Raw genomic sequence first — 72,089 nt, forward strand, 5'->3', positions numbered from 1 at the left:
TGATCAACACACCTTGAATACCAGCACCTGGGAGGCAGTTGCAGGCAGATCTTTGTGAGTTCAAGGCCAACCTGGTCTGCCAAGAGAGTTTGAGGACACCCAGAGCTGCATAGTGAATTTCTGTCTAAAATATACAGGTAAACAATCACAAAGGGAAAGAGATAAAAGAAAAGAATAGAAATAAATAAAAAGAAACCTTTCACTTCAAACCCTGGTGTTGGAGTATTGACTCAGCAGCTAAAGGCACTGGTTGCTTTTCAATAAGACCCAGGTAGATTCCCAGCCCCCACATGGCTCACAGACATCTGTAACTCCAGTCACAGTGTTTGCTATGCCATTTTCTAGTTTTGAATGTACCAAGCATGCATGAGGTACATACACATTTATTTTGGAAAAAAAGTTATATAGCATATATAAATGAATAAAACTTAAAATAGGGCCCTAAGATGCAATTGTAAGCAAGTAGGCTTGGAGAGGGATTTGAATCCCCTGTAGAAATAGTTCCCTTAAAAATCTGCAGTATGGGAATTAAGGAGGCAATATACCTTTAAATTCTCAATATGCTGAAGTGGAATTGTGTGCTAACCAAGGCACAAAGAGGGTGTTTAAAGTGAACCTTGGAAGGAACCACCCCCCCACCCCCCTCCACCACCCCGGCCATGCACTTGATCTCATCTAAGGTGAACTTTGGTTTCTGCTCAGGACTGTGTTGAATCTAAGTATTGATAGGAGCCAGAGTGTACTTCTGTTACTTCTGTTATCTTATATTTTTTTCCCTTTGAAAATTAGTGTTCTTTTAAACATTGTGAGCTAAGTTTTCTTTTGGCCAGTGTTGCCCTTATAGATGGACCTGTAATTTAAGCACTTTGGCATAATCTGTTTCCCTAACCACGGAACTCATTGGCCAGCTTCAGCTCTCTTCCTTATTTCATTTGTTTCTTTTCTTTTTTATTTAGCATTCACCAACATTTATTTATGCAAAATTCAAGTTCCAATGATATAGTCTTTTTTACACAGTAATTTAAACAGATTTGGCATCTGAGAAACCCATTTGGGGCCAGTCCTTCTCCAGATACAGACTAGAGGGATACAGAGATCAGGTGAGGACAGGAGAAAACACAGGCAGCAGGAGCATAGCGGGATATTCTGACATTAGGGAAGGCAGCTGTTCTCATCCTGGAGCTGGGCATCAGCATCTGCCTACTTCCATTGCTAACAAATGAGGGAAAAGGTAAGCAGGCAGGATGGTTGCTGTGACAGCTGCAGCAGCCACACAAGGCCATCTGCACACCCAGGGACACACAAAACACCTTAGAGATATAGTTCATCACAGGATGGTGACTGGTGAGGTCTCCCCCAGAAAAGGAGTGGACCGGGAATAAGTGACACTTTGAAAAAAGGCCCTATGCACAAAAATAGACTGGAAGACCGGAATAGAATTGAAAACCCTGATATTACCCCACACACCTATGAACACCTGATTTTTGACAAACAATCCAAATTTATACAATGGAACAAAGAGAACATCTTCAACAAATGGTGCTGGCATAACTGGTTGCAGACATGTAGAAGACTGCAGTTAGACCCAAGCCCATCGCCTTGCACAAAACTTAAGTGAAAATGGATCAAAGATCTCAACATAAATCCAGCTACACTGAACCTATTAGAAGACAAAGTGGGAAATACCCTTGAATTAATCGGTACAGGAGACAGGTTCCTGAACATTACACCAGTAGCACAGGCACTGAGATCAACAATTGATAAATGGGACCTCCTGAAACTGAGAAGCTTCTGTAAGGCAAAGGAGACAGTCAGTAAGACATAACGGCAGCCCACAGACTGGGAAAAGATATTCACCAACCCCACATCTGACAGAGGGCTGATCTCCAAAATATACAAAGAACTCAAGAAGCTAGTCCCCCAAACACCAAACAACCCAATTAAAAAGTGGGGTACAGAACCAAATAGACAATACTCGATAGAGGAATCTAAAATGGCTGAAAGACACATGAGAAAGTGTTCAACATCCTTATTCATCAGGGAAATGCAAATCAAAACAACTATGAGATACCATCCTACTCTTTTCAGAATGGCTAAAATCAAAAATACCAATGACAGTTTATGCTGGAGAGGATAAACTCTCCCACTGCTGGTGGGAGTGCCAACTTGTACAGCCACTGTGGAAATCAGTATGGTGACTCCTTAAGAAAATGGAAATGAGTCTACCACAAGATCCAGCAATTCCACTCGTAGGCATATACCCAAAAGAAGCACATTCATATAACAAGGACGTATGTTCAACCATGTTCATTGCAGCATTATTTGTAATAGCCAGAAACTGGAAGCAGTCTAGATGCCCCTCAACCGAAGAATGGATAGAGAAATTGTGGTACATTTACACAATGGAGTACTACTCAGCAGAAAAAAAAAACAATGGAATCTTGAAATTTGCAGGAAAATGGATGGAACTAGAAGAAACCATTCTGAGCGAGATAACCCAATCACAAAAAAGACAAACATGGTATGTACTCACTCATATGAGGACCTGCTTTATGACACATAGTACTGAGCGTGCTTTATCAGAGCTGTTTTTAATGATGTTGCTCAGAATGGTTTCCTCCCAGATGATGACTGAGAAACTAATTAAAAAAATGGTGCCAAGTACCACAAGAGTAACAGAACTGTGCTATTTTCTTGGATTTTGTTTTTTACTTTTTTTTGTTGTTGTTTGCTTGTTTTTTGTTTTTTTAAAATGGAGTGTGCTGGATGTCTCTACAATTTTGTTCAAAGGACTGCAGAACCTGGAAAAGCTGTTGCTTCTATTGATGAATAACATATTGTCATTATTGGCATATATATATATATATATATATATATATATATATATATATGCTAATTGAAACTCAAATATGTGATGAATTGAATCCAAGGTGTTTCAGTGAGTGCTCACCTGTGCATGCAAATTTGATTTCATCTTTAGTAAGTAGTAAAGTTATATGCTTGCCAAAAAGAAATAAGTGACACACTGGAAGACAAATGTCACACAATTTCAATATTATGTGTAACCTAGAAATGATGAACTTATGGGAACAGGGAACAGAATTGTGGCTATTAGGCTTCAATGTGGGTCTTTTAACAATGGGGAAACGATTGGTTTAAGGATATAAAACTGCAGTTGGACAAGAGGCATGGACTCTGTGAAGTCTTGAGGTCTACTGAGAGCATGATAAATATGGTTGATAACAATATGCTATATTTTAAAAGTTGTGAGATAGTATACTTTAAGTGTTCTCAAAACAAAAATGATGAATATGTGTGATATAACATGTTAATTGGTTTAATTTAGCCATGCCATTGTGAACATACTGTATTGTGTATCATAATTGTGCATGACTTTATTTATGAGCTAAATAAATGAATGGAAAAAAAAGAAAAAAGGCCCTATGGTCTGAGTCAAGTGTTATAGGAAGATTGGCTCTCAGCACTTCCAGGCCCTGGAGAAAAACTTGCAGCCTGACCATTCAAGGAAGGGGATATGCTTGAGTAGCTCAAAACAACTTCAGGTCAAACTATGTGAACAGGAGCAACTACATTATAAATAGGACAGAAATTGTGCCACAGATGAGTCTCAGAGACCCTTGAACCTGAGTAGGCCTTGGTCCACAAGGGGAGAGAGGCCTGGCCTGGGGATGCTAGGCCACTTCCTTTGAGCTGCCAATGGTCTCTTGGGGAGGGACGGTGGCAAAGGACTAAAGAGCCTTCACTTCATGGTCTGGGCCATTGCACCAGTTGCTAAGATGGCACAACCAGGGAGCAGCTCTAACATTGGCCCAGTGACAGTCAATTAGGACCCAAAGGGTATTAGACCTGAAGAGTCAGTGGACCTTGCAAACAAAAGAGTAGTAGGAGCCGGCGTTGGTGGCATATGCCTGTAATCCCAGCAGATGCAGGCGGACCTCTGTGAATTTGAGGCCAGCTTGGTCTACAGAGTGAATCTCAGAATTCCAGGACAGGCTCCAAAACAATACAGAGAAACCCTGTCTCGAGAAAAAAAAAAAAAAAAAGAGTAGAAGGACACAGGCCCACCCTCAAAGGGAAGCAAACACTTCACCCACATAACATGAGACTGGGTCCTCCTGCAGACTCAGTGTGGCTGGACAAGGGCTTTGGGTGTCAGAAGCGATGTCATTGCTGGGGGCCAAAGTGCATGGCCAGGTTGCGTGCCAGGGCCACATACACGTGACCAAAGGTGTAGTTCACAGGCAGGTTGGGCAGAGGTGGTACATAAGGCGCTGGCATGGGACCTATGTTAATGGGGAAGTAGTTGAACCCAGGCCACACAGGTCGCAGGGGGAAAGGTGGGTGTACAATGGTGATGGGTGGCATCTGTGGGTGCAGGTTCTGTGGGACGGGCCATGGCAGGCCTCCCACGCGCTGTTGTTTCTTGGCTGGCTTCTCCAGTGGGGGGCGATGCCTTTGAAGTTGTTCTCTACATTCTTCCTTCTCTGTTCCTCTTTAGCCTCCTTTTGGATTTCCCTAATCAGCTTTTCATCATCATCATCATCAGTGGGGTCGCTCCAGAGGGCCACCTGGAGCATACCCTGTTTTTTATTAATAAATAAGCATGTCATCTGCATACAGAAATCACACTATGCCTTGAAGGATTCTTCCCATTGCTAGAATGCCACTAGCAAGTCATATCTGAATCAGCTATGATATCAGATTAGGATAGTCTTGTTTTTACAATTAGAATTTTACCCTACCCATGAGAAACTTATAGTATATGCCAGGAATATAGATTCTTAGATTAATTGGAAAACCATTCAGTGAGTATCATATTGTTCTCTGAAGTGATGATACATGAAGAAGACTTGGTGTCTGTCCAGGATGAACAAGATGAATATAGGGTGGGTGTAAGCTGTCCTGAAAGTGAAAATGATTGATACAACCTTTCACAATTGTATGACCTGACTGCCATTTGCTGATGTTTAGAATTTTATTCCTGATGTTTAGAATTCCTACAATAGAATAGGATAACTGCAACAGAAATACAATCTGATGGTGGTATGATGGTGCATGACTATATCACAGCAGTAACTGAGATGACCTCAAGATAAAGATGGAGTTGTTTAAGTCCCAGATTCACCCTTAATTGGCTTTCTTATTCAATCCAGGTCCTTGTTTCTTAATCAATGCAGGACCATCATGGCCATCATAGAAGGGCTCACCATGCTGTGAATGTAAGAACCCAATGAGGAGGACAATTGCTATGGAAAACTTTCTTCTGGACATTCAGTGGTCATTGTATTTATAAATTCAAAGGAATTGTCAGCTGCACAGGACTTGCATAAGGAAGGAAATAAAAATTCCATAAAAAATGGAGAGGAACTTTTAATACTCCCACCATAAATAAAGAACAATTGGCAGTCTTAGATTCCAGGAAAGGAAAAATCATTATTTTGGGGACTGGAAAAACACTGGTAAATTGCGAATGATCCATCAATGACCCTCCCCCCCAAGAATGCATGCATTCATCTATTGACAGTAGTTATTGGATTTATTGGATTGTTAAAAATAAAATAAGAGGACAAGAAGTTGGAAATGGGACAGATTGGGTGAGATCCAGTGGGAAGTAGGACTGCAGTCATGGAGGAGAATTGTAATATTTTACTGAATCAAGGTAAAAAATCCTGAATGAATAAATTAAAGAAAATCAAGAAAACAAATTGTGAGTCTGTGGGGGAGAGTTCAGATTTGGTATATATTATGAGGTAAGTGATTTTTGGATGGGAATAATTTGTGGTGTTGTCTTTCATATGTACTTTAAAAGGGTGAAGAAAAGGAACCTTTGACAGCTCAAGTGTACTTCAAAAGGCTGAAATAGAGTGATAATGTCCAGGTCAGTTGTGATGAAGGAACACACAGAAAGCCTCCCTTGCGGTGATGCACCAGAGGAGGTCCATGTGTCTGTCCTCCCCACTTCAGTTACTCCCTTTTCTTCTTCTTTCCACCTTTAGCAAACTTCTGACAACAAAAGAGACAGCACTTTGTGATGATGAAGATCACAGTCACCACACAGGCAAGCAGGAATCCAAGCACATCCAGAGAGTGGTACTGGAACCAGGTGAGGTCATGTGCTGCCACACGAAGGTGCTTGGCTCCTTTATTGCGCATGACATACTCAACCCAGAAGACAGCTCTGTCCAGGGGCTTCACTGGCTGATCATGGTGAATTCTTGATAGCCGCATGGCATTCTCCTTATAGCTAAAGTCATCAACAGCAAAAAAAAAAAAAAAAAAAAAAAAAAAAAAAAAAAAAACCCAGTTAATTTACTGAAGTGATTGAAGCCAAAGAAAGGTTCTGGGGAAGCATCACTGAGAGTCAACAAACTCCATAGAGGAGCTCTAGGTACAGTGTGGTTTTCTTTGGGGTATGTAAGCTGGCAACTTCTGAGAAATTCTTTCCAAAACTGAAATGGGAAACATTTGGGGAAGGAAATCTTTGCAGCAGAACCAACATTCCTAAGCCCTTTCTAGCACTGTGGTGAGGTGGTTCTTACAGTTTGACGATGATCACATTGATGCTCTTGGGAAGAAATTGTGTCACAGTTCTTTGAAAACTCAATATAAACATTATTAGTAATTAAAAATGGCAACTTGTGAGAAAGGCAAATACTTTGCACAAGATGCCTTAAGGGCTGGGTTGTGTTTCATTGATGGCCTGTGTAGAATTCCAGAGGCTCTGAATTCAACACCCAGTTATACCCACAGAGACAGAATTCTGCACAGTAATGACAAGGATGAAGAGGAAGTGGTATTTGTCAGCCTTTTATTTCTTAACCTATTCTAATTGTGCCTGTGTGTGGCACTTAGGAGGTCCATGCAGCATGCATGGAGGTCAGAGGAAAGCTGTGGGAGACAGTGGTCTACTTTTACACTGTAACTTCTGGGAATTGATGTCAGAATGACAGACTGATCAGTGGCTGCAGAATGTGAAGGTATTACTTCCATAAGTGCATGCTGGATGCCATTCAGAACCACAACTACAGAAAGAACATGGATTTCCCTAATAATTACCCTGAGTTTCAGCTTTCTTACTATTAGGAATCTATTTAATGAAATAGCAAACAACATATCAAAACGATAGCTTCATGGTTTGAGTGGCACTTGTGATAGTTAAGAAGTGGAATTGAGTGAGGTGCCCAGTGTGGGATGATGGATAAAGGAGTTATGGTGTGAAAAACAGTTGAATATTATCAGCCATTATAAAGAAGGAAATCTTGTTCTTACAATAAGAAGGATAAAATTAGGGGATACCATACTAACTCATATAAGCTAGGCCCTAAAGTACTGGTTCTAAATCTGTGGGTCATGACCATCAGAAAACACATATTTCTAATGGTCTTAGGAATCCCCAATGATAAAGTTGTTATTTTCTGCTATTTCAAATGCAATTTTGCTACTGAGAACTGTCTTAGTTCCTAAGACCCACAGATTTAGAATTGCCTCCCTAAAGAAAAACTGTGCAAGTTCTCTGATTTCAGAGAACTGATTTCAGAGAAGTAGATTGTAGAACTGTGGGAACAGGCAATTCAGAATGGAGAAAGTGAGTGGGGATCAAGAGAGGTGAGCTAACATGAAGAGCCTGCCATTGATATCAGGATAGTGCTCTACAGTGAGTCAATGAGTGTGAGTTACAAATTACAGGACTGATTAAGTAATGAAGAGGGGATTATGAACATGAAATCACAAATGCACAAGGAGATGGAAATGGTAAGTGTACATGTTTGGTCATTACATATTACACATATGTATCTATATACACATGCATATGTATACCTAATTATTCTACTTGGGTATTAAGTGAGAATTATATAAAGAAAGAATAAGAGTTTCAGAAATTCAAGTCATTAAGTTGAAGTATTTTATAGTTTTTAGCTTCATTATTATTTTTGTTGATTTGATCCTATTTGTGCAAATTGTGTCCCATCATTTAGGAAGAGAAAATGTTTCCACTATCAAATTATTCTAAACTGTCTTCTTATACAATAAGTCCACAGGAACAGTTTGCAGTCTTGTTGACAGTAAAAGTTTCTTTTATAGAGATTAAATGGATTTTATATAGTTGTTGTTTTCAAACTTAGACTGGAGATCAAATTTATTTTACATTACCTTGCAGAGAACCTTTCTGGACTAGTGGCCATTTTAACAAAATTACTGTACTCACGAAGGGTCAGTTGTGACTGTCTTCACCGCATTGAACAAATCTGTACTGGACATTGTGAGAAAGTCCAGTCTAACACCTGCTCCTTTGATCTTCATGTGAACAACATTATCAAATTGGTCTCCAAACAAAGGAATTCCAATCATAGGAATCCCATGGAAGATCGCCTCATAGAGGCCGTTGGTGCCACCATGAGTTATAAAAACTCTGGTTTTAGGATGACCTAGGAAGGGAAGAGATTAAGGGCAAACATTAATCATAAGTTTGAGAAAGAAAATGGGAGGTAGGGGGAAAAGCATAGAAATGGCAAATACTCTCTAGATAACAATATCATAATAAAGGGATTGCACTGAATTCCTCCCATGTCTTAGAGGAAGGAGACCCACAAGTCCATGAGGATGATTGAAGGCCTCATAGGGGAGGTGGATTTTGGAAATAGAATGATTTTGTGAAATGGATAAAAAGGAAGAGCTCCTCTGATGTGGAGCAAACAGCATGTGCAAGCACAGGCAGTGTTTCAGGAGAATATTTTCTCCTAAGAAACTGTGAAGCCTTTGCTTGTGATAGGTTGCCTCCACATAGTGGGGGTCGGTTGCTCATGCTGATGTATGAGACTTAGGACAATCGATACTTCATCAGATATAAGACTGCCTTATGATATGGAGTTTTGGGAGAGTTAGAAAATGAAGAGTCATTCATGAGAGAATGCCATTCTCTCTGGCATCAGAAATTGGCATACCTTAGGGAAATGTAGATACAAAGGTATGGAATATGAAGTGAACAGAAACATAAAGAAGTGGCTTAAGTGTATCTGATTGATTATTACAGCAGAGATAGAAATGGATTTTCCCATCTTGAATGCCACTGTACACCATATTCATATCCTTTCTTTATCCATTTTCTCCAGGTCTAGATCAATGTTGTCATAAATGCATTAGTGTTGACATTCACCTTCCTGAGCAGCCATTCCTCATGTCTCAGCAGTCTCCTGATGCTTACCAAGAAGGTCATTCTGGGGGATCCATTTGTACAGCCGAGTGTTGGATCCCAAGGTGTCTGGCTTCTTGCCTTCAAATCGCCAAAGAACCTGTTAATGTGAAGCTAGCCTCTATTACTTTGGTCAAATATCAAGTTACTCCTGTTAGAATTCTGGCTAGATTAAGAAACAATGGAGATAAATGCCCAGTCTCTAAGAGCCAGGCAGTGTGGATGGATGATGGGAACCATGAAGAGTACCACAGCCAGGATGCAAGTGCCCTTCACTCTCCTGCATTTGTTCTCATGCTTATCCAAATTTCAGCATGCCACCTTCACATTTAGTCAACAGAATCTTAGGTAATGTTAGGTCCAATAATGTCAATCAGGAGGTAAGAAATGTGTGAGGACTGGAGAGATTTCTCAGTGGATAGCGCACTAACTATTCTTCCTGAGGACCCAGGTTCAATTCCCAGCACCTACATGGTAGCTCATGATTGCCTTTCTGCAACTTCAGTTCCAGGGGATCCGACACCCTCACAGAATAATAAATGCATGCCAATTACAATTCCAGTTCAGAAATTCACCAATGTTAGTAATATAGCTTTGATTTTTCCAATATATATTTATAGTAGTTTTTATTTTCCAAATTTATTATAAATCTTTTTTAATGATATTTGAGTTAGTTCACTTATCATCATTTTTATCATAGGTATTTTGTTAGATTAGCTTGACCCTGTCCAAACACATGGTCACCGTCTAAGTATGACACTGTCTAAGCACATGATCACTTCAAGAGAAAGTCTCTGTGTTACCTTCTATTTCAGCATTAAAAGCCTCAGTTTCCCAAGTGGACTTGGGGTTGGTAAGTCTTATCCTCTCTATTGCTTTGAATAGCAAGGAAAACATGGGCATGTAAAAGCTCAATTTTAATATGTAGGTAGTCACATTTGGTCAAAATTACAAAGGAACATTATACTATTAGGCAAACTCCATTTAAAAAAATTACATGTTCTACTTTTTCTAGTTTTTTATGGAAAAGAGATATTTTTCATGCAGTATTTTTATGATTATATTTTTTCAGTCCCTCCACTTCCATCCAAATCTACACCCTTTCTCTCATTCTCAGAAAACAAAGGGCAACCCCACATTCGACAGAGGGCTGATCTCCAAAATTTACAATGAACTCAAGAAGCTAGTCTCCAAAACACCAAATAATCCAGTCAAAAAGTGGGGTACAGAACTAAATAGACAATTATCAATAGAGGAATCCAAAAGACACATAAAGTGTTCATCATTCTTAGCCATTAGGGAAATGCAAATCAAAACAATTCTGAGATACCATCTTACTCCTGTCAGATTGGCCAAAATAAAAAACACCAATGACAGTTCATGCTGGAGAGGATGTGGAGAAAGGGGAACACTCCTCCACTGCTGGTGGAAGTGCCAATTTGTACAGCCACTTTGGAAATCAGTATGGTGATTCCTTAGGAACATGGAATCAATCTACAACAAAATCCAGCAATTCCACTCTTAGGCATATACCCAAAAGATGCACATTCATACAACAAGGACATCTGTTCAACGATGTTCATCACAGCATTATTTGTAACAGACAGAACCTAGAAACAACCTAGATGGCCCTCAACTGAAGAATGGATAGAGAAAATATGGTATATTTACACAATTGAGTATTATTCAGCGGAAAAAAACAATGGAATCTTGAAATTGGCAGGCAAATGGATGGAACTAGAAGAAACCATTCTGAGTGAGGTAACCCAGTCACAAAAAGACAAGCATCGTATGTACTCACTCATATGTGGATTGTAGACATAGAGTTAAGGATTGCCAGCCTGCAGTCCACGATGCCGGAGAGGCTGTTAAACAAGGAGGACCCTAAGAGAGACATACATGGTCCCCTGGAAAACGGGAAAGGGACAAGATCTCCTGAGTTAATTGGGAGCATGGGGGGAGGGGAGAGGGAACTAGGAGGATGAGAAGGGGAGAAGAGGAGGAGTGAGGAAGGCATGATGGAGCAGGGAGGTTGAGCTGGGGGAAGAACAGAAGAGAGCAAGATAAGATATAATGTAATACAGGGAGACATTATAGGTTTTAAGAGAAATCAGGCACTAGGGAAATGTCTGGAGAGCTACAAAGGTGACACCAACTAACAATCTAAGCAACAGAGGAGAGGCTACCTTAAATACCCTCTCCTGATAATGAGATTGATGATTAATTCATATGCTATCGTATAGCCTTCATCCAGCAGTTGGTGGAAGTAGAAGCAGACACCCACAGCTAAACCTTGAACTGATCTGAAATCCAGTTGCAGAGAAGGAGGACTGATGAGCAAAGGGGTCCATACCAGGCTGGTGAAACCCACAGAAACAGCTGACCTGAACAAGGGAGAGCTCTTGGCCCCCAGACTGATAGCTGGGAAACCAGCATGGGACTGATCCAGACCCCCTGAATGTGGGTGTCAGTGAGGAGACCTTGGAAATCTATGGGACCCCTTGTAGTGGATCAGTACTTTCGATACCATAGGAATGGACTTTGGGAGCCCATCACACATGGAGGGATACTCCCTAAGCTTAGGCACACTGGGGAGGGCCTAGGCCCTATCCCAAAGGATATGACAGACTTTGAAGACCTCCTATGGAAGGACTCATTCTCCCTTAGGAGCAGAAAGGTTATGGGATAGGTAGGGTGGTAGTTGGTGGTAGGTAGGGGAGGAGGAGATGGAGTGGGACCTGGAATTGACATGGAAAATAATTTTCTTTCTAATAAAAAAGGAAAAAAGTAAAAATACAAAAAAGAAAAAAGGGCATTAAATAATAAAAATAAAATCAGATAGAAGATGAATAAATGGGGTCTCTGGCACTGGTGCCAGGATTTATCCCTATTGCTTGAGTGGCTTTTTGGAGCCAATTTTCTTTGGAGGGTAACCTTGTTCAGCCTAGATATGGGAGGTGGGGGAGAGACTTGGTCCTGCCTCAAATTTTACTTTTTATTTCCTTCTTTTCTTTTTATAATTGTAATTAGACTAATTTTAAATTAGAAACAAGCTTCTTTTACATGTCAATGCCAGTTCCCTCTCCCTTCCCTCCTCCCCTGCCCCTCACTCCCTATCCTAACCCTCATCTGTTCCCCAGGGAGGGTGAGGCCTTCCTGGGGGAATCTTCAAAGTCTATCATATCATTTGGAGCAGGGCATAGGCCCTCCCCAATATGTCTAGGCTGAGAGAATATCCCTCTATGTAGAGTCAGCTCCTGAAGTCCATTTGTGAATTAGGGATAAATATTCATTCACTACCAGAGGCCCCATAGATTGTCTAGACCTCCAAACTGACATCCTCGTTCAGGGGGTCTGGATCATTCCTATGCTGTTTTCCCAGCTGTCATCTGGGGTCCATGAGAATTTACTTGTTCATGTTAGCTGTTTCTGTGGGTTTCTTCAGCCTCGTCTTGACCCCTTTGCTCATCAGGGAAATGCAAATGGTCCTGTCTCAAATTAATGTGCCAGACTTCCTTCATTCCCCCATGGAAAGCCTTACCCTTACCCTCTGTGAGTAGTGGATGGGGGATGGGCTGGGGGGGAGCAGGAGGATGGGAGGGAGTGGAAACTGAGATTGGTATGTAAAATGAGAAAAGATTGTTTCAAAATAAAAAATGATAAAAAGATAAACAAATAAAACAGAATAGCCCACATTCTATTTTTTAAAATAAGAGCTTATTGTCATTTATGTTTAAGTGAAAGACCCCTGCCCCTTAGCCCTTTCTTTCTCATGTTTGTCTCCTCTTCCTCCTGTCGGCGGCTTCCCCGATCCCCACCCCCGGCGGCCTTCCCCCGCCACCCGCCGCATGCCCGGCCCGAGAACAAGCACCAGGTGGGCCGGCCCGAGAACGAGCACCGGGTGGGCCGGCACGAGGGCGAGCACCAGGTGGGTCGGCACGAGAACAAACACCAAGTGAGCCGGCCTGGAGCCCTGCCCCTGAGCCCCCGCCCGATGAGAAACACTCCGTCCCAAGGTCTCCGCCCCCAAGGTCAGCCATCTGGACGCGGAGGGAGGGGGAATTGAGTCTGTTGTACCAGACACCAGACCTTGAGAATATGCTGATCTGGAATGGCTCTGTGTCTCATTTGAACCATCCAATAGAAATGATTCTGTATTTCGCCTCATTTGAAAGACTCTATGTTTCACCTCATTTGAATAACTCTGTACTTTGCCTCATTTGAATAACCCTGTATAGCGCCTCATATACATTGACCAATGGGAATAGCTCTGTACAATGCCTCATTAGAATTATCCAATAGAATCCCTGCTCCTAGCTTGCACCTTTTTCCCTATATAAGGACCCCTTTCCCTTGGCTCGGGGCGCTTGGCCTCACAGAAGCTAAGTCGCCCGGGTACCCGTATCTCCAATAAAGCCTCTTGCGGTTTTGCATCCAAGATCGTGGTCTCGTTGGTTCCTGAGTACGGGGGTCTCCTCCTACGAAAGTACCTCTTTGGGGGTCTTTCATAAGCAAGTGTTCTTCATGTGTGAGTGTCTATGTATGGCGGTTTGAATTGGTATGACCTCCATGGACTCATTTGTTTCAATGCGTGGTCAATAGGGTGTGGTACTACTTGGATGTTTGGTCCTGTCAGAGGAAGTGTGTCACTGTGGGAGCATATGCTCAAGTTTTGCCCAGTGTGGCACACAGTCTCCTTCTGCTACCCATGGATAAATATGTAGAACTCTGCTCCTTCTACAGAACTATGTTTATCTGCATGCCATTCCCTATGATGATAATAGACTAAAACTTTGAAATGGTAATCCAGCCCCAATTAAATGCTTTCCTTTACAAAAGTTGCTGTGAATATAGTGTCTCTTCACAGCAATAGAAACCCTAACAGCATGTATGTACATAGGTATGGAATGTGTGTGTGGGAATCATGACAGGCTGGATGAGGGCAATGGATCCCATGGAGATGCAGTTTTAGGCAGTCATGAGCTGACAAACATGAGGTCTCAGAAGTAAGCTCAGCTCCTCTGGTGAGCAACATATTCTTCAAGGATGAGGCACTTTTCTAGTCCCACAACTGCAAAATTTGGAGTGCTTCCTTGTTACTGGGCCAGTGCACTTACTGCTTATAATTTAAGTGCTGTATAAAAATATACTGTAATGTGTGCAGAGTCCTCAAATACCCTGCAATAAAATGGAGGAAGTAACAAAGTACATTCCTGAGCATATAAGACCTCCCAAACACCAAGTGCACAAGCACTTGTTAATTGCTTTTCTTTCTGAACACAATGTTAATCCAAAGTTATTAATCAAAAACACCGCCTACTATTTGGCATCTGTCCCTTGTATTTCTGTGTCACAGGTGACTTCAGAGATGAGCTAGAGCTATCAGGACATCTTCAATGTCACAGAGGTGGTCTCTGTAATCACACCTGAACAGGATGTGACCATCTTAGTGAGGATGAAACAGTGAGGCACTGTATCTCACCTTCTGTGGAATCTGGGCGAGACCTGCTGCAATCACATTGGCTCTTTCTTCTGTTAGATTACCCACCATGGATCCCAGGGAAAACACCACAACACCGTGTTCTCCAGAAGACTGGACAAAGTCTTCTATTTCCTGTTAATGAAATATCAGCCCATCACAAAGAGGAGCAACACCATGCCTCCTGCATAAAAACTGACCCCACTCTCCACAGGAAGACATCGAGTAGCATTAGAAATGTTAGAGGAGTGGGGTGCTTTAAAACTGTTCACATCCACATATAAGATGTACAGTTGCAGCCAACTGGACAGTTAGAGTTCTCTGTGTTACATGTATTCACATTCATACAAACAGTTCTGGAACATTTTCATGTTGAAAAGCAAGATTTGTTGATATTAAATTCAAAGTTGTCTTTCTCCCTTCTCAGTACCTTGGTAACCGTGCATCTGTTTTCTTTTTCTATATTTTGACCAGTCTTGATAGTTTGCATAAGGTTTTCTTCTTATTTCATTCCTGTCTTGTTCAGTGGCTGAGTTTACATTGTGTACTGTCATTAAAGGTCACACAATACATCTCTATACTCAAGGTTTTAAATATTTAGCCACAGTCTCAGTACACTCTTTTAAGTCCTCCCTCTGTCTTTCTCCTACTGCTCCTGCTGACATTGCCTTTCCCTTAATGTAAAGACAGAGTTTCTTGTATACAGCGATGGCCTGCATAGAACTTAGAAATCTCTTTGCTTTTAGATGTCTCTGTTACTATATGCATCTTAATTAGTTTTGAAAACAGGCACATTGTCTTTTGGTTAAGATCAGATTGTATGTGGCTATCCTTGCAGAACTAAGGGATGGGGGTCTCCAGAGACAATTCTTTCCAGAGCAGAAAACAACTTTCACTTTTCTTGCATCATAAAGTTTTATGTTAGTTAAAATCACAAATCATTCCTCTGACCATTGAAAGCGATATCATCCTATGAGCTTACACAATTCATTTACAATCATTAACTAAGGGCAGGTTTTAGTGATCAGAGACATACTGAGTTTTCTTCACTAAGCAAAACTATTTCCCTATGTGTACTCCATCTCTCCTCTTTACTTTCACTGCCAGGCCACTTAGCCTTTCCTCACTGTAACATTTCCATAGTTTTGTTGCTTGCTCAAAGTTTGTCTTTGAAGTAAAATTGCTGGTGTTTCTGGGTAAGTCTGTGCACACTTTGTGTCTCTGTATACTCAGCACTTTCCTGTGGAGTGTCCCTGTCACTTGTCTGTATGTTCTGCATGAATTACTGAGATTTTCTCTGTGCTGAGTAGTGCTCAGATGTCCCTATCCTCGCTTTCAATGGTCAGAGGAATGATTTGTGATTTTAACTAACATAAAACTTTATGATGCAAGAAAAGTGAAAGTTGTTTTCTGCTCTGGAAAGAATTGTCTCTGGAGACCCCCATCCCTTAGTTCTGCAAGGATAGCCACATACAATCTGATCTGCCCCTATCCTCAGATGTCCCACAGGGCTCCATAGAGGAAATTCAGACTCTTGCAATGTAATAGATACATGTTTCTACTGGCTACTTTCTTTTTCTAAATTTCTGTGGCACTTTGAGTTTGACATACATTCTGAAGGAATAAAATATAATCATTCCTGATGAAGTAAATGCAAGGAAAATAGAAGCAAGCAAACAGGAATATATCTACCTTAGGCAGAGGCTTGGCAGGTCTGCAATGCAGTCCTCCAACAAAATCAAAATTTGGTAACACAGGGTGAGGAAATTCCAGATCCCAGTAGGTTCGGATGAGCCATATATCTGCCTTCCCCATTATCTCCAGGAGTGTTGTGGGTCTTCCTGAAGAGGAATCAGAACAGTTAATGTACAACAGGTGACAAAAATATCAGGTGAAGATGATTATGTCAGGTAGTCTTCTGAAATCACTTTTGATAATGTAGCCAGAGTTGTTTACATCTCTGTGGCTCGGATAGTGTGTGTGTGTGTATGTGTGTGTGTGTGTGTGTGTGTGTGTGTGTGTGTGTGTGTGTGTTGGGATTTTTCAGCAGAGAGAGAACTCTAGGAAGAAAAAAGCAGAGTTGCCAGCCAGACATGGAGACAAAAGAGGAGATGCAAGATCTAAGAGAAGTAATGCCATGTGGCAGAACATAGATTAATATAAATGGCTTAATTTAAGTTGTAAGAGTTAGTTGAGAGAAGCCAAAGATCTTTCATAATTAATACTAAGTTACCGTGTCTTTATTTGGGAGCTGGCAGGTAATGAAAATGTTACTATAAACCTTAAATAAAGGTAAAAGTGTAGAGAGTATTGACTCCACAATTTTCTCTCTGAATTCCACATGTGTGCCTTGACACACAATCTCCCAATCAGTGCACAAATAAATAATAATGATAACAATGATGGTGATTATAAACACCACCAAGGTAGCACAGTTTTAAAATAGCTAATAAATGCCTGTGTACTTGCTTAGAGAAACCCAAAAAACATTGCTTGGTGAGTATGTGTATTTCTGAAATATCCTGTGCAAGTCATAGCCAAGCCTTTGCAGTTGACCTTGGGACATAAGCTTTTCTACAATGCTTTGAATTTCACAGACTTCTCACTATTTCACCTAGGAAAGATAAATCCTTCTGCTGTCAATCCTGTTGTTTCAAGTTCACCTTCAATGACACAGCAATTGAGAATGCAACAATCCCATCTGAACAGGTACTCACTTAATACTTCAGTGTAAAGCTGATTCCACTTCTTTTCATTAAATGTTTGGAACCAGAAGTCAAAACAAAGCACATAGAGTACAGTTTGTACCCTCTCCATGAACGTCATCTGATCACTCAATTCTGACAGACCAACAGGCACATAGGAAGGAGGTAGTGGGAGTCCTCAACTGTACGTTTCATATGTGGAGCCAAGAAAGAATTGCAGACTGAACACAAGTGGTATCTTGAGAATATCACCTAGCAGGTCACCACAGGGCATGAAGGGATTTACTACGATGATATCAAAACTCGAATTTTATAGCTTTGTCATGAGTTCCTTGTTAAAAACTACATCTTTGCAGAGAATGCTTCTAATGCAAGTCTTGCAACATTAAAAAGTATCTCCAATATGATTGCTTTGGCAGCTTATAAATGTATAGTGCATTTATTGATTGATTCTAGCACATGATCCTCTACACCAGCCATAGAAAAGGTGGAAAGGTACGTGTCAAATTTAATAGCAGATGTGTCATCAACCTCATAAGAAAGGGAAGCCAAAGGTCTCAGAACAGTCACTTCTTGTCCCTTGTTCACAAGCTCATCTAGCATTGTCTTTAAGTTGAACCAATGGCTGTATTCCATTGGCCACACCAGCTTCCTAGCACTCCCAGATCCAAGGAAGTCATTCAACTGTAGCAGGAGCAGGGCTGCTGTCATTTTCACAGACACCTTGGTTAAATTCAGAGCTACCTTTGAAATGGTGATGACTCAACTCTTGTAGATATAGACAGAGTAATAATCAGCCAGTAAAGTATAACTTGTACTCACTAAAGTAATTATATGTGGTTTAGTCACAGCCTCTGGATGCCAAGTGTGAAAACCAGGAGGCATATGTGAACATGTGAAATGATTCCTGATTCTTAGTGACCTTGAGTGAGTAATTTATGTTTGTTATGTTAGAGATTGTTTTTCTTTTATTCTTCTCTCATATATAACATCCTAACTGCAGTTTTCCCTCTCTCCACTCCTCCCAGTTCTTCCCCCAACCTCTCCTCTCCTCCAGATACACTCCACCTCTATTTTCATTAAAAAAGGGAGTAGGCCTCCCAGGGATATCCACTGAACATGGCCTAATAAGTTACAATAATAGGAGGCAAAACTCTCTTATCAAGGCTGATCTAGGCAACCCAGTAGTTGTAAAAGGCTCCTAAATGTAAGCAAAAGAGTCAGAGATACATCCCATTCCACTGGTGGGAGTCTCACAAGATTGCCAAGCTACACAACCATAAGTTATATGTAGAGGACTTAGCTCAGATTCATACAGGATCATGAGAGGGAGCCCATACCTGGAACTGTTTGGATAGCCAGGAACCAGAGGCAGGACAGTCTAGAGACCCAGGATAGAACCAAACATGTCTGGCAAAAATTCAGTGAAATGATTCCTAATGATATGCTATTATACTTATAGGTTGGGGCCTAGCTCAAGTATCATCAGACAGGGCATCATTCAGCAACTGATGGGAACAGACGCAGAGACACTAGGTGGAGCCAGAAGGATAGAGGACACCACAGGAACATTGCTCACAAACTCATCTAAGCAGGGCTCGTAGGGGCTCACATAGCCTTAAATGGTATATTAGAAATTTTAAAACAGTTCATACCAGTGAAAAATTTACACACACACACACACACACACACACACACACACACACACACACACACACATATCCTGAAATAAAGGCAGCACTTTTGAGTCAGAATTTTTTCTATTACAATTTAGTGACTTTTTCCCATATGAATGCGTATGACATGTCAATCATGTATCATATCACTCATGAATTTTAGAACTATTCTCCAGATGTTCATAGCATAATCTTTTGATTAATTATGAATCAACCATTGTAACAAAGTATAGAGATGTTTATTATCCCAAATATAACTGCACTCTTTTTACCCTTTCCACTTGATTCAGTCTCTGCTAACTTATCTACTTCTGTATGTATGGTTTTCTTACTTTGAGCATATAAATTGTAATATGGGTGGCATTTTTCATTTGGTTTCAATATTTCTCAAGTTTTTGAGGACTCTTCATGTTATAATACGCATGTGAATTAGTTTTTGTAGTCATCAAATCGAATAAGATAAGACCACACTTGTTTATTCATTTCTGAATTGATTGATTTTTTGTTCCCTATATTTGACCACTATAAATGTTGATGTTATTTATTAAAATAATTGTTTTTATATAATATATTCTGATCACAGTTTCCTGTCCCCCTCTCCTTCCAACTTTTCAACTCATCCAACTCCATGACTTTTTTCTCTCTTTAGAATACAAACAGACAAACAAACAAATCAAAATTAAAACAAAACAAAATACCAAAGAAAATGTAGAACTGTGTGTGCATTGTGGTGATATTTTGCTTGAACAAATAAAGCTTGTGTGAAGATCAGAGGATGGAATTTGCTGCTAGCTAACCATATATGTTGGATGGTCTGTATAGACAGACAGGAAGTGATATGACTGGGCACAGTCATGAAGTGTAATGGCTGGGCATAGAGAGAGGATACAACCAGGAAGAAACAGGAACTCACTCTCTTTACTGCTGGAAAGCTAATGGGGTAAATGCGGCTTTAGCTTGCTCCTTCTTCTCTCTAATCTCTCAGCATTTTCCTCTACATACAGACTCTAGGTTTTTATTATTTAGACCAATTAAGAACTCCATTTATGTGTCTGGAGGCATCACCATCCCTGACTTCAAACTCTATTACAGAGCTACATTCCTGAAAACAGCGTGGCATTGGCACAAAAATAGACAGGTAGATCAATGGAATCAAACTGAAAACCCTAATATTAACCCACACACCTACGAACACCTGATTTTTGACTAAGAAGCTAAAATTGTACAATGGAAAAAAGAAAGTATCTTCAACAAATGGTGCTGGCATAACTGTATGCTGGCATGTAGAAGACTGCAAATAGATCCATGTCTATCACCATGCACAAAATTTAAGTACAAATAGATAAAAAACCTCAACATAAATCCAGCCACACTGAACTTCTTTGAAGAGAAAGTATCAAAGTGGTATTTTTGAACAAATTGGTACAGGAGACTGCTTCCTGAACATAACACCAGTAACACAGACACTGAGATCGACAATTAATAAATGGGACCTCCTGAAACTCAGAAGCTTGTGTAAAGCAAAGGACACAGTCAACAAGACAAAATGGGAGCCTACAGAATGTGAAAAGATGTTCACCAACCCATATCTGACAGAGGGCTGATTTCCAAAATATACAATGAACTCAAGAAGCTAGTCACCAAAACACCAAATAATCCAATTAAAAAGTGAGGTAGAGAACTAAATAGAGAATTCACAATAGGGGAATCTAAAATGGCTGAAAGACACATAAGAAAGTGCTCAACATCTTTAGCCATTATGGAAATGCAAATCAAAACAACTCTGAGATACCATCTTGCACCTGTTACAATGGCCAAAATCAAAAACACCAATGACAGTTTATGCTGGAGAGGATGTGGAGAAAGGGGAACACTCCTCCACTGCTGGTGGGAGTGCCAATTTGTACAGCCACTTTTGAAATCAGTATGGTGATTCCTCAGGAAAATGGAATCATTTCCTACCAGGCAAATGGATGGAACTAGAAGAAACCATTCTGAGTGAGGTAGCCCAGTCACAAAAAGACAAACATGGTATGTACTCACTCATATATGGATTTTAGACATAGAAAAAAGGAATACCAGCCTACAACTCACACTGCCAGAGAAGCTAGGAAACAAGGAGGACCCAAAGAAAGACATAATGGTCCACCAGACAAGGGGAAAGGGATAAGATCTCCTCAGCTAATTGGGAGAGTGGGGGGAGGGGAGAGGGAGTTAGCAGAAAGAGAAGGGGAGAAGAGGTCATGAGAGAGCAGGAAGATTGAGTCAGGGGAAGAATAAAAGAGTGCAAGAAAAGAGATACCATAATAGAGGGAGTCACTATAGGTTTAAAGAGAAATCTGGCACTAGGGAAATGTCCAGAGATCTATAAAGTTGACCCCAACTAACAATATAAGCAATAGTTGAGAGGCTACCTTAAATGCCTTTCCCTGATAATGAGATTGGTGACTACCTTATATGCCATCCTAGAGTCTTCATCCAGTAGTTGATGGAAGCAGAAGCAGACACCCACAGCTAAACACTGAGCTGAACTCTGGAATCCAGTTGCAGCGAGGGAGGAGTGATGAGCAAATGGGTCAAGACGAGGCTGGAGAAACCCTCAGAATCAGCTGACCTGAACAAGGGGGAGCTCATGGACTCCAGACTGATAGCTGGAAAACCCTTTCTTATTTCTAATGGTGGTATTTAGAGATATAAAACTCCCTACAGAACGAGTTCCAGGGTAGCCAAAGATACACAGAGAAACCCTGTCTCAAAAATTAAAATTAAAATATAAGAAATAGGGTAATAAAAGCTTCATAATGATGGAAAATACACAGAGAGTCTGGATAATGTATGTTGTGTTGTCTTTGAATTGCTTGACTGCCCAGAAAGGGCAACAGCTGCTAAATGACATTTGATTATAAAGTTGCTGGATTAGTCCAACATATATATTTTGAAAATGTCTTTACTTCAAAATTTAATTCAAAAGATATGATACCTTGGAGAAGAGGTTTTGCTTTTGTTTCCACAGTAAATGATAGGTTGTGGATTCCTTCTGCATTAAGAAAAATAGGTTTGATTGAAGAAGACCCCCTGAAAAATCTCCAAAGGGAATGGATGGCCCAGATGATCCAACATTTCAGACCACCTCTCTTGCAGTTTCTTCTGAGTTCTGCATGTAGAACAGCTTCAAGGCTTATGATTGAGATGATCCAGCCTCACAGAATACTGTAGTCAGAACTTGACCATAATCCTAAATTTTCCCCCTAAAATTACCAGCAACCCAAATCAGCAGGAAGTAGCCTAGAAAACTATGCCCATATTCCTAAAAAATGGATTATGGGTGTTTGTCTTTGTTCAGCATGTTGGTTACAAGCTGTTATGGATAATTGTCAGGAAAAAGCTAAACAAAGGATATTAGATTCAGGGTTCTTGTTTTGAAAAGAAAAAAAAGAGAGGAATGATGTGCGATAATGTTCTTGTTCACTGTAAAGCTTTGTCATTCATATAGGTTTAATAAAATGCTAATTGGTCAGTAACCAGGCAGGAAGAATAGGCAGAGCTACCAGATTAAGAGAATTCTGGAAAAAGGAAAGCCAGGGAAGCAGTCACCAGCCAGACATAGAGGAAGCAAGATGAGAATACCTTACTGAGAAATGGTACCAAGCCATGTGCCTAAACATAGATAAGAATGATGTGTTAATTTAAGTTGTAGGAGCTAGAAAGTAAGCCCGAGCAATAGGCCAAACAGTTTATAATTAATATAAGACTCTGTGTGTTTATTTTGAACTAAATGGCTGCAGGACAGAAACCTTCATCTACAGTGCATCACACACACACACACACACACACACACACACACACACACACACACACACACACACACACTACAAAAAGAAATCACAGCATACAAGCAAAAGGCCAGTAAAATAAAGAAAGCCCAAACAGGTCTTTGCTAGTCATCCTCCATGGCCGGTGGGTGAAAGACCCGAGCTAACATGGGATTAGCTCGTTAAACAACAAGAAAGCCTCATGATGTTTGCAGCAAAAAAAGAAAGCCCAAACAAAGTAATATGAGACAAACACACACACACACACACACACACACACACACACACACACACACACACAACCAAAACCCAAATAACTCTACAAAACATCAATGAGCTTGTGCTTGTTTTGTGTTGGCCATCTACTACTGAGCATGGAGGCTACCTTTAAGTGTGGTTCATATATCCAGTGAGATTCTAATGGAAATCACTAATTTTTACTTAGAGAGCAGTTTTCAGTTGGAGATAGCTTTGTGGTTAGGATGGGAGCTCATTGCCATTTTTCTCTCTCCACACCGAGATCCTGTATGGCTTGAACCTGTGTCTGTCCTGTACATGCTGCCATGGTCTTTGTACTTACTACTTACTACTTGGTGTTACAAAGTCTCTCACTCTCTGCACATTATCCTGTTGTGAGTCTCTGTATTAGTTCCCATCCACTGCAAGTGGAATTTTTCCTGATGATGGGTGAGCAAGTCACTGATCTATGGGTACAGCAAAATGTCTTTAGGAGTCATTTTATCCCTATGTTCCTTTAGCAGGACTATAGTATTTGGTTTTTCCCTTGGCCCATTGTCTATATAATTTCAGGTTATTTGTCACCAGAACACTGCCAGGCATGGGTTCCATCTCATGAAGTGTGCTTTAAATCCACTCAGAATGGTTGGTTGTTATTACAACATTTGTGCCACTGTTGCTTCAGTGTATCATGCAGTCAAGTCACCTCTGTAGATCTAAGAGTTTATAGCTGCGTTGGTGGTCATGTTTCTCCTCTGATGGGTTGCAGAGTAGCTTTAGTACCATGAATACTAGTCAGTAAAAGCAAAGGCTCTATGCAGGCACTAGCTCAACTTCTCCATTTTCAATGAGTTAAATAAGTGCGATCTTCAGCAATAGGGCCTTGGGGACCAAACAATAGCCTTGACAATAATCAGAGTTGTTTGGGTGTTTCTATGGGGCCTCTTTTGGCAAACAACTCATATAATCCACTCATGGCACTGGAAGTTTCTTTTTGTGCTGAAAGATTTCTAGTCTCCCTAATTATTTGACAATTCTACTTACATTTTTTCATAACTATATATTTTAAAAAGCTTCTATAGTAGAAGGTTTCCATGCAACCATGCAAATGCCCCTTGGATTTGTTTTACCTCTGTATTCTATCACTTACTCCCCTCTTCCCAATGTCTTCTTCATTCAGCCCTACTTCAGTCTTCCCACTGACTCTCCATAACTATATATTGTATTGCTCCTTCTTTGGGAGATCCTCATCTCTCCCTAGTCCCTTAATCTATACCACCTCTGTGGTTTTACATCTTGTAGCATGCCTACTGAAGGCTTAGAAGCTAACACTATAATATTGTCTGTTTGGGTCTTGGTTACCTCTCTCAACATGATTTCCTAGATCCATCTATTTATCTATGACTTTCATAATTTAGTTTTTTATAGTCTGAATAATATTCTGTTATGTAAACACACCACATTTTCATTAACCACTCATCAGTTGATGGATATGTAGGCTGTTTCCAATTTCTGGATACTATGACTAGAGGAGCAATGTCATAGATGAGCCAGTGTTTCCTTATTAAGATGTAGAATCCTTTTGATATATGCTCAAGAGTGTTATATTTGAATCTTGAAGTATCACTTCGCATTTTCCTGAGGAATTCCCACACTGACTCCCATAGATCCTATACAAGTTTGCATTCCCACTAGCAATGGATGAGTTTTCCCTTTTCCCATATCCTTGCCAGCATGAGCTGTCATTTTTTGTTGATGTTAGCCATTCTGACTGGTTTTAGATGAAATCTGAAAGTGGTTTTAATTTCCCTTTCCCTAATAATGAAGGAAGGCTATTGAATGCTTCCTTAATTGTTTCTCAGGCGTTTGTGTTTCATCTTTCTTGAGAATTCTCCATTTAGTTCAGTACCACATTTTAAAATAGTTATTTGATTTCTTTTCTTTCTTTTTTTTTGGCTGGGATATAAAGCTCATTTGCATGTATCTGTGTACCTGTATGTATGTATGTATGTATGTATGTATGTATCATCTATCTATCTATCTATCTATCACCTATCTATATCTTTGTGTATAATATTTGATACAAGTTTATAATATTGTAATACATATGTTTCTCATATTGTAACATATATTTCTCATACTTAGGCTTACAGATATATAAAGTCACTGTGCAAGTAACTTGGGAGAATATATCACATCTGTAACACACATTGGAAATTCTTGATTATCATATACCAAAATATGCTATTGAAGTATAATCAATGTCAAATGAATTCTATTTGTCATACTCAGGGAAAATCTTTTTTTGGAACTATCCATCTAGTTTGCCCTGTGTAAATGCTGGAACCTTGATGTGTGCTCCTCTAAGGGAAGTGAGAATTTTTTACTGTTTTGTTTTGTTTTGAAATTTTCTGATGGAGCTCAGGGTGGTCCCTATGTCACTATGTAGCCAAAATTGACCTCTTCCTCCACACCTCAACTGCAGGGATTACAGTGTAAACATTTGTGGGGATTTTGTTTCAGGATTTCATTTTGAGACAGGGTCTCACTATATCACCCTGACTGACCTCCAAGAAAAATTTCCATTTTGCCTGAGTTCCTTGTTATATCATACTGCTCTTGATTTGTGACTGACAGTGTAATAATTAGGTCTCTGTAAGTTTGTTTGCAGATAATAAGGATAGCAAGTCTTAAGATATGGAAAGAGAGTTGTTTGGTCATTGTGTATATTTTTAAAAACTAAAATGTAAAAATTATTTCTACACTTCAATGGTATACATTTTAAACACAATTTCAACCTTCCTAATGAATACATATAGATTCTCCAAAATTCCGAATTCATCCATTTTCTGTGCTTGTTGCATAGTGTATTCACAGCTGTGCAGAAATTTAGTAGGTGAAATGAGAAAATATTTCAAGGTATAAATGGGAAAACTAATTTATATAAATAAAAAAATCTAAATGCTATGTACATACCTATCTAGAAATATGTATTAGTCTTCAGTATATATGTGTAAATCATGAAGACATCTACTTTGTTTAAAGCTACTGCTTTAGGGGCTAGTGAAATGGATTAGAAGGTAATAGTGTTTACTATGCAAGCACAATGACTTGAGTTCAGTACCCTTACAAGCCTGAACACCTAAATTCATCCTGAAATCCAAATAAAGACAGAGGTAAAAACTCTTTAAAGTTTAATCTGGCCTCCACATATGCAATAAAAGCTCCACCCATGACACAAGTACCAATGTTACTCATGATAATGGTAGCAATGACAACAATATAATAATAAAAAGAAATAATGCTACAATCCAGGGACAGCTACTGTTTTATTACATGAGGAAAAATGGTTTGTGGATAAGTTATTTCTTAGAGAAGTTCTCAAAGTTTTGTTTTGTGGGCGTGTGCCTTTCTGAAGTCTCGTGATGATGTCATCAAGGCTTTGCCATTGACTTTGAGACATAACGTTTTCCACAATGCTTTCAATTTAGGAGATAATTTTCAAAGACTTTTCACCACTTTACTTAGGAAAAATAAATCGTTCTGCACCCAATCCTCTTATTTCAAGTTCACCTTCAATGACACAGCAATTGAGAATGTAACAATCCCAATTGAACAGGCACTCACCTAATACTTCAGTGTAAAGCTGATTCCACTTCTTCTCATTAAATGTTTGGAACCAAAAGTCAAAAAAAAGCACATAGAGTACATTTTGCACCCTCTCCATGAACGTCATCTGATCACCCATTTCTGACATAGCAGGTGGCACGTAGGAAGGAGGTAGTGGGAGTCCTCCACTGTACTTTTCATACGTGGAGCCAGGGAAGAAGCGGAGACTGAACACAAGTGGTGTCTTGAGAATCTCAGCCAGCAGATCACTACAGGGTATGAAGGGATCTGCAAGGATGACATCAAAGCTTGAGGTTTGTAGTTTTGTCATGAGTTCCTTGTTGAAAACGACATCTTTGCAGAGACTCTCAAAATAATCTGAATACAACCAAACCACTTCCTGCAACATTAAAAAGTATCTCCAAAATGATTTCTTTGGCATCTCATTAATTTGTTTCCTGATTGACTCCATGAAAAGTTTCTCTACATCAGCCGTGGAATATGATGAAGGGTATGTTTCAAATTCAATAGCAGATGTGTCCTCAACCTCATAAGAAAGAGAAGCTGAAGGTATCAGGACAGTCACTTCATGACCTTTCTTCACAAGTTCATCTAGAATTGCCCTTAAGTTGAGCCAATGACTGTATTCCATTGGCCACACCAGCACATTCCCACCATTCCCAGATCCAAAGAGGCCACTCAGCTGTAGCAGAAGCAGGGCTGCTGTCATTTTCACAGACATCTTGGTTTAAGTTCAGAGCTGTATTTCAAATGGTGATTGCTCAGGTCCTGCAGATATAGACAAGAGTAACAATCAATTAGTTAAAGTGTAACTTATATCCCTGAAAGCAAATACACAAAGAACAGTCACAGCCTCTGGTTGCCAGATGAAAAATAAAGGGGCAGATGTGAACCTGTGAAATGACTCCTGGTTTTCAGTGACCTTGAATATATAATGTACTTGGAGAACAATGAAAAGTAATCCCTCTCCTTTACCCCCCCTCCCCTCCCGCTGTCCCCTCCTACGGAAAAAACTGCTGAACTGAACCAACCAGTGTATTTCAAAGATGTGCTGACCTCGGTATGGAAACCTGGACATGTGTTACGTTGGGGTAGGGGTTTTGCATGTGTCTCCACAGGAGAAGAAAATCTTTGGATACCATCAAAATTGATCAAGATTCGAGTTAAGGAAGACAACCCTCTCGACAAGGATGACTGACAGGTATTTACTGAGGAACCCTCCTCCAGAAGTCAAAGGACATTACATGTGTGGATACTTAAGGAAAGAACGTAGCTTTACCCATCGAACAAAAGGAATGTGCCATACGGTAAAATTTACAGCTGTCTCTCAAAAAACTCTATGTCTCTTCATTTCCTAGTCCCTATTCAATTAAATCGATGCTGGATTTAGAGTTGGATTTGGCTTTCCTACTCTAAAATCCAAGCATGTTATTTAACATTTTAAAGTTTCTATGTTATATCAAGAAGCCAATTGCTGTAATACAGAATAAATGAAGAATAAGAGGACTGTCTTTGTCTTTTCTTGGCTCTTTCTTTCAAGGCCTACAATCTCTCATAATTGTTGTTCTTTAAGGATTGCCTTTCCCAGTACACATACATGAATAAACAAACATTTCTCTGATGACACTTATGTTTGAGTCCCATACAGCCAACAAGAACCAGCCTGACAGCAATCCCTGCATGCTCCAGAAAAAGAATTGGACTACACCTCCCCGACTGCACTGGATTCAACTCACTCTGTTTCGACTGACACTCCAACCAGAACCTCGAGTAATGACTTCAATCAAGTTGAGGATTTCAACATAGATCTTCAGTCAAGCAAATCTCATCTAACATGGACTAGACATAACTCATTAGAGACTCCCTGTACTAGCATTTTTTTCCCCCAGGGCCCCCACATGACTATCATCGTCCCATTTCAGCAGGAAGTTGCATAGAAGATGCCACGCCCCCATTCCCCATTATTGTTTATTAGGGTAGTGTAAGCCTAGTTAAGAATGACCTTCTTATTGTTTAGAGTCGGGATTGGAAGAATGTGTTCAAGTTAGACACCTTTTCCACATGACTTTAAGACTTAGATGGAATAGACATAGGATGTGTCATAGCAGATTATTGTATCTTCTTGTATTTCACCTTTATGATTATTAGTTTTGGATATTTTACACCATTAAGTTTTAATCCTCTTTTAGACTAAAAGGGGAATTGTAGGGAGACACCCTAGCCCCGCCCACTAGTCATGGGACAGGTTCCAGGCAGACCCGGAACTCGCCCATAAGGGCGTGGTGAAGGAAATCCGGTGTGAGGTAAGGGAGCTTTTTAAGGGCTGCACCGGAAGACCCTAGCCCTTTCCTGGCCGCGCTTGCTGGGTTCCTGTAACCTCACTCTGGTCTGTGTCTTGCCCTGGTGTTTTCTTGAATAAAGAGACTTCATCATCCCGATCACAGTTCATCTTTGGCACACGCTCCAACCCATATTCTTCATGTATGTGTATGTATGTGTGTGTGTATGACCACACATGTGAGTATAGTTGTCCACAGATCCCAAAGTTATCAGATTCCCTGGAGATACGGGTTGCCATGAGTCACCCAAACTGAGTACTTGGTATTGAACTCAGGTCCTCCACATGACCAGTATGTGCTCTTATTACTGAGCCAACTATCCAACTTTATTTTCTGGTTATCTCAATCATTGCTCTTATATAGGCACTTGTCATCATGTCACTATCAGATTTCATCTATATTCAAGTTAGTAAAAATCTAGGAATACTAAACATCAGGAAGAAAACAGCAAATGGCACTCAGGTCACAACATTGTGACCGGTTGTAACAGTCATTTACACCTTCAGTGATAACTTATAACCCACCATACTTTAAGTTCCCCTGGACAGAAACCATGCTTTATAAGTTTTTATATCTCCACTTTATAGAACAATCTGATACTCAGTGAACGGTTTTTGAATGAATCCGAAAATCTCAATCTATAATCCTGGTGTGTATTACGAGTTTCTCATGGATAGGATTAAATTCTAAGTATAAAAACAGGACTATCGTAATCTGATATCATAGCTAATTCAGACATGACTTGGTAGTACTATTCTAGAAATGCGAAGGATGCTGCTGCAAGGAGTAGTGTGATTTTTGCATGTTGAGGACAGTGTTTTTGTTTGTTTGTTGTCTATTTGTTTTGTCTTGTTTGGTTTTTAGAAAAATAAAGAGGATTTTCTTTTCAAAGCTGCTGTACCTGGTGGCTGTACACTGCCAAAACAGTTTCATGTCAACCCAGTTTCATGAGAAACGTTGTCTTTGACAGACATTCTCCAGGATTAAAATGAACTATACTATATAACCAAATACATCAGGTCAGCTCATTTAGCTGTTTGAATGCATATTTTTCATTTAACTTCTCCACTGGGGCCATCAAGTACAATGCTACTAAAAAAAAAGAATCTAGTAATCACTATAGAACTGCATGGTTTTTAAGTTCCATGTGGCCACTGAGTAACATTTGGAGTGCTTGTCTCTTAGGAACTGTTTCTCTTTCTTAGTTGGGGTTTCTTTTGTTGTAAAGAGACACCATGGTCACTGCAACTCTTAAAAAGGAAAAACATTTAATTGATGTGGGAGCTGACAGTTTCAGAGGTTTAGTCCACGATCATAATGATGGGACTTGGTAGCATGCAGGCAGACAGTGCTGGAGAGGTGGCTGAGAGTCTTATTTTGCAGGCAATGGGAAGTGGTTTATCTCACTGGGGGTAGCTTGAGCATATATGAGACCCCAAAGACCACTTCCACAGGGACACACTTCCTCCAACAAGGCCATACCTTCTCCAAAAAAGGCAAACCTCTTAATGATTCCCACTCCCTTTGGGGGCCATTCTCTTTGAAACCACCACATCCTCCTTTGGATTCATAGAGAAACTCATATTTGACACCATTTTTGTATCAAGGATCTGTGGCCAAAAAGGACATACAACCTAGGGGAGAACTTACTGGTATTTTCTGCTAAATGACTATTGTATTAAATGAACTCTTAATGACTTAGAGATATACCCATAGATCAGAGCATCTCTCAGCTTTTGCAGCTGATAGTGACAAACTTAGAGACCCACAATTAACCAAAGTACAGTGTATAAACAATGCCACGAGGTTGTGGCACATGTCTTTAATCCCAACACTGGTGAGGCATGGGCAGGCAGATCTCTGAGAGTTGGAGGCTAGCCTGGTCTACAAAGTGAGTTCCAAGAAAAGCTCTAAAGATACACAGGGAAACCCTGTCTTGAAAAAATTCAAAAAATGGGACATCTGTATCACATACCATCCTTCCAAGGCTCAGATTGTTGTTGAACACAGTGAGTAAGAGCCAGAGGTGGTAGATAAATACAAGGAAGCTGTGTGCTTCATTTGTACATATGGACTCCCAGGGATTGTGACAGCATGTAAAAGCTCCATGAAAGCTCAAGCTAGATCAAATCTCAGTGTAGAGAAGAGGTAAACATGGAGGCCCGCCCCTAGCTGGGGAGCTATTAGCAATTGATACTGTTGGAAGAAGGAGAGTCCTTTTTTTTTTTAAATAAGAATATTGCTTTTGGTAAGTCTACCTTACTCCAGTGGAAGGCTACATATCCAAGGATGGATAGAAAGATAGTTCAGAGATAAAGAGCACTGGCTAGGGGCTGGAGAGTTGGCTCAGTGGTTAAGGGCACTGACTGCTCTTCCTAGAGGACTCAGGTTCAATTCCCAGCACCCACATGACAGCTCACAGCTGTCTGTAACTAACTCCAGTTCTTGGGGATCCCAACACCTATGGCAAAACACCAATGCACATTAAATAGGAATTAAATAGGAATTAATAGGAAAGAGAATTAAATAGAATTAAATAGGAATTAATAAGAAAGAATTTTTTCAACATCCAAAGCTTTTTCTTTTTAAATAACAGTAAGATCCAGGGTTAATTTTTGTAGCTGCGGCTGGCCCTTCGGCCTCTGGCACGTTCGAACTTCTGGCCTTTGGAGCGGACACAGGGTTTGGTATGGCAGTGTGGGGTTCCTAGGGCCTTGCCAAAATGCCGGTATACCTCTTGGTTCTTCCAAGGACTAGACAAGAGCACAGTGCCACGACCCTTGGGAGACTCCAGGGCTAGCTGGTCAAAAGTGAGGATCATGCCCCGAGCCTTCAGGATGCGACTTCGGCCTGGCTGCTCAGCCGCATAGCACACACCTTCAGCTTGGGCACTTCGAGAATCTGCACATCATTTGTGGCAGTCCCTACAACCACAGCTGTATTGTTTTCTCAGCCAGGAAGCTTCATCTTTCGGATCATTAGGTTAGTGCGATTCATAACCTTTTCAGCACAACTGACTGAAGGTGGAGTTGGTTCTTCTGGCCAGAAACCTGCACAGCTTGACTAGCAGCCAGGTAGATGTCCTGGCTCTTGGTCTCCTTGCGCTGAACCTTTCGGTCCTTGTTGTGTCGAATGTCAACACCCATGATGGACCTCCTGTTCGGCCAGGTGCAGAATGTGAGAAATGTTTAATTAAAAAAAAAAAAAAAAAAAAAAGAGCAGTGGCTATTCTTCCAGAGATCCTGAGTTCAATTCCCAGCAACCACATGGTGGCTCACAACCATCTAATAATGAGCTCTATAATGAGATCTGGTGCCCTCTTCTGGCCTTCAGGCATACATGCAAGCAGAACACTGTATATATAAACTTGAAGGATGGGGGAGGGAAAAAGACACAAAGTTGGGTGGCTAAAGAACAGGGATGGATCTGGGGAGTTAGGGGAGGAGTTTAATATAATCCAAGCATATTATACAAAATGCTTCTAAAATAATAAGACTTTAAATAAGACTCTAAGAGCTCAAGGGATGACTCAGTGGTTAGGAGCACTGACTGCTTTTCATGAGGACATGGATTTGATTCCCAAGCATGCAGTTAACCTATTTGTCTTCTTGAAGATACCAGATGTAAGGTTGTTCCAAGACATATATGTAGGTAAAACACTCATATTCTGTATGAATAAATGAAAGGAAATCAACAAAACGAATTGTGAACCTGTTGGGGACATTTCAGATTTAGAATATAATATGAGGTAAGTGATGATGGACTTAAAAATGTGTTTTTCTCTTACATGTGTGCTTTATAAGTGAGAGGAAATGGAACCTTTGACAGCTCAAGTCTACTTCAAAAGGCTGAAATAAGAGTGAAATAAGGATAAGATGGAAGGTGAATGAATAATCTTGTCAAGTGGTAGAAACTCCCAAATAATGGAATTTAGCAGAAGCAGGTAGGAATACTTGTTTGAATGTCATAAACACCTCTGCTTGGAGGAGTGTAACATTCATTACAGGTCTTTTAGGAAATAAAGGATGTGAGGTCTGTGTAGAGGAAAATAATCAGAAGCAATGGCTTCCCTTATACAAAGGAAAAAACAAATCTGTTTCAAAGTCTAGAACCAGAACACTATTATTTTTATGTATTAAAAACAAGAAAGGAAATAGTCCACCAAATGAAGTCAGAGCAGGCTGGACATTTGTAAAGGTAACTGATATTTAGAGAGGTATTTTCAAACATTTTATGGCCACTTGAATTTTGTGAACCACAATTAAGCTCAGTGAATGTTGTTGGGGACAGCATTTCAATTACAAAATAAACATTATAAGCTGAACATGTGATTTTGTTTTTATAAGCCCTGAGTGTGTATTTGACATGAAATCTTCCATGTCTTACATATATGTAATACAGGAAAGCACTCTTTAATGAAGACCTGAAACAGTCTTGTTTTAGTGGGAAAAACTTAGCATCACAACCTCTGATTGATGAAAGCAACTGTGAGAGGCTCATCTCTCAGGACCCCCAGGCTTCTATGTGGCTACTCTTTTTTCTTCTTTTTACCCATGTTAGCAGTCTTATGGCAACATAAGAGGCAACATTTTGTGATGATGAATACCACAGCTGCCACACAGACCAACAGGAACCCAATAACATCCAGAGAGTGGTACTGGAACCAGGCAAGGTCATGCAGGGCTGGGCGAAGGTGCTTGGCTCCTTTGTTACGCATGACATACTCAATCCAGAAGATGGCTCTGTCCAGGGGCTTCACTGGTTGATCATGGTGGATTCTTGATAATTTCATGGCATTCTCTTTATACCTGAAGGGACAATGTGTACAACCAAAATGAAAATAAAACTAATATGCATAGATGCCTAACAATTTTTGGTTTGGGCAAAAGCCCCCCAAAGTGGCTAAAAATTAACCATGTAGATTTGCTGTGTTTCATGAGGAGGCATGGAGGACAGTTGAAGGACATGGTGGACAGTTTAGTGGTAGGGAGGAGAGGTGAGATCATCTTGGGTAGTAAAGGTTTGTTCCGAACTTGTCGTGTTGGTTATACTGTCCTTGAACTAGTTAATGAATGTCTCCATCAATTCTTTAACTGATGAGATTACCACCATGCACTGGGACCACAGTTATAAGTGCTGTCTCTGTTTTTGCTTTATTCCCTATAAGATATTCATTTTTAATTGGAGTTTTTGCAGCTCAGCAATATTTTCCAAATTGGCAAGAGAAAGTTAGTAATGGAAGCTAAATCTTTTCAAGTGAGGAACATGTAACACATGATATAAGACCAATAAGTGAAGTAGATATAGAATTGTCTTAAGCATTACAGGGGCAATGAGTCATGTTGGATATCCCCTCTTCAGTTTCAGTTTCTCCTCTTCTACCTCTGTTTCCTAATTTTAACCTATAACTAGATTCATGTTTTGAAAAAATTTGAATTATGATTCTTTCTTGCACCAGAATTCTCAACAAAATGAAAAAAATCAATTCTGTTCCTGGACATTGAGACTGTATGTAAGAACCAAAAGCATTTTCTCCTGTTTTTTTTTTTTTTTTTTTTTTTTTTGCCTCTGGACTTTCTGATTAGGTACATTTGCTTTCTGGTAAATCTTGACAATACCAATGGTTTTCTCTGGGTATGTTATGAATTTAATATTGTTTCTCATTCCAACATGCTTGCTTTTATCTCATTGTTTAGGCCTTAACATAAATTTCAACTGACATAGGTTCTTTTGCTGACACCACTGACTTGAAAGCCTTGGATGTTGGCTATGAGTTCAGTGAGACTTAATATTTATTTTAGAGTAATAAAATGACCTAAACTATTCTAAGCACTTTTGAAACCTCATATAATTGAATTTAGAACACATTTGTCATAGCTAGTCACCACAGCTTCTATTGCAATGTTGGTAGAACAGTCCTTTTATCTGAGCATTTGGGAGGTAGAGTCAGCAGGATCTCTCTTAATTTGAGGATAGCTCAGTACTGCAAAACGAGATCTTATCTAAAAAAAATAATGAGCCGGGCATTAGTGGCACACGCCTTTAATCCCAGCACTTGGGAGGCAGAGGCAGGTGGCTCTCTGTGAGTTCGAGGCCAGCCTGGTCTCCAGAGCGAGTGCCAGGATAGGCTACAAAGCCACACAGAGAAACACTGTCTTGAAAAACCAAAAAAAAAAAAATAATGATAGAGGCCTGGCCCAGGATGATGCAGTGGACTTTGGGAAGCCTCCATGGAGGGCCTTTCCCTCCCTGGGTAGCGGAGGGGGGATGGAGTGGGGGGCTGGTGGGGGTTGGGGGAGGGGGGGAGAGGCAGAAGGGATTGACATGTGAAGCAAACTTGTTCCTAATTTGAACTAATAAAAAATAATGATAGAAATAAAATAATTTTCACCAAACATTTTACAGCTTCAGAAAATATGGGCAAATATTTAAACATTCCTTCATTAATTTTAAAGTATATGATTATTTCATTATGTATATTCTGTCATATTTATAAATAGTGTCCTTGTTACCAATAGATGTACATTTGAAACATTATTTATATATACAGTAAATTTTCAGACTAATAATTTTTTCATTTACTCTATGAAGTCAAACATGAATTTAGAATAACCTTATTGTTGAAAATGAGTACATGTTTCAGATATGCAAAATAATTTGAAGTTTTTCACAGTTATTCTTCTTCAGATAGGATTAAAATCACTATGATAATGGTAAGAATCTTTCTATTAGTATTGTTAGAGAAGTAATTATATACACAAACCGTGATGGCACAATCTTTCATTCCAGCATTCAGTTGGTTGAAGCAGGCAGATCTGTATAAGTTCAAGGCCAGTCTTGTGGTTATACAGTGAGACCCTACCTAAAAAAAGAAAAAAATAACTCAAACAAGAAATATTTATACTCACAAAGGGTCATTAATGACAGTCCTCAAGGCAGTGAGAAGGTTTGTAGTTGACAGTGTGTTGAAGTCCACTCTAACAGCTGCTCCCTTGGCTACCAGGTGATGAATATTATCTGCTTGATCCGCAAACAATGGAATACCAACAATAGGAATGCCATGGTAGATCGCCTCATAGACGCCATTGGTGCCACCATGAGCTATAAACGCTTTGGTTTTTGGATGACCTACAATGAGAATTATTTTACATAATCACTGATATTAAAGAGAAGTGAAATATAAAGGTTCAAAGGGGACTGTACTCATAGATCACATATTATAGCCAAAAATTTATAGTGAAATTGCTTTTGACTTTCATAGCAAGAAGCTCTTAAGTGGAAGCAGAATGTTGTATATATAATAAACAAACAAATAAATAAATAATAAAAAGCATAACAGGCATATGAAATGGAATCAGCAGGCTGTATTTATATATCCATATATATGTACAGATGCAATAATAATAATCAAGGAGAAAGAAAAAAGGGGGTGATTGGGCAGGAAGATGGCAGATCTGAGAGGAGTTAAGAAGATAAGTGCAGTTGATGGCTTAATTTGACTGAAATATATTGTGTGAAATTCTCAAAGAATTTATTAAAATATCACATTAAAATTCAAAAGGCAAAAAGACTATTTATGTGGAAATAGTTGTGGCAGTGGGTCTGGTATGTGTGGTGTGTCTAGGATAGTGGGTAGTGGGATTGAAGGCCAATCAAGCTAAAATTCATCACGAAATACATTAGCACTTTGTGGTAAAGATAGTACATTTGTTTGCACAGAAAATACAGAGTTAGTGGTGAAGCAGGAGGGGCTAAGATTCTCAGTGGCATTGCAAATATTCCTGTAGTAGAACAAAAGATAATGAAAAGTAAAAAAAACAAGAGATAAAGGGACAATTTATGCAGTTTCCGGACAATTATTGGGGCAGTCATTATAGCTGAACTGAAGATACTCAGATTCTAGACACAGAGAAAATCATTTCAGACAGCACTTATAAGTCATTATTTTCCATTCTGTATTTATGAGAATAAATACAAATGAATTTGCTTTTTTTTTACTGTCTTCAAGATCTGTTGTTCCCTTTGTTTTCTTTCTTTATTGATCTCTGTCTTACCGAGGAGGTCGTTCTGGGGTATCCACTTGTAAAGCCGAGTATTGGATCCTAAGGTGTCTGGTTTCTTACCTTCAAATCTCCATACAACCTGTTACACACAGAAAATGCCTTATTTGAATACAGATATTCCAAAGTGTTGATATATTTTGATTCAGGATAATTGAGATTATTAAGTTGTACATTGCCCAGATGATTGCTAATGAAATTGAGAGAGGATTTTAAAATAGTATAAAAGACTGAATAAATAATATATTTTCTGTACATGGCTTTATAATAACTTAAGCATGATACTTCATCATATTTATTATTTGTTTTACAGATCTGATGATTACTGACAAATACGAGTATACATGAAAGTTTCAGGCAGTTAATATAATCCTGATAGGGAAAGTTGTAGACAATTAGTAGTAACTTATGAGTATGTATATATTATGTATAACCCTATCACTTATTTTATAAATTCAATATTAATTTATATCTTTTTGAGTCATAGGCACATAATTTTACCTATATTCCTATCATTCTTAGGCTGGTCATTATAATAGGTTTATTTTGTTGCATAAAATATCATATTGACATAGTATACTATTATTAGAAATATTTTCTTTCTTACTAGGAAGTGTATTTATGTAGTTTCAGATGTACCTTTTAGGACTGCCCAAGGAAAAACATCAATAGGAATTTTTAAGCATGGTTTCTATTGCTCTAAATACATTTCATGTTTAGTACCAAACTAATTACTGAAAAGGAAGCAATCCCCACAAACTGGAATACCAAATATCAATCTTCACTGTCTATATGCTCTGTGTTTGTTAAAATAAATTAAGCTTACATTAAAATTTTTATCTTCATGAACAGGAGAAATGGTTATCAAGTAATAGAGCAGATAGATGTAAGTCAGAAATGGCCAAAGACTGATGCTTTTAGAAAGTGAGTCAGTCATATAAAAATTTGTGGAGTTGGGAGCTGCTAGAGTCTTCCTATTCCATACTGACTTACACCTGAATCCATCATAAATTTCATTCTCTTTCCCCATCCAGAAAACGATGTTCACTAGGTTAGAAGTAGAGCTCATGTAGATGCATTCATAATTTTATGATCTGGGACTCACGTCAGGGTCAGGACCTATTTTCATCTTTTCTCTTACATTTTCCCACATCAGCCACAGGGAAGATCTTTTTTCCCCCTTCTTTTTTTAATTAATTAATTTATTATGTAAAGTGTTCTACCTGCATGTATTCCTGCATGCCAGAAGAGGGCACCAGATCTATGATAGATGGTTGTGAGCCACCATGTGGTTGAAGGGAATTGAAGAGCAGCCAGTTCTCTTAACCTGTGAGCCATCTCTCCACCCCTCTCCCTTCTATCTTTGCAAGCATTTGTTGTTCATTTTATGTATGTGGATGTTTTGCCTGTGTGCAATTCCGTGCATTATGAGCATACCATATGGAGACCTGGAGAGCATATTAGATTGTAGAGGCTAAGAGATCTGCTCTGTCCCCTACCCAGTATTCCAAAGGTGAAATGCTTCTCAGAAGTAAAGGAGGGGTAAAAGTTTTCTATACTAATTTCACACACAATCCGAGGATCATGCTCTTTGTTTCCCGTGTTCTTTATTGTTCTGTTTCCACTATAATAATCCTGTCCTACTTTTAATTTCTCCATGCTGCTTCTTCTAAACTAAATGTGGTGATATCACAGAAACTCCATCTACAACTAAAACCCTTCTCATTCAGGAGCCTTGAAGTGATAAATAAATTTCTACCATTGGTCAAAAGTATGCTCCTAGAACAAGCAATAAGGAGCTGAACCGTTTACCATGGAAACACAAGGGTCCAAGGACTTACGAACAAACTTCGACCAGACAGTGGGGAGCATAGTGTCCAATGACAATTATGAGACACAGATCTATTGTGAGTAGACTGGAAAGTGAAGAATTGGCATGCTTTTCTTAGTAACATTGGTTGGGCACATGTGGCTCTGACCTTGTACATAGTTGTAAAGTTTTGAACTTATGATTTCTTTACAAAAGGTCTTTTTGAACTTGATAGTTTGAACTTGCTCTGAGGTGAAAGTGAGCTAATTGTGTGCAGTTAGCCTGAGCAAGAGAACAAGTCAGGTTGTTAAGAGTCCACGGTCCTTGTGGGACAAATAGATCCAGTTATGAAGCATGTCATATTCTATATGTCAAAATAATATATCTAAATGAAAAGTCATCTTCTAGGCCATCGACCAATATATGTGCCTAGCAGATAGAATATTTCCATGAAATAAACACACAAGGAGTGGTAAACACCCAAAGTAAGGGAAGAAAAGAAGTTCTTAGGGAAGAATAAAGTGAATCATGTGAGACATTACAGACAGGAGCAACTGGTTTCCACAGCCAGTGACCCCACAGTTTTGCCAAGTGGGTCTACCTCATCAGGAATCATGTATCTCATGGGTCTTCCTGTTAAACATTAGTTAACAAACACCTGCTGTATCTCTCATGACCACTGATATTAGATCCTCTCGATCTTGAGCTGGGAACAGTTGCAAGTTTCTATTAAGTGATAGCAATAAAACTCAGCCTCTCTGGAATTTCAGCCAGTGCTCTTAACCATTGAGTTGCCTCCCTATCTCCAGTATAATATAATATTTATCATTATTTTCTTTTCTTTTCTCTCCCTTCCTTCCTTCCTTCCTTCCTTCCTTCCTTCCTTCCTTCCTTCCTTCCTTCCTCTCTCTCCTTCCCTCCCTCCCTCCCTGTCTCCCCCCTTTCTTTTTTACTTCTTTTTTCTTCTCACTTCTTTTGAGATATGAACAATACACTGCATAGCTCAGGAGAGCTTGAAAATCACTATGAAGTATAAATTTGTTTTAAATATGAGGAAAAAGACACCCTCAGGTCTCTAAGTGCCAAGATGATGATCTGAGTCTAGCCTTTTAGATCATAATGTTAATCAGAACCAGACAAATATTTTATCCTCTTCAATTTATAATTTTCTTTTTAAAATGCTGTTTGGAGATGAATAGGAAAGATCCCATCATTTTGATTTTTACACAGGAATTTTTCCTACTCAAATCCTTTCAGAGTTCTACAGACTTATAATACAATTGTCCACTTAGTAGACAGTTTTTCTCACCTTTTGTGGAATCTGGGCAAGAGCAGATGCAACTATATTGGCTTTTTCATCTGTCAAGTTTTTAACCATTGAACCCAGTGAAAACACCACAACACCATGTTCTCCAGAGCTCTGAACAAATTCTTCTATTTCCTACAAAGACAGATGTGACATCACAAATGAATGACAGCATAGGAAGCATTGTCTGAAGGACTGAGACAAACTATGAGAGGAAATCATGTAGTAACTGGAATTATCTTAAGAAGACCAGTGTTTCCTTGCCACAGTACTCACTGTTCATTGAGAATGCATTTGTACTATTGTGCATTTGACCAAAATAAGTAAAGAGACAAAAAGTAATATGACCAGAGATCCATTGAAATTTAGGTGACCATTATGAAGTATTTTAAAAACTACACAAAGAGGGGGCAGAAAGATTGTAAGAGCTGAAAGGAATGGAGGACATCCCAGTGCCCCCAGACACAGTAGGACTGATAAAAACATAAGCTCACAGAGACTGTGGCAACATGCACAGGTTCAAGCCAAATGAGGTTCCAGCACTGAGAGCTGAAAATAGACACAGACCTACTCTTCTAACTAAGAAGCTGTTTGCATTGATACCTAATACCAAAGGAGAAAATCAGCTCCCTCTAATGGAGTGTCACTGGGTAAATCAATCATATCCCAGATCAGGACCCATGTCCTGGAGTACTTGGTCAACACAAAATAAACCCTGTGATTTTTTTCTTTTGCGGGCTTTGTCTTTCAGTTTGTTTTGCTTGGGCAATTTTTTTGTTCTTAATTTTTAATTCATTGACTCTTTCTGATTGAATTTAAGAATTGCTCAACAAAATGAAACCAATACCTCACACTACTGTCTGACATCAAGAACCTCTAAATGGATAGCTCATAGGATTCAAAAGCCAGTCCTATTCAACTAAATTGACAGTATCAAACTCACTTCTAAGGACTTATCTACGTACCTAGAGATTAATTCAATTCTCAGTCCTCATCAGAGAAGTTCTTATTTGCAACTGGTTATGATTATTACAGAGAACCACAGTGGCAAGTTGCATAGAATTAGAAGACATGGAATGCTCAACTCTAAATGAAATATCTATATCACCCATCTTTATCCCAAGACTCAGGATCATTGCAGAAGAGGGCTTAGAAAGACTGTGGAAGCCAGAGGTGTTAGAAGCCTACGTGGCAACAGTGTCCTTCAGATGCAGCAGGCTAGTGCAAAAATGAACTCCACTGTTTACAACAGCATGCACAAGTCCCGTGCAAGCTCAAGCTAGAGAAGATCATAGCAAGGAGAGTAGAAATAGACACAAATTTCTATCCTTAGTTGAGGAGCCATCAGCAATTGGTAGCTGTTTTAAAGATATGGCCCTTGGGGAGCTGACTACCCCCAGTGGAAGGCCATGCACGAAAGGGTACATGGGCAGCACAAATTTCACTAGAAGAATGAAAAAAGAAAAGAGAACACAAAATTAGATTGGTTAAGGATGGGAGGTGGATTTTGGAGAAGTTGGGGAGAGCTGAATATGGTTAAAATATGTATAGAATTGTAAAAAAACCAGTAAAAAGCAAACTGACACATTGACCAAGTATGAGAAATAAGCTTACAATCTCCCCTAATCCTAATAAAGGTACACAAATTATACACAGCTCCTTTTAATAATACTGCACGTACAGGTTGAAGCTACCATTTCTTACTCTTAAAATTTTACTAAAAATGAAAATTTGTGAAGCATTCTACAAGAAATTTACTCAAAATGGATAAAAGATATAAATATGGGAGCTGAAAGTTCAAATCACTTAAAGAAAACCCCATGGCATTGAAAAAGACAATAATTTATTGATTGGAATCCCATCAGTCCAGGAAAATAAATTGGGAATTGACAAATGGGACTACTTTATAGTAAAAGTTTCTGAATAACAAAGAAACCTATCATCAAAATGAATAGATTTTTTAAAACTGCGAGAAAAATCTGAAAACTTTCCCAGAGTGTAGATGAATTAAACAATGCTAACATCAAAAGAAAAATAATTCATTCAATATATGTAAGTTATCCAGAAGGGATCTTCCTTGGTAGAGGTATGAGTAGCCTATAATTATATGAAAATTATTCTAATTTTAGTTATTAGAAAAATTCAATTGAACATATGTTGATAATCTATCATAATCCAGTGAGCATAAATGTCACAAAATTAAAGCAATAGCAAATTCTCTCATAGACATGGAAATTGAATATTATGTATCTATTGCAGTTAGAAATGTAAAATGATGCCATTTTGCAAAACACAAGGAAAGTTCTTCATACAATTAGCTTCAGCTCTAAATGTACAGTTCAGTTACGCCATTCTTTGGTGACAGATCTAAGGGAGATAGTCACAAGGAAAAAAAGTACACATACTGATGTTTATTATACCACTATTCACAATGCCCCAAATATATAATTAGCTTAGATAGTCTTCAACTGACAAATGTGTAAAGAAGTCTTGGTATATATACATAATTGTTTTTTACCCAGATATTAAAAATATGGTTATATAACTTCAGGAGAACAGCTATTAATTAGAGGACACCATGTTAAGCAATTAGCCAGACACAAAAAGAGAAGGCTTGTTTTCTTTTATAAGAGGAAAATACAAAGACACAAACAAAATACCAGCAAAACATGACTGTAGAAAGACTATAAGGAACTGGGGAAAACAAGAGGGAGTATGAAGAACTCCTAAATGTAGATTTCTAACACTGTCTGCTTGGTCATCTTCCTGCTTAGCTGGGTGTGAAGTTTATGGCAATGGTTCTTGCAATTGTCTGTCAGTTTTTCTCCTTCTCCCTTTCACTCTCTCATCTAACCCTGAACACCAAAAGGGTCGTTGTACCTATGCAAGGGTTCTAGGACAGTTCCTGTGACCTTTGTTGTAAATTTCTTCAACATATCTGTCTTTCTCTGGTAACACAATATACAATATTTATTTATATTATATACAACATTTCTTCATTCTTATAATCTGGTCAAGTAGATATAAATTCTCTTTGTTAGAGAAATTTATTTTTGTTTCTTTAGATTTTCAACATATGTCTTTGTCATTTACTATAGTTTTTGAATAGAATATTAATTGTTTTTATGAGTTACATAAAGGACCTTAATCACTGAACACATTCCAAAATGATATGACAGTTTGCTTAATAGTAGTGAGACAGAGAAGTGTTAAAAGTATGGAAATAATGTATATGTCAGTTGGCAGAGAGTTCTAATTTACTTTCTATATTTCTCATGACACCAAACATGCTGAATGAGCAGTGAGGAATTGTTTCCATGAAAAAGGCAAAACAATTTATCAAATGAAACAATATAGGGTTACCTTAGGCAAGGATTTGGCTGGTTTACAATGGAGTCCTCCAACAAAATCAAAGTTAGGTAAGAATGGGTGGGGAAATTCCAAGTCCCAGTAGGTTCGAATGAGCCATATATCTGCTTTCCCCATCATCTCATATAATGTTGTGGGTCTCCCTGCATCACAAAAAACAATGCTGAAAGATTTTGTTTAGCATATAGCATGTGATTTCTGGAGATGAATTGAAATAATGTAGACAATAATTTAAAATGTTTTCCTTAGTGCTTCATAATATAAATATATTAGTACAAATTTGAATTTGTGTAAAAATTACATTGTCTCCCAAAATTACAACAATAATTTCAAAGTTCTTTGACTGCTTCAAAGAACCTTGAAAGTAAAAAAAACAAGCTTCTATAAAATATTTAGTCAAGCTTATATATTTTAGAAACTTGTTTCTTGATCTTTAATTTTTCCAATGCATTGTGATAATCCATAAGGTATGAATAAATTCCTTTTAGATACTTCTATACTGGGTCCATCATAAGGGACTATTATTACGAGCAGTTGTATATGTGAAAGTTACAGCTGGATACTTTCCATAAAAATTAACATTAAATACTTCTTATTCTTAATTTAGGTGTTATTTTACTTAATAGAAAGGTATTTTAAAAAACAAACCAATACAAATGTTTAAATTTTGCTGTGAAGTTTTAGGCTTTAAGTAATAAGTTTTGTGCTTCTTAAAAGTCTTAAACTGCAAGAAAAGTATGTTCCCTTGACTGTTTCTGGTGTTAGAAGTATGGCTTAGTTGTGAAAGACCTTTCATGATATTCTAGATAAATGTTTTAATTTACAAGTGAAATAACTTTTATAAGAGAATATATTTTCTTCAGGGCTATACAGATAGCCATGGTAGTGAATTATGAGTCTTTAATGCATATATCTATAGTCACTAAAGAGTTCTATTGGTTTCTTACACTAAGACAAACAGAATAAGTCAAATGATTACCAAGATTGTCTCAATTTGCATGGTTAGTAAATTTCTGAATAGTTCTAAACAACTCCAGAGTGTTCTGCTTTGTATTGAGGCTATTTGGTTTTCTTCTATTTTTACTTTACCAACTCACAACTAGCAACCTCATTCTGTGACTTTATGTTCATCCACACACATTCACATTCAAAGAAGCATCAAGTCAGGATTTTACTGTGTAGGAAAGACAGTTTACCTAGAACATCACTGTAAAACTGACTCCAGGTCTTCACGTTTAATGCTTGAAACCAAAAGTCAAAATACAGCACATGCAACATATTCTTCACCCTTTCCACAAATGTCATGTGGTCGGTTAATTCTGAGAGAACCACAGGAACATAAGAAGGTGGGAGTGGAAGCCCCCCGCTGTACTTTTCATATGTGTATCCAGGAAAGAAGCGGAGACTGTACACTAAAGGTGTCTTCAGAAGTTCAGCCAGCAGCTCACCACAAGGGCCAATAGCATCTGCGAGAATGACATCAAACTTAGATCCTTGGAGTTTTTTCATTAGACTCTTGTTCCAAACTACAGCTTTGCAGAAGCTTTCTATAACGTCAGAATATTCACTAAAGACTCGTTGCATTTTTGAATAGTATGTCCAAAGTGAGTGTTTTTGAAAATCATAAGTCCATTCATTTACCCATTTTTGAAAAAAATATTGAAGCTCATCTTTACTCAAAGGTACAGGGTAAATCTCAAAATTAATAGAAGATTCAGTGCCTGGCTCAATAAGAATGGAAGCTGAAGAAGTCAGAACTGTCACTTCATGACCTCTCTGCAAAAGTTCATCTAGAATCATCTTTATGTTGATCCAATGGCTGTATTCAGTGGGCCATACCAGCACTTTTCCACAAGTTACAAGTCTAAAGTAGCATATCAGCTGAATCAACAGAAAAACTGATCTCTGCTTCAATGACATCTTGGTGAAATGGAATGCTCTTGACACCTGTCATTCTTTGCAGATTGTCATGCTTTTATGAGAAGGTGAATCAACTAAGAAGTTAACATATAACTTCAAAATACACCAATGAATTGCAACTCTGGTGGTGTAATGTCATGTGTAAATACACACATGGAATATGAACTCCAGGTTAACAAAGTTTGTTTGGCTCACCTTTTTGTTTGTTACCTGATATTACTGAGCTAAGATCAAACACTTCCCATGTGCAATTATCTTGTCCTAAATATAAAATGCATGAGTCCCCCTATTTCTTACATAAAAACAAAGATCAAACAAGAGTGTGGGTAGGTCAGTATTTCTTAGACATTGGTATTTTTTAAATTTTGATTATGTACATAATGCATTAAGTTATGTTCAAAAAGCTGTATTTCCTACTGGAAGGAGGAGAAAGTCCTATAATACTTACAAAACCAAAACCAAAAAAATCTTACACTATGTCTCTTCAAGATATATAACACACAGTTACTTGGACTTGGAAGCTCTTTGGTGGACATATCTACAAGGGTGTACTCTTTAGGTTTCTATTGACATGATAAACATCATGCTAAAATCAACTTGGAGAGCATGGGAAATATTTCAATTTATAGTTGTAGTTCATTATGAAAGGAAGTTAGGGCAGGGACCTGGAGGCTGGAAATGAAGAAGAGACCTCAGAGGAAAAATACTTACTGGCTTATCCTGATGGATCTCTCAGTTTTCTCCATGTTATATACAGGACCACCCAGGGATGACAGTAGTCACAGTGGGATGGGCTTTTCTAATTATTCATCAAGCAAAAATGATCCACGTGACAGCATGATCAAAGCATTTTCTCTATAGAGGTTCCCTCTTCTTAGATGACACCAACTTGGGTCAAGTTGACTAAAAACTCACTAACACAAAGTGATACAGGGAACTCAAGCAATGCACCTTTCCTAAGATTTTACTATGGTGGGTGGGCCTTTCAGATATGCAGACTTCTATGCTCTTGTAAATAATCAGTAGGCAAAGTTTTCCTGCCTGCAGCTAGTCTCAAATAATCACTCAGAGGCTTATATTAATTACAAATGCTTAACCAATAACTCAGGCTTATTACTCACTAGCTCTCTTTTTTTAAAATAAATTTTTATTTAAATTAAAAGCAATCTTATTTTAGATACCAATCCCAATTCCCTCTCCCCCATCCTCCCATGCCTCCCACCAATCCCCCATCTGACTCTCCAGGGAGGGTGAGACTTCCCATGAGGGATCATCAAAGTCTCTCACATCATTTGGGTCAGGACCTAGGACCTCCCCCATGTATCTAGGCCGAGAGAGTATCCCTCTATTGGAAATGGGCTCCCAAAGCCAATTCATGCTCTAGAGATATATACTAGTTCCACTGCCAGAGGCCCCATAGACTGCCCAGGCCTCCCAATTAACACCCACATTCAGGGGCCTGGCTCAGTCCTATCTTGGTTCCCCAGCTGTCAGACTGGGATGTGTGAGCTCCCACTTGCTCAGGTCTGTTGTTTCTGTGGGTTTTCTCAGCATAGTCTTGACCCCTTTACTCATCATTCCTCCCTCTCTATAACTGGATTCCAGGAGTTCAGCTCAGTGTTTGGCTGTGAATCTCTGCTTCTGCTTCCATCAACTACTGGATGAAAGGTCAATGATAGCATTTAAGGTAGTTAACAGTCTCATTATAGGGGTAGGGCATTTAAGGTAGCTGCTTCACTATTGCTTAGATTCTTAGTTGAGGTCATCATTTTGGATCTCTGGCCATTTCCCTAATGCCGTATTTCTCTTTAAATGTATATTGGAACCCTCTATTAAGGTATCTCTTTTTTAGCTCTTTCTCTCCATTCCCCCCCTGCCCCAACTCAGTCTTCCTAATCCATCAATTTCTCCTCACCCTTCCCTTCCTCTTTCTTCTACCTCCCTCCCCACTTCCCCCATGCTCCCAATTTGCTCAGGAGATCTTGTCCCTTTCCCCTTCTGGGGGGACCTTGTATATCTCTTTTAGGGTCTCTGAGAAGCTAGAGATTCTAGAAAAGCTGGTTCAGAAGAGCTAAATGTTGGGCATATTGAAGAATCTACCAGCTCTTGGAATTCTCCTGTATTTGTTACTAAAAGAAATCAGCAAAATGAAGAATGCTTACAGTCCTGAGAAGCATCAATAAAGTAATTCAGCCAATGGGCTCTCTACATGCCCTTGCCTTCTTTGATACCTAAAGAATGGCCTATTATAGTTATTGACTTAAAAGAGTGGCTTTTTCCACTATGCCTTTACAAGAAAAAGATAGGATAAAATATGCTTTCTTAGTGCCTATTCTCAATAATTCTTAGTCACTCAAGAGATATCAATAGAAGGTCTTCCCACAAAGAATGCTAAATAACCCCACCCTTTGTCAATGTTTTGTACACAAACCATTGGAAATAATTCATAAGCATTTCCATAATCTATAATTTACAATTATATGGATAATATTTTATTGACCTACTCTAAGGCAGAGACATTAGAAACTATGTTCGAGGAAGTAAAGGAAGTTTTACCTCATTGGAGATTACAAATTGATCCTAAAAATATAGAGAGGAGATTCTATTAATTAGGAAATAAGTCTACAGAAAATTAGACCACAGAAAGTACAGATCAAGAGAGATCCATATCAGACTCTTAATGATCTTCAAAAATTGCTAGGAGAGATTTCGCAGCTATAGACCATTATTGGAGTAGAAGGACATGATCCAAAAAATGTGAAAAAAACCCTAAAAGAATACAAGGACTTAAGTAGTCCAAGAATACTATCAGATGGAGCTGAAAAGGAATTGGGATGGGTAGAAAAGAAAATATGAGAAGCACATGTGGATTGTGTGGATCCAAGCTCAACTGCATTCTTGTTATATTACCATCTAGGGAATACCCATCAGGGATCTTGATGCAGAAGAAAGATATTATATAGGAATGGATATTTCTACCACATGAACAGAATAAAAAAATTGACAAGATTTCTGATTTGATTTTAAAAGGAAAATTAAGACTCAATCAACTGACAGGAATGGACCCATCAGAATTATAGTACCTTTAAGTAATGAAGATATTTCTGCTTTATGGAATGATAAGGAATATTTGCAAAGGATTTGTAGGAATTTGGGGAAAGATTTGCAACAATTATCCCAAAAGAGGGAAAAAATTAATAAAAAACCATTTAGATACTTCCACACATTGTAAGGAAAACACCAATCTCTAGAGTTCCTATGTTCTACACTGATGCAAACAAATAAGGTAAGGAGGGATATAAATCAGTAGAAATGAGTAAAGTGGATCAAAGCCCTTATAACACTGTGCAAAATACAGAATTGTATGCTATCTCACGGTACTTAATGGATTTTACAGAACCTCTCAATATAGTTACCAACTCTCAATATGCAGAGAGAGAGAGTTGTCTTACACATTGTAATTGCTGAATTTATTTCTGATGATGCAGAATTAACTTCCTTATTATGTGATTACAAGAAATAATGGTAATAGGAATAATCCCATATGTATATATCATACATCAGATCCCATATGGGTCTGCTAGGTCCTCTAGCATAAGGTAATAATGAAAATGATTGAGTATTAATAGGAACTGTGTTAGATTCCTTAGAATTTAATAAAAACACCATTTGAATAGCAAAGGTTTAAAAAAAGGATTTTTCGGTCACTTGGCAACAAGATAAGCAAAAAACGTGTTCAATTTCTTCCTTCTATAACCAACTCCTTTACCAGCAAAAAGTAAACCTAAAAGTATACATAGAAATGAAATTTGGCAAGTGGATGTGTTTCTTTTTGCAGAATTTGGAAAATTAAAATATGTGTATCATGCCATAGACACATTTTCAGGATTTCAATGAGCAACTGTTTTGAGCTGTGAAAGGGCTGATTGTGTAATCACACACCTTTTAGAAATAACGGTTTATTATAGCTATGCCTGTGCAAATAAAAACTGACAATGCTCCAGCATGTCTCTAGTGAATTGGAATAGTTTTTAAAATATGGTAACATAAAACATATTACAGGTATATCACAAAATCATACAGGACAAACAGTTATTGACAGATCTAATCAAACCTTAAATGGTATGCTGTATAAACAAGCAGGGGGAGCCAACCCTCCCAAAAGAGATTGCATAATGCCTCATTAACCTTGAATTTTCCTAGTGCTAAGGAGAAAGCTATGGAAACACAGCTATGGAAAGACATTGGACAACAGAAAAAAAAAACCTCTGAACTAAATCAGCTGATGTACTTCAAGGATGTGTTAAACTCAGAAGAGAAACCAGGATATATGCTACATTGGGGAAGGGGTTTCACTTTTGTTTCTACAGGAGAAGAAAATTTATGGATAACATCAAAGCTAATCAAGAGTCGATTTGAACAGGAGAAGCATCTTGATGATGAGAAATGATAGCTCATCTGCCAAGGTAAATCTCACAAATTGTAAGGACACCTCACAAAAGTTGGGGCAGGGTTCTGGTCTTGTTTTGCATGAAAACAAAAAAGCCCCACCCATCTTCAAGAAGCCAAAAGACATTGGACATCTAGATGCCTAAAGAAGAAAAGCTGGCTGTGGCTCATTCTTTTAAATCCAAGCATGCTGTTAAAAAGGAAAATTCAGTTTCAGTTTTATATCAGAAGAGCAAACTGGTGTGATACAGAAGAGAACCAATCTCTGAACCGTGGCAGCACGAGAGACTAGGAAGCCCAGTGCAGCTCATTTCAGTGCATTTAGAACCCTTTAAAATCTTTTCTATGTCTTATGTGGATCCACACCAGACAGTGGGTACCATATGTAGGTGGAGTTTTCTTGTCCCACAGCCTTTCTCAAATAATCACTCAGAGGCTTATATTAATTACAAATGCTTAACCAATAGCTCAGGCTTATTTTTCATTAGCTCTTACAAATTAAATTAATGCTTATTTCTTAATCTATGTATTGCCATGTGGCTCATGGCTTGATACTTCATCTGTAAACATCTGGCTCCTTTGGTGGCTCACTTGTGTCTCTCTTGACTCCCTGACTCTGCCATTCCTCTGTATCTACATCAGGCTCTCTTGCCCAATCTCTTTTTGCCCTTCTATTGTCCAGTCATTTTTTAAAATTAACAATGAACATAAACCATAGCAATAACCCAAAACATTTCTCAGCTTATCTTGCCACAACTGAGTGGAATTACTAGTTTTGTTTGTATTCAATAACTTTTCTGATATTAAAAGACATTTGTTCTCACGTTTCTAGGAAAAATCATCTATGTAATTGTAGCTAAAAGTGGGACAGACACAGATAAAATCAAAGGATATTCTAGGAGAGCTGTTTGTGTGACTGTTGCTGTATGTGATGTAAATGCTACTGAGACTCAGCTGTTGGCCTATAAAGAACTTTCTTTTATAAGGAGAGTATCACTATGAGAGAGAGAGAGAGAGAGAGAGAGAGAGAGAGAGAGAGAGAGAGAGAGAGAGAGAGAAGAGATTGAGGATGCTCTTTTCCTCACTAGACTCTGATTTGGTAGGGAAATTAGAAAAAAAGGGAAGCTGAGATAGAGATGTTGTTTTGTGGCTTCTTAGTGTCAGTGGAAAACAAGCAAAATTTCCTCCCTTCTACATTAGTATCTTCATTGATATTGCCATGGTTTCAGACTTGTATATGCAGGCAATTCCAGGAGAACCTGTTTTACCATATATTTCACTGCCTGCTATTTACAGTCATGCTGCCCCCTTTCATCATATTCCTTGAACTGTATTTACAGGAACTGTGATACAGATGTATTTTTTAGGGTAGGGCTTTCTTTTTCTGTGATGGCTCTCTGTTGTAAAATGTGGCAGTCACATTGTGGTGATTTGAATAGGAATAACCGTCATAGGCTCATACAGTTAAATACTTGTTCCTCAGGGAATGGCACTATTGGGGGTGTGGCTTTTTTGAAGTAGTTGTGGCCTTGTGGGAAGAAGTGTATCCCTCTGTGATTTCAAATGCTCAAGCCAGGCCCAATGTCTCTCTTTCTCTTCCTGTTTCCTACAGATATGGATGTAGAACTCTCAGTTACATCTAGAGCACCATGTCTGCCTCTATGAAACCATGCTTTCTGCCACAATGACAATGATTTAAACCTCTGAACTATAAGCCAACCTAATTAAATGCTTTGCTTTATAAGAGTTTACTATGATCATAGTGTCTCTTCACAGATATAGAACATTGACTAAGACATACATTTACCTATGGTTATAAGGATAAGATTTAGAATACAATAAGGAATTATGCTGGTCTAGCAAAGTGCAAATAATACATTTTTCCTCCTAGGGTCAATAATGTCACTAGCCAGAGGAGGCTGGCTAGGTTTCTGGTACTAGTCATAATTTCCCTTCAGCCACAGTATACCTCTGTGCTGGCTAGACTTTTGTCAACTCGACTCACAAACTAGAATTATTTGAAAGGAGGAAAAATCAACTGAGAAAATGCCTCCTTAAGATCCAGGGGTAAAACATTTTCTTAATTAGTGATTGATGGAGGAAAGCCCAGACCACTGTGGGCCATCCCATCCATGGGCTGGTGGTCATGGGTTCTATAAGAAAATAGGCTGAGCAAGCCATGATGAACAAGTCAGTATGCAGCACTCCTCCATAGCCTCTGTGTCAGCTCCTCCTCCAGGTTTACTAGCATATTTGAGTCCCTGTCCTGATTTCCTTCATAAATGAACTGATGGGGAATGTCCTTTTGTATGATGTATGTATGTATGTATGTATGTATGTATGTATGTATGTATGTATGTTTCTCTTATTGGCTGAGGAATAAAGCTGTTTCAGCCAGTGACTTAACAGAGTAAAGCCAGGCAAGAAATCTGAACAGGGATATAGAGAGTAGTAGGCAGGGTCAATTAGATACCATCTAGCTGCTGGGGAGTCAAGATGCCAGGACATCACTGGTAAGACAAGGCCACAGATTAATAGAAATTGGTTAATAATTAAGAGAGAGGTAGCCAGTAAGAAACTTAAGCCATTGGCTAAACAATTGTAACTGATATTAAGTCCCAGAGTGGTTATTTCATTAAGGGACCTGGTGGGAAGAGAAAGAACCAGAGCAGTAGGACCCAGAATAGATGGAGGAAATTCTCCCATTGCAATTAAGAGTGATACTGAGTTGTAGGCCAAGTAAACCCTTTCCTCCCCAACTTGATTTTCATCATGGTGCTTCCTCACATCAATAGAAACCCCAACTAAGACAACCTCCTTTCAAATGGTTGGTCAGGGTAGTCCAAGTGATTCTTCAACAATATGGACTACTGATGCAGCCCTTGTTTGACTCTTAAGGGTTTTGAATGGGACCCCACTTCTGAAGACATTACACACTTAGGACATACACCTCAGAAGATTCTACCTGGATCTGGCCAGTAAGCTTCTTCCTGAAGTCTGTCTTCAATGGTTCCAGAAAATACTATAAGCTCTTTCAAGAGAGGAAGCAATTAATCATTCTTCCCTAGCTGTATTATATCTGACCATGCCTCATCTAAGTCGTTTTCACTGTAGAGCATTTCCATAGGATTATTGTGTGAAGGGATTGGAATACTATTTTGACCTTATATGTTTGTATTTTTGTATTGTGATATGGGTATGTGGACTTTTCTCACCTGTTTTATGTATGTTGTAATAGTCTAATCTGCTTCAGTCTGGGTGCTTATAGGAGATACAACCCTGGAGCTAGGCCTTGGAATTTGGGGAATGTTGAAGCCTAAGATTCTGTTGAGGTTCCCATCCCAAGCCTGCACTGCATGTCAGGAGCTTTGTCTAGAAGTATGAAGATAGCTTTGGTGGGCTTCTGGTGTCACTCACTGGAGAAAGCCACTTCAGGAGCTCTATGATTGGAATTAAGCATGGGAATTTGCTGATGGCACAGGAAGGCTTACTTTTGGTTACCCTCACCTGGGAAAGTCTGTGTGGCAGCTGTGTGGTTAGACCTGAAAACGTAGGAATGGTGCTGTTGGGCTTGGGCAACTTAACCAGTAGCCAGTGTAGAAGTCTGCAATCAGTTCACATATTCTTTTAAATTTTAGGGTTTTTATATGTGTGGGTGTTTGGCCTGCATGTATAGACTTGTATACCACTTGTATGCATGGTGCATGGGAGGTGAGAAGAGAGCATTGGAGTCCCTGGGACTAGGGTTAGAGAAGAGAATGAGCCCCCGTATAGGAAAACCTAGGTCCTGGAAGAGCAGTCGGTGCTTTTGACTGCCAAGCTATCTTTCTAGCCCCCCACTTTACATTTTATTTAATGAAAAGACACAAATAAAAAAAAGACTAAATTTAGAAAGATTGTCCTGCTGGTGAAGTCATTTGCCTCCAATCCCTATGGCCAGAATACAATCCTATGTAAACACATGGTGGAAGGAGAGAACCAGTTCTCTGGACTTGTCTTGTGACCTCCATACATATGCTCTGGTATGTATCAGCAGAACTAAGATCTACTGCATAGGAATATTGCTGCAATGTAAGTGCTTCTGCCAAACATTTCTCTTCCTCTCTGGTTTATTTTAAGGACAGAACAATCAAGTAGTTAAAGTCTAACTTTGTGTGTTTTCTTGTAAATCAATAATTTTTTAGCTTTTGTTCATGTGAAATTAAGATGACTTGAAGGTTTTAGTTTGCTTACTATCTCCTTTCTCTTTTACATTCACAACCACTTAGTTTACAATCTCTTTTAGTTAGAAATATAAAAATGAAGTAATGCAGCTGTGTCAAAATTTATCTGCCAGTTTAAAATATACTTAAATATTTTGACATATAAAATGAACATAGCATACAATTCATGAATTCAAAAGTTCAGTGTTTCACAGTAAATCCACAGAATTATAAAATTGCATTTTATTTGTTTAAACCAAGCTTTATCATTTTGAAAATTCTTTTTTCTTTGTTTCTATAACAAAATACTTGTGTCATACTACAATGCATGGAAAAATGCTATATTTTGCTCATGATTCTGGTGGTTGGAAAGCACAGACAGCTTGGAGTTAGTAGCCAATGACAGCTATTTGTCTATATAATTAAAATGACAGAGAAGTGAGGTGTGAAGTGTGTGTGTGCTAAAGAAGCCAAGTATGTGAATTACTTCATAGCAGTTTATTATAACAGTAATTACTCTAGTCTTAACCGATCCAAGATACTCCCAGGAGAAATTTATAATTTGAATGCTTAATCATCTATTGAAAATTCTACTGCTTCTCAGTCTTATTACAATACCAAAGTTTATCATGATTTTCTGTGAAGACAGGTCATATTCAAGCTGTAGCACTCACTACTGGAAATATGATTCTAATGATAGAGACACGAATTGTCGTGGTCTTAAAGTTACTTTGGTGTGTTTCATAACAGAACTCTGGATTTTTGCAGAATGGATGCCATAGTGGAAGTACCATTTAGGCCTTGGAACCCAGCACATAGGCAGCAACACCTGAGGAACAACAAGAAAAAAAGCAAACAAAAACAAAACAAAACAACAAAACAAGGACAAAGGCCTAATCCACCGAAAGCCTATAGTTCGGGAAACTCCCTAAATGTACTAACATTGCCTTTTGGCTTCTGTAGTTCCACTTCTGACTGTTTTTGCTAACTGAGGTGTGTCAACACAGGATGTGGCTTTTGTGCTTCAAAATTCAGCCTGGGAAAGGATTGGGACTTCAATAGGCCCCCAAACTCCTAGTTTGTTGTCCAGCTAGTGAATGAAAGCTTACTATTGGCTTGAACCCATGCCTGAGTAGTCTTCCATGGTGGATACCTCACAATATTTTCACAGGTGCTGGGCATATTTTCTTCTGAATATAATTATTTCAGACACTATGAAAACATTCTACTCAGACTTATCATTTGCAATGTTATTGCTTATTAGTAGTATGTATAAATACATGTATGTATTTTTTTTGCAGATTTTTTATTTGAATTAGAAACAAGATTGTTTTACATGACAATCCCAGTTCCCTTCTCCCTCACATCCTCCCGACCATCCCTCACCAACTAAAACCCTACCTATCACAAATCCTTTCTGTTCTCCCAGGATGGTGAGGCTTTCCATAGGGTGTCATCAGAGTCTATCATATCCTTTGGGATAGGGCCTAGGCCCACCCTGGTGTGTCTTGGCTCAGGGAGTATTCCTCTATGTAGGATGGGCTCCCAAAGTCCACACCTATGCTAGGGATAAGTACTGATCTACTACAGGAGGTCCTGTAGATTTCCGAGGTTTCCTCAATGAAACCCATGTTCCTGGGGTCTGGATCAGTCCCATGCTGGTATCCCAGCTATCAGCTGGGGAGCAAGAATTCCCCGATGTTCAGGTCAGCTGCATCTGTGGGTTTCACCAGCCTGGTCTGGACCCCTTTGCTCTTCACTCGGCCTTCTCTACATCTGGATTCCAGTTCAGTTCAGTGATTAGTTGTGGGTGTCTTCTTCTACTTCCACCAGCTGCTGGATGAGGGCATTCGGGTGGCAAATAAATCAATCATCAATATCATTATCAGGGGAGAGTATTTAAGGTAACCTCTCCTCTGTTGCTTAGATTGTTAGTTGGTGTCATCTTTGTAGCTCTCCAGACATTTCCTTGTGCCTGACTTCTCTGTAAACCTGAAATGTCTCCCTCTATTATGGTATCTTCATTCTTGTTATCTTATATTCTTCCCCTGACTCAACCTTTCTGCTCCCTCATGTCCTCTGCATCCCTCTTCTTCTCCCCTTCTCATTCTCCTAGCTCCCTCCCCCCTCTTCCCGTGCTCCCAATTTGCTTAGCAGATTTTGAACCTCTCCCCTTCTCCAGGGGACCATGTATGTCTCTCTTAGGGACTTTGTTTATTAACTTCCTTGGCAGTGTAGATTGTAGGCTGGTAATCCTTACTCTATGTCTAAAATCCACATATGAGTGAGTACATACAATGTTTGCCTTTTTGTGATTGGGTTACCTTGGTCAGAATGGTTTCTTCTAGTTCCATCCATTTTCAAGCAAATTTCAAGATTCCATTGTTTTCTTTTTTCTCCTGAGTGGTACTCCATTGTGTAAATGTACCACATTTTCTCTATCAATTCTTCAGTTGAGGGGCATCTAAGCTGCTTCCAGTTTCTGGCTATTACAAATAGTGCTGCTATGAACACCATTGAACATATGTCCTTGTTGTATGAATGTGCTTCTTTTGGGTATATGCCTAAGAGTGGAATTGCTGGATCTTGTGGTAGACTGATTCCCATTTTCTTGAGGAGTTGCCATATTGATTTCTAAAGTGGCTGTACAAGTTGGCACTCCCACCAGCAGTGGAGAAGCGTTCCCCTTCCTCCACATCCTCTCCAGAATAAACTGGCATTGGTGTTTTTGATTTTAGGCATTCTGACAGGAGTAAGATGGTATCTCAGAGTTGTTTTTATTTGCATTTCCCAGATGGCTAAGGATGTTGAGCACTTTCTTGTGTGTCTCTCAGCCATCTTAGATTCCTCTATTGAGAATTGTCTATTTAGTTCTGTACCCCACATTTTAATTGGATAGTTGGTGCATTGGAGACTAGCTTCTTGAGTTCTTTGTATATTTTGGAGATCAGCCCTCTGTCAGATGTGGGGTTGGTTAAGATCTTTTCCCAGTCTGTGGGCTGCTGTTTTTTCTTGCTGACTCTGTCCTTTACCTTACAGAAGCTTCTCAGTTTCAGGAGGTCCCATTTATCAATTGTTGACCTCAGTGTCTGTGCTACTGGTGTAAAGTTCAGGAATCGGTCTCCTGTACCAATTCGTTCAAGGGTATTTCCCACTTTATCTTTTAATAAGTTCAGTGTGGTAGGATTTATATTGAAGTCTTCGATCCATTTTGACTTAAGTTTTGTGCAGGGCGAAAGGCTTGGGTGTATCTGCAGTCTTCTACAGGTCCGCATCCAGTTATGTCAGCACCATTTGTTGAAGATGTTCTTTTTATTCCCTTGTATAGATTTGGATTGTTTGTCAAAAATCAGGTGTTCGTAGGTTTGTGGGTTAATATCAGGGTTTTCAACTCTATTCCATTGGTCTACCTGTCTATTTTTGTGCCAATACCAAGATGATGTCAGGACTATAGCTCTGTAATAGAGCTTGTAGTCGGGATGGTGATGCCTCCAGAAGTTCCTTTATTGTACAGGGTTGTTTTTGGCTATTTTGGGTCTTTTATTTCTCCATATAAAGTTGAGAATAGTTTTTTCAAGGTCTGTGAAGAATTGTGTTGGGATTTTGATGGGGATTACATTGAATCTGTAGATTACTTTTTGCAAGATTGCCATTTTTAATATGTTGATCCTACCTATTCTAGAGTTTGGGCGATCTTTCCATTTTCTGGTATCTTCTTTAATTTCTTACTTTAGAGACTCAAAATTCTTACGGTAAACATCTTTCACTTTTTTGGTTAGTGTTACCCCAAGGTATTTTATGTTGTTTGTTGCAATTGTAAAGGGTGATGCTTCTTTGGTTTCTTTCTCCACCAATGTGTCATCGGTATATAGTATGGCTACAGATTTTTTGAGTTAATCTTGTATCCTGCCACTTTGCTGAAGGTGTTTATGAGCTGTAGGAGTTCCCTGGTCATGTTTTTGGATCACTTATGTAGACTATCATATCATCTGCAAATAGTGAAAGTTTGACTTCTTCCTTTCCAATTTGTATCCCCTTGATCTGCTTTTGTTGTCTTATTGCTCTAGCTTGAACTTCAAGGACAAAAATGAAGAAGTATGGAGAGAATGGGCAGCCTTGTCTTGTCCCTGATTTTAGAGGAATTGCATTGAGTTTCTCTTCATTTAATATGATGTTGGCTGTTGGCTTGCTGTATATTGCTTTTATTATCTTGAGGTATGTTCCTGTTATCCCTGATTTCTCCAAGACCTTTATCATGAAGGGGTGTTGGATTTTGTCAAAGGCTTTTTTGGCATCTAGTGAGATGATCATGAGATATTTTTTTCTCAGTCTGTTTATATAGTGGATTACATTGATGGATTTTCATATGTTGAACCATCCTTGCATCCCTGGGATGAAGCCTACTTGATCATGGTGGATGATTTCTCTGAAATGTTCTTAGATTCAATTTGCCAGTATTTCATTGAGAATTTTGCATCAATGTTCATGAGGGATATTGGTCTGTAGTTCTCTTTCTTAGTTGTGTCTTTGTGTGACTTGGGTATCAAGTTATTGAAACCTCATAAAAAGAGTTTGTCAAAACCCTTCTGCTTCTATTGTGTGGAATACTTTTCAGAAAATTGGTGTTATCTGTTCCTTGAATTTCTGGTAGAATTCTGCAATGAAGCCATCTGGCCCTGTGTTTTTTTTTTTTTTTGGTTGGGAGACTTCTGATGATTGCTTCTATTTCATTAGGGGTTATAGGTCTATTTAAGTTGCTTATCTGTTCTTGATTTAATTTTGATAAGTGAAATCTGTCCAGAAAATTGTCCATTTCCTTTAGATTTTTGAATTTTGAGGAATATAGGTTTTCAAAATATGACCTGATGATTCTCTGGATTTCCTCTGTGTCTGTTGTTATGTCCCCCTTTTCATTCCTGCCTTTATTAATTTGCATGTTCACTCTCTGCTGTTTGGTAAGTTTGGATAAAGGTTTGTCTGTCTTGTTGATTTTCTCGAAGAACCACCTCTTTGTTATATTGATTCTTTGTATTGTTTCCATTTTATTGACTTCAGCCCTCAATTTGATTATTTTCTGGCATCTGCTCCTCCGGGGTGCATTGGATTCTTTGTGTTCTAAAGCTTACAGTTGTGCTGTTAATTCTCTAGTGTGACTATTCTCCTATTTCTTCATGTGGGCACTTAGCACTATGAACTTTCCTCTTAGCACTGCTTTCAAAGTGTCCCATAGTTTTGGGTATGTTGTGTCTGCATTCTCATTGAATTCTAGGAAATCTTTAATTTCTTTTTTTTTTATTTCTTCACTGACCCAGAAATTGTGCAATTGGGTGTTGCATAATTTCCATGAGTTTGTAGGTTTTCTGTAGTTCTTGTTGTTGTTGAATTCTAATTTTAAAACATGGTGGTCTGATAAGACACAGGGGGTAATTTCAATTTTTTTTGCACTTGTTGAGGTTTGCTATGTTGCCAAGTATGTGGTCAATTTTAGAGAAGGTTCCATGTGGCACTGAGAAGAAGGTAAATTGTTTTGTATTTGGATGGAATGCTCTATGGACATCTGTTAAGGCCAATTGCACCATAACTTCTATTAGTTCCCTTGTTTGTTTCTTTTTTAAGTTTCTTTCTGGTGTTCCTGCCCAGTGATGAGAGTGGTGTGTTGAAGTCTCCCATTATAAGTGTGTGTGGTTTTATGTGTTATTTGAGTTTTAGTAATGTTTATTTTACAAACATGGATGCCTTTGTATTTGGGGCACAAATATTGAGAATTGAGACTTCATCCTGATCGATTTCTTCTGTGATGAGTAGGAATTGACCTCCTTCATCTCTTTTGATTGATTTTAGTGTAAAGCCCAATTTGTTGGATATTAGGATTGCTATTCCCGCTTGTTTCTTGGGTCTATTTGATTGGAAAATCTTTTCCAAATCTTTAATTCTTAGTTACCATCTGTCTTTGAAGTTGAGGTGTGTCTTGCACACAGCAGAAGGATGGATTCTGTCTTCTTATCCATTCTGCTAATCTGTTTCTTTTTATAGGTGAGTTAAGACCATTCGTGTTGAGGGATATTAATGACCATTGATTGTTCATTCTTGTTTGTTTTTGATTTGGTAATGGTGGTGGAATTATGTGTGGGATTCTATCCCTTTGTCCTTTTTGCTGTTGGTAAAGTTGCCTATATTTTCCTGGTTGTAGTTAACTTCCGTGGGTTGCAGTTTTCCTTCCATAACTTTCTGTAGGGCTGGATTGGTGGATATGTATTGTTTGAATCTGGTTTTGTCATGGAATATCTTGTTTTCTCCATCTGTATTGAATGAAAGCTTTGCTGGGTGTAGTAGTCTGGGTTGGCATCCATGTTCTCTTAGTGTAGGTTGATTATCTATCTAGGACCTTCTGGCTTCCTGAGTGTCCATGGAAAATTTTGGTATAATTCTGATAGGTTTGCCTTTATATGTTATTTGACCTTTTTCCTTTGCTGTTCTTAATGTTCTTTGATTATTCTGTATGTTTGATGTTTTGATTATTATGTGGCAAGGAAACCTTTTTTTGGTTCTGTCTATTTGGTGTTCTGTAGGCTTCTTTTATTTTCATTGGCATGTCTTTCTTTAGGTTGGGAAAGCTTTCTTCTATGATTTTGTTGAATATGTTTTCTGCACCTTTGAGTTGGATTTTTCACCTTCTTCTATACCTATTATTTTTAGGTTTGGTCTTTTCACGGTATTTCCTGGATATTTTGTGTTAGGGATTTGTTGAACTTAAGATTTTATTTGGTTGATGATTCTATTTCTCCTAGTGTATCTCCAACTTCTGAGATTCTCTTTTACATCTCTTGTATTCTGTTGGTTATGCTTGTGTCTGTAGTTCCTGATCATTTACCCAGCTTTTCTATTTCCAGCATTCCCTCAGATTGTGCTTTCTTTAATGTCTCTATTTCAGTTTTTAGGTCTTGAACTGTTTCCTTGAAAGATTTGTTGATATCTTGTATTTTTTGGTTTGTTTTTTCTTCCATTTCTTTAAGGGATTTTCTCATGTCCTCTTTGAGGTCCTCTATCATTTTCCTGAAGATGGTTTTAAGGTCATTCTCTTCTTCTTCATCTGCATTGTGATGTTCAAGTCTTGCTGGTGTATGGTTCCTAGTCTCCGGTGGTGTCATATTGGGTTTTCTGTTGTTGAATGTGCTTTTACATTGCCATCTTCTCATCCTTTCTTCTGGTGGGTGTTGCAGGAGTCTCTTCCTCTCCTGGTGGGTATGGGACCAAGGTTCCCTTCTGGTAGATGCAAATAGTTCCAATACTCTTATGTCTGTCCTCTTGTCTTGGGTGGAGGTGACACTGTTACTTGGGCCTTGGCTGTGTCTGGGTGTGTGGGATGCCGCTGCCGAGTTTGGATCCAGTGAGCAGACCCCTGGTGTCAGATGTTTTGAGCAGGGCCACTTAACTGGAACTGGAAACAGCCCCTGGCCTAACTGGGCCAGTGGATGGAGACTGGTGGAGGTTGATGGAGGTGGAACTGCCACTGGGGCCTTGGCAGTGTCTGGGTGTGCTCCATGTATGTATTTTTGAAGTTTGTATTTATTTATATGTCTCTGTGTTTATGTACACACAAATATGCATATACTTATGGCAGTCAGAAGAGTGTGAAAGAACCCCAGGGCAGGAGTTATAGACAGTTTTAAGCTGACCAATGTAGGTGCTTAGACTCAACCTCTGGTCCTCTGCAAAAGAAACAAGTCATCTTAGCCAGAATCATCTGTTCAGCTCTCATAGTGTATTTTCCAAAGGAAAAGGGTGTTTTATCTACTTTAGAATTATTTGTCATTATTCTTTTACAAAATTCTTTCAGGTTATCTGGGACTCATTTCATTGAGCATAATTTTTCTTTGATCATGAGATATGTAGGATGTAGTTGAAATTAAAATCACAGTATATTCCTATCTTATAGCCTTTGTATTCCTTTATATATTGTCTAAGTTTATAAAAGTTTCCCAGTGTTGCCACATAAATCACTCTTTGATGGCAAGAAGTGAAGAAATTCTGACTTTCAGGTTAATGTTGTTGGAATTCAGAATTTTAGTAAAAGAGCCTAGAAGTATGTACTCCAATTTACATATTTTAATGTAATGTTCAGTGTTCTTATATAACTGTGTATATATGACACCTTTTACTCTGATATCAGTTTAATATCTGTCTAGATTGCAATGTGTATAGCTGTCATGGAAAGATCCTTCTCTTAGCTCTCTTTGTCCTTAAAGGGAATACTTAAAGCACAATGACAGACATCTATTAGCAACTCACAGAAGAAGACTTGGCCTTGGTTTGTAGGGGACACCTTAACCATGCCTGATAGGGGCCTGGCTACAAGTATGCCTGACCATGCCTGCAAGGGCATGGATAGGGTGATGTAGGGAAGGTTTAAGAGTGGGGAGCATGAACGTGGAAGCCCCCTTTTTATTCTGTTTTCATCTTCGGCTTGCTGTACTTACTCCTGCCCTGGAAGCTGGTTTGATTGCTCTGTAAGTAAGGCTTTTCCCTATATATTTTTACCTGACTCTGTATTGGTAATTCCCACATTATTGGTTTAACCACTTTTCAAACCTTTGGTAAAATGTGTTTGAAATTAAAATATTTTCATATGCCTTAGTCCCATCCTTGACATTTTAAAATCCAGTTGTTTTCTACATAGCCTTACCTTATATTGCCTATTTTCCACTCATCTTTATGCTACTTTGCTCTTACTAGAATACTATCTGACATAATTAGTTTATGAGGAGACAGCATTTATTTTGGATGTCATCGGGAGCATGTAGGTCACAGAAGGCACCACATATTTTAACCATAAAACACAGAGAAATCAGGTTGGTACTGACCAGAGAATCCTGTGACCTACAACAACAACCAGCCTGACAGACATATCCAGTGATACATAGTAGCATGAATGCCATAGGAGTAACCATCATTTTATGATTAGATCTGAGGCTTGTTACAAAATATGAAACTGTATCTAGCACCATTATTGGGTCAAGAACCTATGGTTATATAGATCATAGACCCTAGGAGAGAATCTACCATCTACTACTATTATTCTGCTAAATAGACATAGTAGTAAACTAATTCCTAATGATTTATCATTATAACCCTAGATTAAGACATTTTCTCAGAGAAATTTCTGTTTGTAGTAGATAATCAAAACACAGACCTACAACTGGACAAGGTTCAGAGAAGAGGATACCATAGAATATCCAGCCCTAACACATATCCTGACCCTTCCCACCAATGATTCAAGGATCATTGTGGAAGAAGTGATAGAAAGAATATAAAGCAATGGGTGAGTACAAAGAAATGGTGTCTTAAGGACACAGCAGGACAGTTGCACATACGAACTCAGAGAAGTTGTGATACTATGCACAAGATTTGTAACAACACCAGACCAAATTCCAGCACAGATATGGTTTTGGGCATGAAATTCTACACCTAACCAAGGAGCTATTGGCAATTCTTAGCTACTGGGAGGGGAAGGGTCAGTTTTCTCTAGAAGTGTAGCCCCTTAGAATTCAACCATGTTCTAGTAGACAGCCACACATCTAAGAATATTTGTGTAGTATATGGACATAATAGAAGTGGCAACCCAGAAAGTTGGATGGAAAGGACAGGGGTTGGTCTAGGAAAATTTGGGGGATGGAGGTTGGATATGATCAAAACATGTTTCAAAATTCTCAAAGAACTAACAAACCAAACAAAATAAAAATGCATGGTTCTATAGTCATTTTCAAAATCATTTTCTTTTAGTTTCAAATACTAAAAAACACTCTTTAAGGACAGGTAGTAAATATCTTGCAGACAAATTAGATGTGCCAAGTTGTTTCTGAAATGTTTTGTCTCAGGAAAAACAAGTCAGATGATTAAGCTCTTACCAGAATGAACAGGATTGCCTGATAATAGGTTTTTCATTTTTTTCTTTCCAGTTTGAACAAACGTCGAGCAACATTTTAAAAAGGCAATGTTTTGTTATAATTAATGTCACAGTCACCACATGGGCCATCAGGACCTAAAACACAACTAGAGTGGTATTGAAACTAGCTGAGAATATGTTTTGTCATCTGAAGGTACATAGCTCTTTTGTTGCTCATGTCAAACTCCATCCAGAAGATCACTCTATCCTGGCACTTTACTGGATGATCATGGTGGATTCTTAATAATGTCATAGAATTCTATTCATATCTAAAAGAAAAAAGTAGAGATACACAGAAGGAAATTAATTTATATTATAATCAGTATAAATCAATGTTAAATCAATATAAAAAATTAAAAGTAACCAACAAGTGATGAAAAATAAATGCCACAGTAAATTAATGCTTGTAGATTCTCCTCCAATAGTCATGACCTCATTAGCTGAGTTGTTAGCTAGAATTTCAGTTCCAGTCCTGGTTTCCCTCTTGATATCCATATAACTACAGACAAATGTAGTCTTCACTCCTCATCAGGGAAATTTCTCTTTGCAACAGACAGGCCACTATCAAAAACCAGAACCAGTGAAACTGCAGAGTTGTGGAGTCCAGTCCCAGTGAATACGTTAGCAAAATATTCCTGCAACTAAAGCTCAGGAAACATTGTAGAGAAGGGAGCATAAGGGCTGTAAAAGGCAGAGAATCAGGGAGTTTGTTGTGCAGATTGTTTCTCCAAGTATTGTGAATTGAAGAAACATAAGAAACTGTGAATTGCAGGAATATAAGAACGGCTATAATTATGGAAAGTTTATGGCTAGCATTACACTAAATGGGAACAACACAAGCATTACAGCTGAGATTAGTCATAAAGACATGGCTCAATTTTCCCATGTGTATTTAATATTGTCCTTGAAATCTTAGCTAGAGCAATACAAGAGGAAGAAATAAAATGGATACAATTAGGAAATAAAGATATTTTCTGCTATTTGCATATTGTGTGATCTTATACATAAGAGACCCCGATATTCCACCAGAATGCTCTTAGAACTAATGAACTATTTCAACAATGTTTTGATACAAAATCAATATTAAGTGTCAGTAACCAGCCAGGGAGATGACTCAGTAGTGAAAGCACCTGCCACTCAAACACGAGAACCAGTGTAAACCCTATGAATGTGCTAGTTCACCTACATTTTTCATTGTCTTGAAGGTCTCAGAGACAAGGAGACTTCAGAACAAATGGGCTGTCTAGACTAGTCTACATTGGTGAGCTCTGATTTCAAATTGGAAACTGCCTCAATGAAAGACATGGGGAACATTGAGAAAGACTCCCAGTACCAACCTCAGACCTCCACACAGTGCACACACATGTGCCATACACATTCACAATACACTAATACATATGTACACATACATACATATCACACAGAAATGGATGGAACTAGAAGAAGCCATCATAAGTGAGGTAACCCAGTCACAAAAAACCAAACATGGTATTTAGTCCCTCATATATGAATTTTAGACATAGATCAAAGGACTACCAGCCTATAATCCATACCACCAGAGAAACTAGGAAACAAGGAGGACCCTAAGAGATACATACATGGCCTTCTCAGAGAAGAGAAAAGGGATAAGATGTCTTGAGCTCATTGGGAGCATGGGTGAGAGGAGAGGAAGTTAGGAGAAAGAGAAGGGGAGAAGAGGACATGAGCGAGCAGGAAGATTGAGTCAAGGGAAGAATAGAGGAGTGCAAGAAAAGAGATACTATAATAAGCGGGAGTCATTATAGGTTTAAAGAAAAATCTGGCACTAGGGAAATGTCTAGAGATCTACAAGGTTGATCCCAACTAGCAATCTAAGAAATAGTCAAGAGGCTACCTTAAATGCCCTTCTCTGATAATGAGATTGATGACTAATTAATATGACATCCTAGAGCCCACTGCTGAAGGAAGCAGAAGCAGCTAAATACTTAGCTGAACTCAGGAATCCAGTTGCAGAGAGCGAGTAGTGATGAGCAAAGCTGGAGAAACCCACAGAAACAGCTGACCTGAACAAGGGGGAGCTCATGGATCCCAGACTGAAAGCTGGGAAACCAGTATAGGACTGTTCCAGACCTTCTGAAGGTGGATATCAGTTTGGAGGTCTGGTTAATCTATGGGTCCTCTGATAGTGGATCAGTGTTTATCCCTAGTACCTGATTGGACTTTGGGAGCCCACTCCACATAGAGGGATACTCTCTTAGCCTAGACATCGAGGGAGGGTCTAGGCCCTGCTCCAAATGATTTGAAAGATGTTGAAGATCCCTCATGGAAGGCCTTACCCTCCCTGGGGAGCAGAAAGGGATGAGACAGGTGGTCAGTGGGGGAAGGGGAGGAGGTGAGGGAGAGGGAACTGGGATTGACATGTGAAACAAGCTTGTTTCTAATTTAAAGAAAAAAGGATATAAGGAGTAAAAGCATCCTCTGGCTCATGCCTAGCTCTGCCTACTTAGACACATAGGTGGATTCATTCATTTCCCAACATTTATTGGTCTTGCAATTCAGGCTGTGCCCACTTACACTGAGTCAACAAGAACATGACCCCTCTGGATAGAGGAAGAACAATGAAAGAAATTGAACAGGCTGCTACAGAACAAGGTAATATTTTTGTTTCTGTGTGTCTATAGTTTCAGAGCTGATCACACCAATTTGCACAACCAATAAAGGGGGTCATTCTTGGGAGAAGCTAGTTCTCCTTCTCCCAAGAGTCGTTTGTTGCCTGTAGTCCTTTGTCTATGATAGGGACCTCTAAGTTTTTCTCCATGTCATTTTAATATGTTCATTGATATCGCCATTGTTCCAGTCTTGTTTATGCAGCCATCTCTAGGAGAGACTGTTTTACAACAGACATCCTGGTACTCTGGCTCTTACAATCTTTCTACCCCTTCTTCCATGATCATCCCTGAGACCCAGAAAGTTGTATTTATATATTTGTGTACATGCACACACATACCACATGTAACATACAGACATATATAAAATAAGCAAACAATATACCAGAGCTGAAAATGGAATATACACAATGCCACTTTTGAGCATGAACTTTGAAGATTCCATTACAGAGATGTATGCAATCAATGTTTCAATCCTATTCACTATAACTAAGTTATGGAAACATTTTATGTTTTAGCACAGGCAACAAAGAAAATGTAGTTTATATACACAATGGGACTTTTCAGGTCTTAAAAGCTGAAGTTATGTCAATATCAGCAAAATAGACACAATTGGACTTAATCATATTAGGGTAATTTAAACAAATCTAAGAAAGACAGTATCACATGTTTTCTCTCACATGTGACTCTAAATGTTATATTTGTGATCTCTCTCTCTCTCTCTCTCTCTCTCTCTCTCTCTCTCTCTCTGTCACTTTCTCACACTCATAAACATAACCTGCTAAATCTGTACAATGTTACTTGTATGTATGTTTTCAGGGATGACAATTTGTTATGGTCTTCCAAGGGGACCAAGGGGAAGATAATTTCTCATTCTCTCAGCATTCCTTAGCTGCTTGCAGTTCATTGTGTAGGTTTGACCCCTTTGCTTTTTCTCTGTCCACTTTGACATGTCTCTTGTTGTTATCCTTGTTCATCTCATGTTTAGGAGGTCATGCTGGTGACACTTTATGTGTGCAACTTCTGATACTGCCAAGAGACACAATCTCACAACATATTTCCTGATTCATTTAATAAAGTCCAGTCCTCTCATTTAAAAATATACATTAATATTATATAATAAAACATTCCTTGAACTTTAAAATTATTTCCACCTTTTCTCAGTAAACAATTGGAACCAAATGCCAAAGACAGCACATAAATTGTATTTTGAACCTTCTTTATGACTGTCATCTGCTCTGTTAGCTCTAAGAGAACAATGGCACACAGGAGCAAGAGTCTTTCACTGTACTTTTCAATGGTGTAGCCAGGCAATTTGAACAGAAGGTAGTCTTTTAAAAGATATTTTAAGCATCTCAGCCACAAGCTCACCACACTGGCAGGTGGCATCTTCAAGTATAACATCAAAGTTTAAGTTGTAGCTTTGTCATGAGTCTCTGTGTCACTGTCCAGAATATTCAAGTATTTTGCACAGTCTCTTGGCTCTTGTGACTAATAGTTCCCAAATGAACACTTTCATTACTCATGTATCTACCAATTGACCCATTTTGTGATGTGATCTTCAAATTCCTGTTTCATCAAATACATATAGAAAACCCCCAAATTTAATGGAATCCAGTTTGCTGGGATCAATAAAAACTGAGTTCACCTAAGGATCTCAGTATAAGTTCATCAAGTCCATTCAGGCTCTGTCAATAGTGATCTGATGGCTATTGTCACATCAGCACTCTTACACAATTTCCTTGGTTAAAGTAAGTTGTCACTAGCATCAGCAGAAGAACTGTAATAAGCTTTGTAGATAGCTTGGTGCAAAATAAAGCCTTTTTTTTTTACATTTGCTGTCCCTATGAACTCATGCATTTATGCAACAATAAATCAATCAAGAAGTTAATGTGTAATTCCTATGCTTCAAAGTTCACAATAAATGGGTAGCATCTGATGGTGTGGAATGTAGTTGGTCAATCAGAACTTTGGTGACCTCAAGGTTCCAAAAATTAGTTTTATATCTTTTTCATTTCTAGTAAGGCTGTCTTCCAATCAAGAGGACTAAAGTCCTTTGGGTATATGCCCAGGAACAGTACAGCTGGATTATATGGTAGTTTTGATTTTATTGTTTTAAAAAAATCTCCAGACTGATTTTTACAGTGTCTACACTAATGTACAACCCAACAATGGTGTATAAGGCTCCTTTCCACAGTCCTCACCAGCATTAACTATCATTTGTATTCCTGATGGTAACCATTCTGATTAGAGTGAGATGAAATGTCAAAGTCATTTTAATTTGCATTTCTTTTCCTGTGGCCAAGCAGACTATTTACCTATAACTATTGCTTATGTTCATTATTTGATTCTGTGGACTCAAGTTCATATTTTTGTCATTCCTTCCTCCATTATGTTTGTTTCCATTGTCAACATAATAAAATCAGCTTTCACTGTAGGCAGAGTTTGCCTGTCCCACCTGCCTGCTCCCAGAAAACCAGAATCCTCTTCCTAAATAACTGACTCAGAGACTTAATATAAACCATAAATGCTCAGGCAATAACTTAGGCTTGTTACTAACTAGCTCTTACATCTTAACCCGTTTCTATTAACCTATGTGATACCCTGAGGCTCTTGGCTTTTACCTCTATCCCATTTTGTTTGTCTGACTTGTTCTCCATCTAGCTGGTGACTCCTTTGTCTCCAGCCTTCTTCACCCCAGCATTTTGTCTGTTTCAGGCTGTCTCACCAAATGTTTTTCTGCCCAGGTACTGGCCAGTCAGCTTTATATTAACAATGAGAGCAATACATATTTACAGTGTAAAAAATGGATTATTCCACAGCATTTCTCCATTTTGTCTAATTAAAAAGGAAGGTTTTCATTTTAACATAGTAAAATTATATACAACAAAAACAGTTAAGTAAGCATTACATTTACAATATTTTGTAAATGTAATGTATTTGGCATTTTGTATTTTGTATTTGGCAAAATCAGAAAAAATACTCCATTACCTATCCTATCTTTGTGAGCGCAAAGTTTTATACCAAATTTTCTTTATATCATTAGTAAGGAAAAATAAGTTTAATTATTTAGTCTTTAACTCCTTCAAAGACCCCAGAAGGATGAAATATTACCTAATGATAGGGACATCAGGCTGTGTGGACAGTTGTCCAAAGTTCATCTGTAATGTCAGGGCATCCAACTCTGGCCTACAATCCTAGCATATTTGACAGACTTTCTTGTGGAAAGAAAGACTGTCCTACCTTGGCACAATTTGGCAGTCACCTTTCTTGGGTCCTTCTGGTCCAGTTTGTACAGTAACTGTCAGCAATTGAGGCAAGGGCAATTTCTTTGCCCAGATGGCTAACTTTGACATAAAAACTCCTTATAGAGTTTTTTCAATGCCCATTATCTTATTTGCATTAGATTGGCCGTCAGGAGCAGATGTATCTCACTGTCATGAAAAACCTTGGGTTATTAAACAAACTAAATGACATATTCTATAGATCTTTCAAGTATTTGAAGACCAGTTATCTTAATATATCTGTTTATGGAGTTGAAAAATTTACCTAACATGACTATAAGCTTGACTACTATAGATGGCTAACTATTAGTGTGTATTTTAAAATTATGCATTATATTTAAATGAACTGTATAAACACAATACCTTAACAAGAGTAGAAATATGCATACAGTATAAGAAAATAAACTTCAAAGTTGTACCAATAAACCAAAATTCATACCAATGTAAAACTATTTAAGAATAATAGTTGTTTTTGTGGATTAAAGTAGATAATCTACCCTTTTTCCCTATCATTTCTATATCCCCCCTTTCCTTTTTAGAATGAGATCCCTGAATCTAATCTCCTTTGTTCAGCTTTTTTTCCATTACCAATAACACCTTATAACCAGACCCCCTTAAATGATAATAAACATCCATAACTAATATTTGGGAATGTGGGCATTGTTTTCCCTAGACTGCTTCCTATTGATTGGGGGCACTGGTAATCTTTGGGAGACCCTGAGAAAATTTAGGATTATTATTAAGTCCTGACTGGCTATTTTATGAGGCTGGACCATCTTATCCAGCAGCTTTGAAGCTGTTCTAGATGCAGAATTTTGAGGAGACTGTAACAGAGGAGCTGGATCTACTGGGCCATTTATTTTCATTCATGTCTGGTCTACTTGTTCTGAAAAATACATAAAGTTTTAAAGGTGACACACAATTTGCATCAATGTAAATAAAGACTGTGCATTCTACACAAGTCATCCTTAGATGGGTTTTTGTTATGTGTTCTCGAAGGTAAAATATACATCATGTGTCTCAGTTTTTTATGCTTATTTCTTCATGTTTGTAATTAGGATTTCAGGGGATCTTTCTCAATCCAACCTGATTTTCTTTAACATGGAATGAATCCACACCCTCTCACTTCTTGGGGAAATAAAAGCCTAACCTCTTCTCTAAAGTAACATATCTTTTAACTTAAAATTTCAAGTCAGGACATTTTTGAAATACATACATTGGTTTAATCTAGCAGGATTTATAATCCTGTATGTTTTAGCAGCTGTTTCTCCTTCTTTACCAAAAGGTAATTTATTCTGGAGCCAAGTGTTAGTGAACATAGTACAGGAACACAGATTTGTGTAGGTGAAATTTCATGTTCCATCCCTGTAACAGGTTAATGATAACAGAATAAAATGATAACTCAATGTGTCTTTGAAATACCTAAATGAGACAAAATGGGTGATTGTGATGGATAAAATGCCACCCACTGTATGAAGCAGGAAGTTTTGTACCTAAGGATTGTAGATAGAAGTGAAAATCAAAATATAAAATCAAAGGAAGCATTATTTAAATGCCCAGGGAGGAAAACATCACTATGTAAAATAAAACAGAGATGAGAAGAAAAAGATGAGTTCTTGCCATCCAAAATATATTATAGGAATTTGTCTATGTTGTGGTTCAGTGTCCAATGGAGTAGAATGTTGGTTTGAGAGGCAGGGTTCACATTTAGCTGGCTGAAGTAGATCATGGAATTCTGTGGCAAATGTGGGACAAGAAAAAGAAGGGCCTTGGCATCAGGAAGAGTAGGGCCAGGGGGTTGAGAGTCTTTTTGAGCTGGGGAGTGGTCTGTGTGCTATGGTTGCTTGCCATTATCTCAGTATTTATTTTGTAATAAACAGTAAATGAAATTTCTATATCTGGTGCCCACCGAGGACATTATTAAATCATGCAAAGTTGGTGTGATTACACCAAACCACCCTCTGTGGCCAACACTGTGATTGCAGCAGAGAGCACAGTCCCTCTTTGCCCCT

General features: G+C 38.6%; 2 protein-coding genes and 1 pseudogene across 4 annotated transcripts; all 3 read right to left on the reverse strand.

Moving 5' to 3' along the window:
• Positions 1–5,985: 5,985 nt before the first annotated feature.
• Positions 5,986–27,471, reverse strand: LOC100751798 (UDP-glucuronosyltransferase 2B31). 2 transcript variants are annotated; one of them, XM_035452794.1, is made up of 6 exons: positions 27,000–27,471; positions 16,383–16,531; positions 14,694–14,825; positions 9,224–9,311; positions 8,228–8,447; positions 5,986–6,265 (listed from the first exon to the last, which is right to left on the reverse strand). In XM_035452794.1, exons 1-6 carry the CDS (start codon positions 27,469–27,471, stop codon positions 5,986–5,988), a joined length of 1,341 nt encoding a protein of 446 aa, XP_035308685.1. The 2 variants fall into 2 exon arrangements, with proteins under 2 accessions (XP_035308685.1, XP_027246799.1); XM_027390998.2 differs by having other exon boundaries at positions 26,748–27,471.
• Positions 27,472–31,697: 4,226 nt separating this feature from the next.
• LOC100751034 lies at positions 31,698–32,235 on the reverse strand (annotated as a pseudogene).
• A 1,382-nt stretch (positions 32,236–33,617) lies between these two features.
• LOC100750340 (UDP-glucuronosyltransferase 2B1) lies at positions 33,618–45,554 on the reverse strand. Of its 2 annotated transcripts, none has more exons than XM_035452815.1 (6): positions 45,083–45,554; positions 43,629–43,777; positions 40,269–40,400; positions 37,144–37,231; positions 35,998–36,217; positions 33,618–33,897 (listed from the first exon to the last, which is right to left on the reverse strand). In XM_035452815.1, the coding sequence occupies exons 1-6, from the start codon at positions 45,552–45,554 to the stop codon at positions 33,618–33,620; spliced, it is 1,341 nt and encodes a 446-aa protein (XP_035308706.1). The 2 variants fall into 2 exon arrangements, with proteins under 2 accessions (XP_035308706.1, XP_027246801.1); XM_027391000.2 differs by having other exon boundaries at positions 44,831–45,554.
• Positions 45,555–72,089: the final 26,535 nt, after the last annotated feature.

Source organism: Cricetulus griseus (assembly GCF_003668045.3).
Source record: "Cricetulus griseus strain 17A/GY chromosome 1 unlocalized genomic scaffold, alternate assembly CriGri-PICRH-1.0 chr1_1, whole genome shotgun sequence".
Classification (NCBI taxonomy): Eukaryota; Metazoa; Chordata; class Mammalia; order Rodentia; family Cricetidae; genus Cricetulus; species Cricetulus griseus.

Coding starts and splice junctions, on each gene's coding strand:
- LOC100751798 (XM_027390998.2), bottom strand. CDS start 27,471: ATGTCTGTGAAAATGACAGCAGCCCTGCTTCTGCTACAGCTGAGTGGC. Junction 8,448..9,223: donor CCCCCAGAATGACCTTCTTG/GTAAGCATCAGG, acceptor TTCCCTTCCTAG/GTCATCCTAAAACCAGAGTT. Junction 6,266..8,227: donor ACAGTCACAACTGACCCTTC/GTGAGTACAGTA, acceptor TGATGACTTTAG/CTATAAGGAGAATGCCATGC.
- LOC100750340 (XM_027391000.2), bottom strand. CDS start 45,554: ATGTCATTGAAGCAGAGATCAGTTTTTCTGTTGATTCAGCTGATATGC. Junction 37,232..40,268: donor TTGCCCAGATTCCACAAAAG/GTGAGAAAAACT, acceptor TGTGTGTAACAG/GTTGTATGGAGATTTGAAGG. Junction 33,898..35,997: donor ACTGTCATTAATGACCCTTT/GTGAGTATAAAT, acceptor TTGTCCCTTCAG/GTATAAAGAGAATGCCATGA.